Genomic DNA, 54,446 nt, shown 5'->3' on the forward strand with positions numbered 1-54,446 from the left:
AATTAGTAAACAAAATTTAATAAGACGTTTTGTTTAGGAGAAGAATTTTATTTGTTCAATATAGTTGTAATTATGGCATAATTAATTTAATTATTATGCACATTTGAGCTATCTAATTAGAGTTCACCGTTGGCATATTTATCCGTTGGTCAGCAACTAATTTTTGTGTTTTTTTTTAACGGGAATAAATTTCTAGCTTGACCGTTTTTCTATTTGGTTTATTAATTATTTGTTGATCACGTCTTTATAGATATACCTAAAGTATTGTTTATTTATTTATTTGATAAGGAAACTGTTTTCGGTCTTCATTTTGAAAATAAATTATTTATTGAAGAAAATAACTATAAAATAAGTCAATTTCTATAATATAATTGTATGTTGTCAACTATTGACACAAATAAATACTTTTTCTGAAATGTTAAGAATTTGTAAATGAAAGATACTATAAAAATAGAGCATTATCTGGGAAGGTAAGAAATAACTATTCCCGAGAGTACACCGACAAAAAGTGACTATTTCTGAGCGTATCCGTGAAGATACCATTGGCAAAAAAAAATACTTTTACCATTGCGGATAGTGACAAATTTTTATAGTCGATAAATGAAGCGTCTAATTGTCCACAGCTTTTTGTCCACCATTTGTCCACAGCTTTGACTTGCGCAAGTACTGTAAAATTACTTCTACATGCTGTATAATTATACAATATATCACATAAAATATATCAGTTAATCACAAAACATCCAGCAACTATTTGAAGTGGTCCCATGATAGTTAGAAAAAGATTGCAACTTGCACAACAGGACAAAATAAATGTACTTTCAAACTGTACTTTCGGAAATTACAGTTATATGAAGTTATTGGCAGTTAGAGTTAGTTATTAGCGGTTATTGGCAGTTAGAGTTAATTATTAGCGTCCGCACTGGGTTGAATCTTGTATACTGTAAAATTGAATCTTCTACATAGTAAAATTTACAATTGAATCTTGTATACTATAAAATTGAATCAGCAGAACTGTAAAATTGAATCTTGTATATAGTAGAATTTTCAATTGAATCTTGTATACTGTAAAAATTAAATCTTGTATACAGTAGAATTTTCAATTGAATCTTGCATACTGTAAAATATATACTGTAAAATTGAATCTCGTATACTGTAAAATTTTCAAATAATACTGTAAATTTTCAATTGAATCTTGTATACTGTAAAAAGACAGTTAGATGAGAGTGGATAAGGTTGTGGACAAATGGTGGACAGAAACCTTTTCTCTACAAAAGAGTTATATAACTTTAAGAATTAATTTAAATCACGTCTTAAACAATTACTAAAACATAAAAGTTAGTAAGATAATTTCTACCAATAAATTTTAACACAAAAATAAATATATTTTTGTAAATATTAAAATTACATATAAATATAAAATTAACATAATTAGCTATGTAAGATTTTACGCAGAGTAATACAAGAAAATTAAATCATCTTATAAAGTTACATAATGCTTTAGACATAACAAACATATAAAAGAAAAGGAAAAAAAAATGCTTTAATCTTTTGAAGAAGATAATTAGATAAATAAGAAAAGAGAAGTAGATCAAATGGGCAACATTTAGTACGACGTGGCACGACTTGAAAGTTTTCAATTTCAATCATAAATTCGAACATCAAATCATTCAAAATTTTCGCAAATGGATGACAAAAATGTACAATTGTTTTCTTCTGTTTTGTATATTCTGCCTACGTGGATAAATCGATAGACATGCAACTCATCTTCGTTTTTTTTTTAATTGAAAAAAACACCAGAAATAATCGGTGTTGTAAATAGCAGTATACGCTTATCGGACAAACAGAGTACCGCTAAGACGCTAAGCAATTAATTGACATGCAAACGATTAATCAAATTTTTTTATAAATAATTTTGTATTTTCATTAAAATTATGTACATATATTCATAATTTATAAAAAAAAATTAATTTACTTATAAAACTTATCAAGTAAATTTATATTAACTCAGTTTTCTTGTTATTATGAAATTGTTATTTAGAAAAAATTCAGATAAAACAAGACAAAATATTGTGCATATGACGAATAAATAACAAAAAAAAACATTTAAATTGACAAATTAATCGACCGATTAGTCGATATCATCTGCAAACAACACTCCAACAAGTCTATTCGTAACGGTTCAGTTAATGCATTAATTAATTAGACTAAACAATCATTTTTTACATAAATAACACAATTTATTTGACCGGAATAACAAAGTAAACGATATAAATAATAAAAAAACTCAACATACATAATAAAACACTAGTATCGTGCCCGTGCGTTGCAACGGAGACATATTATAAGATTGAATAGAATATGAAGAGACTTTTTTATTTGACATTCACACAAAATAAAAAAAATAAAAATAAAACAAATTAAAAAAATGGAAATCCAAATAATAAATCTCCAGTCTTATATTATGCACGTAGTTGTCCTGATACAACAAATGAAAAAAAAAGATCAAATATAACATGATTTTTTTTTTGAAATATCATTGCGATTTAAGATATAATTTTCTCCACAAGCGAGACAGGTCATTAAACGATTTAGAGGAGATCATATGTAAAGAAACAAATTTGAAAAATATATAATTAAATGATTCAAATAAGAATTTTTTCTACATATATTTCTAAGCATAGAAAAATTGACTCACGTGGTCAACAAAAATAGAAAAAAAAAAAATTCCAATTTGTCTTCATGAAATCTCTATTTTTATATTATGATACGACAAGTAAAATAAATTTAAAACAAATTACCAGAAGATATTTTTTTATGAAAAAAAAGTAAGTTATATAGAAGAGAGTTCCAATACAATATATTTTTATGTGCAATTTGAGTTATAAATTTTCAAATATGAATGAAAAAGTAAACTTTGAACATTTTATAGCACAAAAATTTTGCCAGAGAATTTTGAATTTAAAAAATTATTATAAATAATATAGGAAAATTAATTGAGTACGTCAAATTTTCAAAGGACTAAAGGGCTCTAAGTTAGTGGCTTGAATTAAAACTTTTGAACCAGGTTGGTAGTTCAGATTCAAACTTTGAAGTCGAATTAGTGGTTTTAACTTAAACTTTGGACCCAAACTACTAACTCAATTCGAAAATTTAAATCTGAGTTACCCACTCAGTGCCTGCTAAGCCATAAAAAATTTCACGTACTAAATCTATTTTCTTATATTATTTAATAATAATTTCTAAAAATAAAAAATTCTTTATAATGCTACGACATTTTGTAGCAAAATTTATTTTTCGTTTATATTTGAAATTTTTTAACCCATTTTGCACATTAAATTAGTTATATTGAAACTCTTATCTGCATAAGTTCACATAAAGAATACCTTGTGATATTCTTATTATTAATTTGTTTATATTAATTTATATCCATTATAATGATTATTCTCTAGATAAATTGTGGTATTATTACTTATTTCATAAAAGACATTGGATTGTATTTTTCTATCTTTGTTCATTATGTGAGTTAATTTTTCGGCATTTAAAAAACTTTCTATATAAGTTAGTATACACATATTAATGACAATTGATTATTGTAAAACTTTCATTGACAGTTAACAAAATGTGTTATACACAGATTAATTAGTTTTTATAGATGGCAGGGAAATGAAAGGGAGGAAATGAAAAAAAATAAGGAAATAATTTAATTGGAAGAATAGAAGATAGCTAAGGATTTATTCGATTTTAATGTGATAAACCATGTAGCAGTCTGTGTGGCGAGTATGTTTTTAACTAAATGTAAACTTCTACACATAAGATAGATGTATATAATCAAAAGAAGAAATATTATGTGATTGGAGGGTTTATATTCAATTTGAAAATTCATCTTTCAATCTCAGCCGTTAGAGGATCAGGACAACTACGTGCATAATATAAAACCATTAAAATAAATTATAAAAGCACTCAACATGAATAATAAAAGATAAATATTTTGATGAATAATAAAATTACTTAACACGAATAATAAAGCACTCGACATGAATATAATAAAATGTGATGCTTTAGTGATACTTTGATTTATTTCTCATTTTGAGTTCTTCTGGTCACTTTGACCGATTTATATATTATTAATGTTGATTATTTTACTATTTTATTATTCGGGTGGGGCTTTTACCCAAATGACTTTGGATAAAGTCTCATTCAATTTCAGACTTAAACTGTTTGATTTGCATCAAAATTTGTGCAAATATTTAGATTCAAGGAGCTATTTAAATTTATTAAAATTTCAATATATTTGCACGAATCTCAATACAAAATAGACGTTTAAATTTAACTTTCAAGGAGACTTTGTCCAAAACCCAACCCCTTATTATTCACATGAAATATTTGTCATGCATCATATATACACATAAAATGTTTATTAAAAAGTGGATTATTAAAAGAATTGAATATTCAAAGAAAATTGTTGATAAATAAAAATGTGAACCGGTCAAATGAATTATTATATCAATAATGATACCAAGGTGAGTTCAAATATTATCTTTCTCTTGTAATAGAGATACCAAAAATCGTGTCGAACTAAGATCCTCTTCAATAATTGAAAAAAGACAAACTTATCAGATTTCCACTTGACGTGATTTCTTTCTAATATAGGAAACTAATTCTCTTTATATAATACTAATTTTAGAAATCGAAACAATTAAGATTAGACTGCTATGTCAGAAGATTCGCGAATTAAACTCAAATTAAATCCGAATAATTCATTTTTTTATAATGCCGAACCGAAGTCGAATTATTCAGTTGACTGAACTTTGACCGAATTAAACCTGAATAATACGCGAATTTTACAAATTTTTTTCAGAACATTTTTTTTGTTCTCTTGCAAGAGTGAGATCTCTGGTCCGGATAATTCCGAAACATTCTCAAATTATATCCGAATTATTTTTCAATCATTAATTTTTAACCTCGCCGAACCAAATCTGAATAATTCATTTGTCACTATGCAGGGGAATAATTCAGAATTATTCGAATCAGAGATCTCAGTCCTTCAAGAGAGAAAAAAAAACAAAAAAAATATTATGAAATTTTTTTGCGAATAATTAGTACAATTCAGCAAAAATTCATAAAATTCGCGAATTATTTGGTCAAATTTCGGTCAACCGAATAATTGGGCGTTCAGTTTGACTTCACCAAAAAAAAAAACGAATTATTCGGATATAATTCAGATATAATACGCGAATCTTGTCACTATGCTCCCCTGTATCCCGAATTATTTCCAAATCACGAATTTTTAACCTCGCCAAACCAAACCCAAATAATTCATTTGTCACTATTTAGGAAAATAATTCGGGAATAATTCAGAATTATCTGAACAGAGATCTCAGTTCTGCAAGAGAGAAAAAAACCAAAAAAAAATATTTTGAAATTTTTTGCAAATAATTCGTACAATTCGGGAAAATTTCGCGAAATATTTGGTCAACTGAATAATTTGGCGTTTGGTTTGAATTTACCAAAAAAATAAATTATTCAGATATAATTCAGATATAATAGGCGAATCTTGCCACTATGCTCCCCTGTATCAAAAATTCAAAATTAATGTTACGGAAGACACATATTATGCATCACAATAGACGGCCACAGAAAATCCCAAAATTACTAAAATGAAATAAAGAAAGAAACAACCCACTTAAAGAAACCGTCTTCTCTTCTTCCATCCCATCTCTCTCTCTCTCTCTCTGTTAATATTAACTTCACCTCTTTGCTTGGGCACACAAAAAAGAGAGCTTCTTTACCTTCTCTCCGTTTCTCTAATGCCTTCTTTCTCACCTCCACCGCACCGCATCATAGTCTCTCACCGCCTTCCTCTCCGTTCCATCCCCGACCCATCCTCTCCATTCCAACTCTCCTTCTCTCTTGACCCTGACTCCCTCCCCTTCCAGCTTTCCTCTTCCCTCCCCTCTCCTCCTATCTTCGTCGGAACCCTACCTTTCCCTCCTCCTTCTTCCCCTTCTCTCTCCGACGACCTCTCTAACCACCTCCTTTCCACCTTCTCTTGCCTCCCTGTCTTCATCCCTTCTGACCTACATGACCATTTCTATCATGGGTTTTGCAAACATTACCTCTGGCCTCTCTTACACTACCTTCTCCCTCTTTCTCCTTCCTCCCATGGCGGCTTGCCCTTTGACCCGGCTCTCTACCGCTCCTACCTCTCGGCTAACAAGCTCTTCGCCGACCGAATCACTGAGATTCTCAACCCAGAAGAGGATTTCGTTTGGGTGCATGATTACCACTTGATTGCATTGCCAACCTTTCTCAGAAAGAGATTTCCATACATCAAACTAGGGTTCTTTCTCCACTCTCCCTTCCCTTCTTCTGAGATTTTCCGTACCATACCGGTACGGGACGACATTCTTCGTGCCCTGCTCAACTCTGACATGGTGGGGTTCCACACTTTTGACTATGCAAGGCATTTCCTCTCTTCTTGCTCCAGGTTACTTGGTATGGGGTACCAATCCAAGAGAGGTTATATCAGTTTAGAGTATTATGGTCGAAACATAATTGTTAAGATTCTTCCAGTTGGAATTGACATGAATCAGCTTCGGTCGGTCATTTCTTCACCGGAAACTGCTTCTAAAATCAGGGAATTGAAAGAGGCATATAAGGACCGAGTCTTAATTCTCGGTGTAGATGATGTCGACATTTTCAAAGGCATCGGACTCAAATTTCTTGCAATGGAGAAGCTTCTAGAACAGCGGCCCGAGTTACAAGGCCGGGTGGTTCTGGTCCAGATAACAAACCCGGCCCGTAGTCAAGGGAGAGATATACAAGAGGTGCGGGATGAGACACATTCTATAAGGGACCGGATTAATGCTCGGTTCGGGCGACCCGGGTATGTACCCGTTGTGGTAATAGAGAACCGACCCATACCCATGTATGAAAAGGCTGCCTTCTATGCTTTGGCAGAGTGTTGTGTCATGAATGCGGTTCGTGACGGGTTGAACCGCATCCCATATATCTACACTGTTTGCCGTGAACTTAGCCCAGCATTAAATGCTTCCTCCAAGAAGAGTGTAATAGTTGTCTCCGAGTTTGTTGGTTGCTCACCTTCTCTTAGTGGGGCTATTCGGGTAAATCCGTGGAACATAGAATCCGTTTCAGAGGCCATGGACTCTGCAATTTCAATGTCTGAAATGGAGAAGCAATTGAGGCATGAGAAGCATTACAAGTACATAAGCTCTCATGACGTGGGGTATTGGGCTCGGTCATTCGACCAAGATTTGAAAAGGGCTTGTCAAGACCATTCTGTGAAGAACAGTTGTTATGGTATTGGTTTTGGTATGAGTTTCCGGGTTGTGGCTCTCGGGCCGGGTTTTAACAAGTTGTCAGTAGAAAAGGTGGTATCAGGCTATAAGAAAACACGTAGCAGATTGGTTTTGTTGGATTATGATGGAACAATTGTGCCGCAGTCGCTGATTGACAAAAGGCCGAGTGAAGAGGTGATACGGGCGGTTAACGCGTTATGTGCGGATCCATTAAATGTGGTGTTTGTTGTAAGTGGGAGAGGGAAGGATGATCTTTCTCGGTGGTTTGAGCCATGTGAGAAACTCGGGATTGCAGCAGAACATGGCTATTACATTAGGTATGATTATGGATTTGTATTATTTTTTTGAATGATTTATGTACATTACTTCCAGCTTTTTGTTGTTGTGCATCTTCATTTGAGGCCATTGATTTAGTCTGAATGTTTTTCATCTGATAAGAATTCATTGGAGAAAACATTCCTGTCAGAAAAGTTCTTGATTGCATTTATTTTTAAAAAATGGAAATGTTGTGTAAAGTTCAAAGAAAGTTCCCTGAGTTCCCATTGTCTAATTTGAACCACTGTTGACCTTTCTTTTCAAAATGGTGCCGTATCGACAAAGAAAAATCAATTTTGAATCTGATAATTACATTGAAGTGTATTGATGGTGGCTAATTTATCCAGGTGAAATATTTGCTTTTCAATGGAAATTGGTGTGAGATTTCCAATTTTTGTGGGACCATTTTTGTTATTTAGCGTCTGAACCAAATCTTTTGCTTTGATTTTACTTTTTCACTTTGAAATCCTCAATATATTTTGCAATGGGTATATGCAATTGTCCTTATCCTGAATTTAGTTGGAGTATTCGTCTTAATTGCGAATTTGAAATTTTGAAAATGACACACACTAGTAATTTAGGTTTGACTAGGATAATCTTATCTGATTAGGTTGCACAGATATGAATAACATAGGGACTAATCCGCAAGTAAACAAATATGTACATGCACCTAATTCCATTCTACTACTTACTACTGTTTATGTATCATAGGTGGAGCAAGGATTCACAGTGGGAGACCTCACCATGCAACAACCAACCGCGGGATTTTGATTGGATGAAAACGGTGTTGCCCGTAATGAATCAATACACCGAGGCGACAGATGGGTCCCAGATTGAACCGAAGGATAGTGCTCTTGTATGGCACCACCAGGAGGCAGACCCTGATTTCGGCACTTGCCAGGCAAAGGAATTACTGGATCATTTAGAGAAATTGTTAGCGAATGAACCGGTTGTAGTAAAGAGAGGCCACCACATAGTTGAGGTTACTCCCCAGGTATTACCAAATGCTCAAGTTTAAAAAAGAAAAGAAATTAGGTGCATTTTACCGATCCAAGGTTTACTGATATTTCGGTCAGGACTTGCCAACAATCTATTGCTTTGCAAATTTTACAAATAAGCCCCTTGGTAGGTTAGCTTGTACCGACTAAAAGTGGACATCACAGGCTTGTGCATGTCTGAGGGAATATAATTGGATCATTTATAAAACCTATATATTGCTAAATCGCACAGTTACACTCCTGTTTTTCTTCTTCATCTTTTATTATACTATTATGCGGTGATTGACTAGATCAAAAACTGGCTAAACGGTATAAGCCATATGTTTCATAGTTGTATTTTTCGGGCTCTAATACATGTATGTTATTGGTATGTAAAAAAATTTATATGTCGACGTACAAAATACACGTGTATGTGGTCATGCAATGTTGGTGGTGGGACCGTTGGGAGTTCTTAGTCATGGTCAAGTTGAGGTCGCTTTCATGCTAAAGTGGGGGGTATGGATTTGGATTAGGATTGACTTTTAGAGAGAGAGAGAGAGAGAGATAGAGTGGGGTCTCCTTCTAAAATCCAGCTAACATATCAACGTTTTGCACGTCTATGGTTTGGGGTTTCCAACTCAGTGGCCCCTCATTATCTAGTATCTACTCTTCATAGTATCATTATCTTTATCTATAATAGTTTTACTAATAATTGTGGGGGCCAGTATGTTGTGGCCTTCCTTATCCAAGAATAATTATACTGTTCCACCTCTTATGTAGGATATTAGTACTATATTACTTGCCAACTAGGATTGAATGCTCTCTCTCTCTCTCTCTCTCTCTCTCTCTTTATTTGCATATGACCCCCTGTAAGTGTTTCTTATTTGCATATTTTATATTTTTAATATATAGCAAATTGTTCTGTCGGAAAAGCAACAGTTTTGGTTATACAAATTAAAAATGTCAGCTTTTAGGGTAACATATATGCAACTATGTAAGCAGCTTGTACACATTATATATAATTGGTACTTCATGACTGATTAGGGCTTTAAGTTTGAGACTCTAATTTGAATAGTTGAAGTAATCCTCTGATTTCATTCAGGGCATAAGCAAAGGTGCTGTGGTGGAAACCATAATTGCGGCAATGCGGGACCAGAATAAGTCTCCCGATTTTGTGCTCTGTGTAGGAGATGACAGCTCAGACGAAGACATGTTTGAGGTTTTGACAAACTTCACAAACAACCCTGAGATCCCCAAAATCGTTGAGTTGTTTGCTTGCACAGTTGGTAACAAACCGAGCATGGCCAAATATTACTTGGAAGACACAACTGATGTGTTGAAGATGCTTCAATCCCTTGCCGATGTGGGTCAACCGAGACCCAGCTCAAGTCAGTCTTATATCTCCTTTGAAGATCCTTTCTGAAGCAGGTGTTGCTGCTGACTGAGAAAGGAAGTTATTGATTACATTTAAATTTAAATCAGGCATCTTTTCAATTAGGTCCCTAGGAAGTTTGGAAAGCTGAATAACTCCCCCCTTGAAAAGAAAAACTAAACCATCATACCAATAATTCACCTTTTATCGGAGGGGTGGAGATGGTGTAAAAATCATTGAAAGTTACCAAAGTACTTTTCTAAGCCTTTTGTTTCTATAGCTGATTTACCCTGAAAGTTTTAGGTAGTTAACGTATAGGTTAGTATTACATGTATTTTCATCTTTACTTTTGCAATTGATACATATGGAATTCACTGGACATGCAGGTTATACAATAACTTTTCTTTCTAGGGTACAGATGAAAAAAATAAAAGAAAAATTGAGATGGGGGGTGGGGCATGATTTAATTTGTATAGTTTTTAGGGGGGGAGTCCGAGTATTGGTTTCTCATGTAGATGATGACGAAATGTATAAGAATCCATCACTTTTAGATGTTTTATTGTATCCATTTTTAATTTGATTTTTCAGTTAACACAATGTTACCTGTAAATGTGTCACATTCTCCAAATTTTTTGTGAAAGTTGTGGTTTCAGTTGTGTACAATCAATTCATTCCTCCATATTTCTCTTTCCTTTGGTCCCCCTCTTTAATTCACTTTGATTTGCATTTACGTGGATGGGAAGTATTCTCATGTTAAACATGTTTCTATCACACTATATATATGTATATATATAATCTTTTCTTTTCCTGTTTTACATATTTTGATCTTGAGATTTTAGGTTTATTTAATTCTGAATTAGATAGGAATCTTTGGTATATTCTATTTTTATTTTTTTATATTTTTGCTAAAAGTATTTGATTAGGACAGTTCTTCATGTACAGATCAATGCTTAGTAATTAAAAGGGACACGGCTTAGTACATCATAAGTTGCGTGTAGGTATCCATGTCCATAGAGGTGTATGGAAATCAAAATCTTTTGATTTTCTAATTGTCACGGTATGTGCTTTTTAGATGCACTTTTTAGATGCACACAGTAACATCAAGCGATTAATTAGAAATAATTGGAAATAATCGGTTGATTCAGTTCCTGGTTTAGTCTGATTCAGTGCCTTGTTGATTGACTGGTGACTGTCTTTGTCCTTGTCCGATCGATTTAGTTCTCGGTCCGATTTCTATTCAGTGCCTGCTCGGTTGCAATATGCATATAGAGAAAATAATCACTAGGCTTCTATCATTCCAATCAAACAAGGATGATCAAATATGTGCCTATAAGATGCACATATTCTATATACAATTTTTTTGTTTGTTTACAGCTGTATTTTTTCACAGACACTCGTTGTCTAACATTATGTAACAGCTCGCTTGTAGCTATTTTAATCAATACAATTGCCCACAACCTTTTAAAAAAAAAAGAAAAAAAAAAAGAATAAGAAGACTTTTTTTACATGGAAATATTTGATGGGTTGATGCTAATCTGATTTGACATGTCTAACTTTAATCAAACAGCTATAAAGTAGATCTAACAAGATCAGCCAAAAGCAAATCCCAATTCCCAACATAATCTCCAATTCAATGCGCAACAACCAGAAGATTGCGTGTGGTGCACATTTTTAGCTCAATTGGCACCAAATTTTGGCTGTCTACCTCCCTTCATAAAAAAAAAATAGAAAATTGCTCAAATACATCTTATAAAAAAAAAATTCACAATTTATATATTTTTTTTGTTGCATGAGACCAAGATATATATATAGATGATAGGGCAATATCCACATTACGAATCAACCTGATTTATGAATTTATATCTCTATTTTTAAAATTTAAAAAGTTGATCCGAATCGTTAAATATGTTCATATGAAAATATATTGGGGACCAAATTTTAGATTTCTTAGATTTTTTTTACAATTCCTTGAGAGAGGTTCAGACGGTCCAACATTTTTATGTCAATTGATTTTCTACTTATCTAAAAATATAGTAGAAAATTGAAAAAAAATAAAATTTGATCTTTAATTGCTTTTTTTATATGGAAATTATATTGAGTATTTAAGATCGATTATTTAAATTATAAAAACGAATATACGAATTCATAGAACAAACAACTCTATTATATGCATATTGGCATAGCCTAACATACATGATATCACGCATCGATTAATTTTTATTGTTGTTGCCATAGTGACAAATGAATTATTCGGGTTCGGTTCAGCGAGGTTAAAAATTTGTGATTCAGGAATAATTTGGGTATAATTCTAGAATTATTCGGAATTATTTGGATCAGAGATCTCAGTCATATAAGAGAGCAAAAAACAAAAAAACAAAAAAAAATGTTATGGGAAAAATTCGCGAATAATTTGTAAAATTCTGAAATTTTGGGTAAAATTCGCGAATAATTCGGGTTTAATTCAGTCAAAGTTCCGTCAACTGAATAATTCGGTATTCGGTTCGGCATCACTAAAAAACCGAATTATTTAGATTTAATTCGCAAATGATTTGCAAATCTTTTGACTATGGTTGTTGCAATAAATGGACCATACGCAGTTAAATAGAACATAGTTCACATTCTTTGAGATATTCTATAAAAAAAAAATGAACAAGTTATTAATTTTTAAACTGATTCTCCTCAAAAATGTCTTTGAGTCAAATTAGATAATCCAAATAATTGCATGTGTCTATTTCATTTATTGGAGTACTTAAAGGACACAAATTTACCAAATATAGTTGAGCGTACATTTGGGGAAAAGACCATTAATTTCAAATTTGTTCTTTTATATGCAATTTTCATGTAATTTGACCGTTAATTTAAAATTACCTATTACCTATCAGATACAAACTTCCCAAATATAGTTGAACCTTCATTTGTTCAATGACCGCTAATTTCAAATTTGTCACCTTTTATATGTATTTTTCATGTAATTTGACCCTTAATTTCAAAATTACATAGTTATGAAAGTATCTAGAAACTACAAATGGTTTAGATTTACAGCGCCATTTAAAATTATTAAGTTTTAAATATATTGATACAAATTTTAAAGCAAATCAAATGAGATTCTGTCCAAAATCCTTTGCAAAAAAAAATCCAATTCCTTATACATATCTTAGAATTTTTTTTGCAAAATGTGTGAGAGGCAAGGGAAGACTCATAAAAGTTAAAAAAGGGTCGTTGTCTAATAGAGTGCCACCTGGTCTAATTGCAATATTTGGCAAAACTTGTTTAGATCTTGTTTCCTAATTCTCTTTCTCAATAGTCAAATTGTGGTGTCCTTGTTTTGTTTGGTAGATGGTCTTTGTTTTTCTTCTCTTTTTTCTTTTTTCTATTGTTGGGGTTGTGAGTGTACTAGATTTCTTCTTTTAATAGAATGATGATTTGATGTTGCAACTCCTCACGGTTATATAAGAAATTTCATATAGGACATAGTTTGAGTGCGAATAAATTATGCGAGATAAAAGTTTACAAGTACAAGAACTCATAAATTAATTTACAAAAAGTCCTTCTTTGAATAGAATGATGATTTGATATTGCAACTCCTCATGGTTAAATTAGAAATTTCATATAGGACATGTTTGATTGCGAATGAATTATGCGAAATAAAAGCTTACAAGTATAAGAACTCATAAATTAATTTACAAAAAGTCGTACCCCTAAAAAATACACAATAATAATTTTGATGATGTACTGAAATGAATATTTAGTTGTACTATTTTTTATAGTTATAAAATATAGTTTTCTCTTTCTAAGATGTTGGTCTAATGGTCTTTGTTTTCTTTATTCCTTTCAATCGTTGGGGGTTGTGATTAATTGATTGATTGGTTGACTAATCCTAATCCTAAATTTCTCCTTCTAATAGCATGATGATTTGATATTGTAACTTCCTTATGATTATATTAGAAATTTCATGTAGTAAACTTCTTCCTTTATTTTGAAAAGGAAAAGACGGTTGTATAATTAAAGGGTTGCTTGTTGCCTATATTTTGTTGTTAACAAATAACATATCACAATGATATGTTATTTGTCAAAGAATTGCACTTTTTTCTTTTCTTATATTAGTAGCTTTGTTCTAATCTTTTAATTCCTGTAATATTTTAATTTTTGTTTTATTGTGTGTAGTAGTTTTTAAAATTATAAGAATATATTTTAAAAGCGAGAATCAATCTTTAATTAAATGACAAAGGCAATGTCCTTTGTGTGAGAGGTTGTAGTTAGATTTGAAATCTAAATAATTAAATTTTTTGCAGATATTAAATAGTTGAGTTTGTGACATTTTTATTATCCTCGTCTTAAAAATAGATTCTTGTAAATAAGATGTTTGTAATATGATATCAGTTTGGTACCAGACCAAAAACAATCTATGGTTTCAATGAAAATGAGTGGGCTTTCTAGCTTTATTTAAAAAAAGAAGAAGAAGAAGAAAAAAAAACATGCATATCACAAATTAGTATTGAAATTCTTTGAAATAATTTTATATGAAAATATTATTTTGTTTATGTAATAATTCAGAGATAAAAAAATAATTAATAGTCTAAATATATCGTCATTAATCATTAGTCATAACTCATAAGTCATTACTATGTACTAGTAATTATGAGTCTAGTTTAATTTCTAGATTGAAGTGCCATTTCTTTCTCTCTACCTTTTATTTTATTTATTTTTTTATTTTGAATGTTCTTTGAAAAAGAAGAGAGGGATAGACTTGAACTATATCTTATCCTTAGCATGTGCAAGTGGAGCATGCCTAATTTTAAGATTAGTTAATTACATGTGCGTCCCTCTAATAATTTGACGACATTTCCACTTTGACCATTCATATTTTAAAAATTGGAAAGATCAACATTGACACATGCAAAAGTGTCTTTGTTTCAATCAATTCGTTGAATATTCTTTTGATTCTCAACGAATTGCCACCAAATGACTAATTATGTTGAAAATGACACTAGATATCTGACTTCTTAAGAAAATAAAATGTGGGTCAAAATTCAAAATTCATATTTTGTATTGTTATAACTTTACTATAAAAAATCTCTAAAATAAAATCCAATATGATCTGTACAAATTTGTGATAGTTTAACTTTATTTCAAAAATTATATTTTGTATTGTTATAACTTTAATATAAAAAATCTCTAAAATAAAATAAAATCCAATATGATCTGTACAAAATTAATTTGTGACAGTTTAACTTTATTTCTCACAAGAAGCATTTAAAAAAAATGATGTCAGAATTCAAGCTAGCTCTTATTGTAAATAAAAAGGCTTTCCTCAAACATCTTGTTAGCCATAAACAAAAATAAAAACTATCAGAAACTCTTAAAGCGCAATGAAAAACTAATGTATATCAAATGAAACGGACTAAATATAATTATATGTATTTTTTGATGATTGTGAGGACAATAAAAAAGCAACAACAAAAACGAGTAAGCGACCAAATTTTGGAAGTATATATATTTTCCATGTTTGACTTGGAAAGAAAAATGTTGAACTACCATTTCAGAGAAAATTGATGTGGCATATGAGCACTTTGATTACCAAAGTGCTGACCTAATTTTTTGATGTATATTTCCAAAAGTACTGATGCACCGTCACCGTGCAGCTAGCGCTGTTTCGCAAAGGAAGCTACCATGTAATTTCTTCTAGGGATTTTCTCATTCCCTTATTCTGAGTTCTGACCAATTTGACAAGATAATAAGGAACTTGAAGAGAAATAGTTAACAAAATTCCACATTGGCAAAACAACCAATCAAATTCGCTCTCACACACGCACGCCAAACACTACCTGTTTTTACTGGATATATTCATTCTTATTTGTTCTTCAGTACGTACGGTTCAAAGACAAATAAAAAGAGAATAAGTTCAATGATGTGGCATTAACAATAATTTAAAAGCAATTGCAGGAATATATATATTAGCTAGTTCTGAAACTAAGATTAAAGTTAATTTCAATTGACTTTATGATAACTGTATTAATTTTACTCTCATTTCATTTGATGGATGAAGAAGTTCTAAGTGCATCTTTCGGACTTAATTTCCAACGAAATCCCGAACCCTCTTATATTTGTGCGGTGCAAAACCAAAAATAATTTCGGCTGAGGGTTTAAAAAGAACTAAAACATTTATATTTAGATCTGGATCATCCGATCATAATCTCAACAAATATTAAATAATCCCCCTACATTCTATCTTGGATCAGATTAGTTTGAATTCTAATCAGATAGTCCAGATCTAAATAGAAATATTATGTTACCTCATATTCCGGACCATCCAAAATAACGATCTGTATTTATCTAGAAAAACAAATAGTAAAAAAAAAAAAATTAAAAAAAATATAAAATTCGTTATCCAAGCACATTTTAATATGAAGGTTGTGTTAGCGGTTCCGATCAACTATTCAGACTTTGAAAATAGAGATAAGTATGTGGAGCATATTTGAAGTACAAAAACTAGTGTTGCATTTTAACTCTACTCATATATTTATTATATATCACAGATTCTAGGAGTGAAGGAGGGATTTATGGTTCAGAGTTCAAACAGAAATGAAATTTACACATTGAGCAGTCAGGGTTCTATAATGTACAGAGTAGAAGACAGAGCACCCAACCTAACCCTCTTTAAACAATAACAGTGGTTCGAGGATCATCGGAAGGACTTGTCAGTTGAAGACAGAGAACCCAGAGTTGGAGACAGCAGAGGACATGTCGGTGATTTCGCCTTGGCTAATTCGGTTCTTGCCAAATCTGTATGTTTTTTAATGAATTTGCAAACAAAAATTACTCCCCTTCAAATTCTGACAACTATTATTTCTCCTGTTTCTTCCACCCTTCCGATCAGAGAAACCCTAGATGTTAATTCTCATTAACATTTGAGTTACAAGAGAATTCATTCAGATCAGAGGTAAAAAATTACAATCCTACTGATTTTTTTTTTCTCGAAATAAGTAGCAAAACTACCTGTTTCATTTAACAGAAAACAACATACAATCCTCTGGGTTTGTAAACTAGGAAAAAAAAGGTACCAGAGATGTACAGCTACAACCTGAAGGTACAGTATGTATCACAACAGGAAGGAACATTCTCAGTCAACTGAGATACATCATCAACACCCTGATACCATTGCTTTTAACCCCCCATTGCATAATCCTACACCACAAATTACCAGATTGGTACCACTAGAACAAATTATTCCAAGCCAACCAAGTCATAAAATCAAAACAGCACTCGTGTAAAGTCTCAAATAGGTTTTTTCACAGTGCCCTCTTTAAAGCATCCCCCCTCCCCGACCACCACCACCACCACCACCCACACCACACCCACCTGCGGATCTGTCAGTGAAAGCATCTGCAAGGGTAGGTGGTACCATCTGCAAGGGTATCAGGTAAAAGTACAAATGCATTCCTTTCTTTAAAAATTATCTTACATAGGTCACTAAACACTACCAAAAATGCATACTGGTATTCAAAAGAATGTACAAATTGCCACACATCTTACCCTATTGAAATTATAAATGCTGATTGTGATGGAACTTAGTACTAGTAGGTTATTGTTTACCAGCCCCAGATCAGACTGGTACATCAGGTACGCTAGTTACCTTGTCGAAAGATTCACAACCAATAAATTATTGCACCAGTAGGTCGATCTCTTTACCATTAAATAAATAGATCTGGTACTGAACCAGTATATTTCAAAAAGAACAAAATGCTCAAAAGCATAATAAGATATAGAATTCATGGTGCCCTTTAGCAGAATCAGAAGAAAGAATAATTCTAATAAGGAAGAAGTACGCCAATTACAATTCTTGACAAGTACATTTTCTTTTACCACTTAAAATTAAACAACAGGTTTAAATAGTACATCTATGCAAGATACCGTACTCACTGCATACTTGTTTTAGATGTGTCTCTCTCACTTCTCTCTTCAAACAATTTCAACTTTTTAATAATATTTTTGCAGTTCTCTATGGACTGACTATTCCTGTATTGTTTCCAGAATAGATACGACTAAAATAAAAATAAAAGGAAACAGGACAACTAATGGAAAGTAGAAAATAAAAATAAGAGGTTAAGGCAACTCTTTTCCTTCTAATTTCCCAATTTTCCTTCAACTGAATCTACATTATGCATTGATAACCCTTTAGTTAACAAAATTCAACCTAGAAGATTGGTTTGATGAAAATGCAGCGACGAAGCCAGAAAACATACATAGCAGGGGCCAATTCAAACATAAGTCAATAACATTTATTAAATTAATTGAAAAGCTAGTACAAGTACAAAAAATAGCTTTGGCATGTCTCTTATATTCTAGCTATACCCTGCTTGTTTTCCCCATAAGATATGTAGTTTCCCCATACGATATGATTTAAGTTTCAATTGAGAGATGGAGTGATGACTAATGAAGATAAGTATCGCGTAGATTTCATCTACGCACTCAATCTAAACAAAATGAATGGCTGATAACCATTTTAATAATCATTACAAGAGACACTGATGAATTTTTTTTTTTGAAAAAGTAAACGAAAAATGTAACTCGGTGAAATAAAAAATGCAGCATCTAAGCCTGCATGAAAGTCAACTATAGATACTATTATTAAAAAATTCAACACCCTCAATTTTCCCAGCAGAAGCGTCAGCATATGCTCGGTGGAGACCAGGAATAGCATGTTCATTTGGCAAAATAAACTTCTCCACAAAATTTTCATCACTTGGCCTTGCAAAAGAAGCAAATTTTAAATTTGCTACGGGAAGTCCTTTCGACATCAGAAGCTTTCTAACAAGGTTTCGTGGAATCAGCCGGTTCTCAAGGCCGCAATTGAACAAAAATGGATTTCGTATCACATGCAACTTATCACAACCAGCTTCCTTCATGAGGAACTCCATTTTTCTGCCCATCGACTTCTCTGATATTTTCAACAATAAAGGGGCTTTACTAATCAAAAGTGTTACCTCCTCCTGTGAAAACCCGATATTTCTCAAATTATTTAGCTTTGCATCTATGGTGCGTTCGCTCATGCAGCTGACAGCAATTAATGCGCTGCAAAAAGATCCTGATGAACGAGCAATGCCTAACTCCTCTACTCTCTCAGGTACCCTTTTGACAAATTCAGGCTTAGATGTGAGCAATTTAGGACTTGACTTGATAACCCGGACAATTTGACGGGTTGATAAACCACAATTCTCCTGAAGAAAAGATAAGTTGGGCATGATAACCTTTTCCAAGCTTCTAGCTATAAGCCCACCCCTCCACACTTTGAGTACCACAGAAAGATTCTCTACGGATCCAAGGACCTCCATCCAGAAATCAATCTTTGACACAAAATTGAACCCAAACAAATCAGGGTTGACGGAAATGATACCTGAGATGTCTTCCATCGAGAAGCCGACCTCTTGGAGCTTGGCGATGTTTGGTCTCCAGTTCTTTTCCACATGAGAGCAAAGGATACCAGCATGCCGCAACACGGCAGTCTTTATATCCGACTCGCTTACGCCGGTATCTCTCAGGAAACGAAGCGCCGCGTCGGGCTTATCAGGGGACTTGAGGCGGTGGATATATTTGGAAGCTTTGAGTGCCTCGTCGGAGGAAAGACCGCAGGATTCGACAAGGTAGTGTACAGCGAATTGGGCATTTGGGGGAGATGGTTGAGTGGGAGCGTTGGAGGAGGCAAATGGTGTGGTCTGATTGAGGGGAAGAGATGGACGGAGGCAAGAGATTCTCCCCAGAAACAGAGTCATACACATGGTCACTGAGACTGAGCGAAGGCCTGAGCTGACTGAAGGGTCCAATGGTTTTATGACCTCAAAAAGACGATGGAACCAAATCACCGGATTGGATTCAATATTTCAATTTATATTCTATAGTTCTATGGGCTTTTTGTTAGGCCCATTAAAGAGTCCCATTGAAGCGTCCCTTTAACATTCCGAATTTAAATTGGATCAGTCGCAATTAACTTTCACCAGTAAAGGTTTATATTTTGATACTTGAAAAATATTTTTGTTACTTTTGTTTGAACTTTATTAATAAGAATTCATATTCATCAAAGTTGAAGCAATAAAATCAAACTAAAAGGCGAAATTTACAAAAAGAAAACGAATATATTATATGACAAATGAAGTTAACCATATAATTGTTGCAAAGCCCCAACAACATTAGGTTACAATAACTTACACTCATCGCATATTTGTCTAGTCTCAATTATACAAAATTTTCAGTTTCATGTATTTCCCATTTCCTTATATTTATATCACCTAATATACATCAGCGTTTGAGTTTAAAATCGATCCGTTTGTTATATATTAGTACGAATCTTAAAAGGAACTTGTATATATATAGACTTGAAATGGATTAGTCCTGATTCTGATCTGACTAACAATTTCGTCTCCACAACTCCTCCTGGCCAATTATTGCTCCCAGCTCTTGAGCCGAGCTCCTAGTTTGTTCCTTTGCTTCCATATTCGCCAACAAGTTCACAGAAAAATACACATCCAGTCTTCCTTTTTTACCCCTGCCCCCCTTTTAGCTGTACTCCATGATGCTATCCATGTATCAGAAATAGTATCCTCAATTTTGATTATTTTAAATCCCATTGCATTCTCAACCTCAAGCCATACTTATTTAGCATAGTTACACTGAAACATTAAGTGGTATGTGTGCCGATTCTATCAATCCAGTATAACAAGTTACACAATTCAAAGGGCATCTGATCTGACCCCTCTACGATCCAGGGCCTCTTTTCTTTTGTCAGCAGTTTTACCTTCCAAATCTCTGGGAACCGCCACTTAACTTTACCTCCACCTAACATATATATAGCTTGATACACTGACTTTGCACTGTATGTCTCCTTGTTGTTCCATCGCCATATCAATTCGTCAGCCTCTTGTGTCAGTTGCAAGTTTCGGTTTTGTACTTCCAACAAAGCTACTGGTGCCAGTTCGTTTAGGGATGGAAAGGCAGCATTTAGTGAGATTCTCTGATGCACCGGTCTGGGTCTTTCGTCAGTAAGTACCATGCAGAGGCATTCCTATCCAGGAGTCAAACCATAGTGATATATATTGCCTTACCATCTCCCACTCTCCACCAGGCACTCCAGTGGAGTAGATATTTGATCTTGCGCAATTGATTACAAAAAAAGGAGCCTTGAATAATCCAGAAGCGCGGTCCATGTTCATGTTGAGCAATAATTCCTCTAATTTTTATGATTATCCCAGTGCCAATTGATCCGAGACATTCCATGTCCCCCCCTCTCATTCTTCCCCCACAAGAAGTTCCTACGAATATTATCCAACCTATCGATGACCCACCTTGGCAACCGGAAACATGACAAGAAGCAGATCGGGATTGACGAGAGAACCGACTTGACAAGTTGCAATCGGCCACCCCGGGAGATGAGTTTACCCTTCCATCCTTGAAACTTTTTCTCCAATTTTTCAATGAGAGGGATAAAGGTCAACTTGACATCCAAGGATTGCACGTGCAGCTTCATTCTGGGGTCTTGTCATGTTAAAGGGAACAAAGCAGCTCAATTCTCACTTAAAGATCTTGGATCTCTTCACTACTTCTTAGGGATTCAAGTTACTTCAAATCCAAATGACATTTATCTTTCTCAACCTAGCTACCTTCACAATCTTCTCATTCGTGCCAAGATGGATGGTGCCAAACCGTGCGGTTCTCCTATTGCACACGGCGAGTCTCTCTCTAAACACCAAGGTACTCCCATGGCCGACCCTTACCTTTATCGAAGCACGGTTGGGGCCCTTCAATATGCCACCATTACACGACCCGATATTACCTATGCCGTGAACAAAGCCTCCCAATTTATGCACTCTCCATCCGAGGATCATTGGAATGTTGTTAAGCGAATTTTGAGGTATCTTAAGGGAACCATTGATCATGGCATTCATATTGACAAGGGATCCTCGCTTCATTTACATGCGTACACGGATTCTGATTGGGCAGGTTGCCCCGATGATCGTCGCTCTACCTCGGGCTTTTGTGTGTTTTTGGGAAAAAATCTTCTTTCTTGGAGCTCAAAGAAACAACACACCGTGTCACGGTCTAGTACCGAGGCCGAATATCGTAGTATGGTGAGTGCTTGCATGGAGCTTATGTGGATTCAACAACTACTTCAAGAGCTTCGGGTCCCTCTCTCTTCACGACCGATTTTATGGTGTGACAACCTAGGAGCTACATTTCTAGCTTCCAACCTGGTGTTTCATGCACGTACGAAACATATTGAAATCGATTTTCATTTTGTTCGTGAGAAGGCTCCTTCTAAACAGCTTGCTGTCAAGTTCATTTGCTCCAAGAATATGTTGGCTGACTTTTTTTTACAAAGGCTCTTCCTGCTCCGAGACTACACTTGCTGCGCACCAAACTTCACATAGCTGGACTCTATGCTCAGCTTGAGGGGGGGGGGGGTAATAACAGATTGCAGTTAGAAGTTAGTTAATTCAGATTAGACAACTTCTCTGTAACAGAATTGGTTAATATAGTTAGACTACCTACTGTTGTATTAAGAGGAAAACATATGCCTATATAAAGGCCATGTAACAGAGATGTAATCAATTAAGAAATAATAAAGATTCATTCTCAGTTCTTCTGTTCTTCATTTATCTTTACAATTCTATCAGAAACTAAAGTCCCTTCCAACTTAAATTAATGTGTTAATTTTGAACTATATAACCCCTAACAGCTCCTGTTAAGATTTAAGAAAATCCACTGATTTGTACGCTATGTTGTACGTGTACATGTGCTGGGCAACAGAAGATCCGAGGTGCAAGAAACCAAACAATCACATGGAGGGAATAGTTCTTCCTAGCCCATAATAATTAAGTTAACTCAATCAAGGCAGATCTGATCAGGTGTATTCATTTTATTTGTTCAATTAATTTAGTTGATCAGTACTTGATATATATTTATTAGTTTATGGGGCACTGACAACAGCCCATTTGTATTTAATTTATTATATATCTCAAAGGCAGCTAGATCTCCAGATCTACTCATGTCTTTGTATAATGTAGTTCATTTATTCCAGTTGAGATCATATCACATGTGCTCATCCAGCTGTTCACATCTAATAAACAAGAATTGGAAATGTATAATCTTTCCTTCTTGTGATAGCAAAAGCAAATTTATTTACTTAATTTGTCACATGATCTAGGTCTCATAAATAACCATCATAAATAACCAGAGCGCGCACATTTTAAAAAATAACACACATGTATCATGCATGCATGCATGCCTGTGAGATCATCAGATGGCATTTACGTCACTTTCTCACGCCTTATTGATTTTGTCAAGTACTTGACTTTAAACTAGATCGAGAGGCATATTTACTATAAAAAAGAACAAAAAGAAAATATTACTACGATGTTATCGTTTGTGTAAATATTAGTAATGAATACTAAAATTACTGTTTGCTATTGTGTATTTAAAACATAAATATTACTTATTTTCTTTTTCTTATTTAGGAGAAGGTTTTGTTGGTCAGATAACATGCATGCATGGGTCTGACGTAGCTAGGGAACTTGTAACTTAATTAACAGTTCCAATTAATGAAATGGGCCTATATATACCCCTTTTAAGTAAACCAATCTTCTTTTTCTTATAAATTTGTTTGTAATGTTATTTAATAGAAACAGCTTGAAAATAATTTGCTGTGTATTTTCACTAACCTGTCATTTTATTAAATCAATGGTTTTTAAGCAAAATACCATAATAAACCTCTAACCAATAATGTCAGATAAAAGTGAATAGGTAGATATACTACTGTCCTAATTATAATTAATAGAGGTACGTAGAAGCAAAGATTTGTCAACCAATTTCTTCAATTTAGAGAATCATGTCCTTATAATTTCTCTTCTGTCAGTATTGCTTTTTTGTACTACTTACTCTTATTTTCTTTCACTAAAATAAAAATTCATATATTAATGCTTAATAATTAAAAGAAGACATAACACGGAAAAATAATTAAACTATATCCTTAACAAACAAAATCTTCTAAAAATCAAAGTAAGACAGTATAGTATACATCATGATAGATCATTATATTTTAATGTGATATAAGTGAAATAAAAAAGTTAAAAATAACAACAGTAAATTTAAAAAAAAAGAAAACGAAACATGTTGTGACGTATATTAGAGATTGTGATAATTAATTAAATAATTTTGTTGGAAAACACGATAGAAAAATACCAGCTGCTATATATATTTAATTTGATATTGTACTAACAAACTTTCTTAATTGTTAAACAGAAAATTAATGTAGGTTATACTATAAGTTGTCACTTTCATCTTCACAATGAGATAATCCATATATAATATCATTTATAATATGTTATAATTGCGAACTACATAGCAAGATAAAATAATTATAAAGTTTGTATTTGGTTGTATCCACGCAATTAGAATATATATTCCGGCCAAGACAAATAGATGCAAACAATAAAAAACCAAAAAAAAAAAAGTTAACATGTGGCAACTATATAAGAAAGATGAGAAATGGTTCTCACAAAATCATGATTTCAGCACCAAACAGAGCATCGATTGATTTGCTATTATCAACTTTAGCCTAATGGGATTTAATCTTACCCCCATTTGCGCTTTGCTTAATTCTCTTTATTTTAGCAGATTAAGACGTGTCGGACCTTGAATTTTGGTACTTAAATTAATAGAATTCGAATTGCTGTATTCTAATTGAATTTTAAAAAAAAATATAAGATCCTATTGTATGTATGGATCATATTACGTGGGTTTAATTTTATTTTTTTATTAATGGAACAACTGGGATGATAAATAAATAAATAAAAAATACTGTTACTTTTGTAAAATACAGAAATGCTTTATTCTAATAGAATTATTTAAAAATATGAGATCCAAGTGTATATTGAAATCATAGTAATTAAGTTACTTTGATTTATTTTATTAATAGGGACAACAGGGATCGATGAGAAATAAATTAATTAGAACATACCGAATTTCAGTTGTATAGGAAATTGAACCGAATTTTTTATTTATTTATAGCATTGAAAAAATAATTAGACAAAGGGTATTAGCTAATTCTGCACATGAGTAAAACACAGATATAGTCTGCATTAATATTAAGTTTCTAGATTTTCAAAATTGGCTTCTAGTTCTATATATGTATTTTTTTTAAAATCCTATAATAAAAAATTCCACCAGTACAAAAGACCCCTTCAACAAGGAGTGTTCAAATTTCCTTTAAACCCTTTAAAAAAAAGAAAAAGAAAAAAAAAAGTGAAGTCTAGCTGGTCCAATTGACTCCTAGCATTCCATTGAGAGAGGAAAGTCAGCTAATTTCTCGGTGTTGACTTGGTCAGCACAACTATATGAAGCCTTAAAAGTGTCGATTTAATTTATAAAAAGTTGTTTCTATTTAAAAAAAAAACAAAATTTTAAGTTATTTAATGATTGTTATTAAAAAGAATTCTCAAAATAGATACAACTTTTTTATAAATTAAATGTACTAGAAGGATCACAATATTTTCTGTATTATCTAGAAGTGATTTTTAAACCGGGATCAATAACTCAGACTCGAAGCATTTTTTTTTTCCAATAACTCATAAAGAAATATATTAATTTTTCTTACAGCCGCAAAAAATCCGGCATGAAAAATATTGATCCGGGTTATTTGTAACAGTCTTTTTAATAAATCAAATTATATAGTATTCCATCTATTTTCAAAGAAATATATTAAATATTTATAATATTTTAAATAAATTATAAATATTTCTATTTAAATAAAAAAGCTGAAAAATAAAAAAATTGAATCCGCAAATTTTGACAAATTCAGGCTTAGATGTGAGCAATTTAGGACTTGACTTGATAACCCGGACAATTTGACGGGTTGATAAACCACAATTCTCCTGAAGAAAAGATAAGTTGGGCATGATAACCTTTTCCAAGCTTCTAGCTATAAGCCCACCCCTCCACACTTTGAGTACCACAGAAAGATTCTCTACGGATCCAAGGACCTCCATCCAGAAATCAATCTTTGACACAAAATTGAACCCAAACAAATCAGGGTTGATGGAAATGATACCTGAGATGTCTTCCATGGAGAAGCCAACCTCTTGGAGCTTGGTGATGTTTGGCCTCAAACTCTTCTCCAAACTGGAGCAAAGGATGGTAGCATCCCGCACACGTTGGAGGAGGCAAATGGTGTGGTCTGATTGAGGGGAAGAGATGGACGGAGGCAAGAGATTCTCCCCAGAAACAGAGTCATAGACATGCTCACTGAGACTGAGCGAAGGCCTGAGCTGACTCAAGGGTCCAATGGTTTTATGACCTCAAAAAGACGATGGAACCAAATCAGCGGATTGAGTTCAATATTTCAATTTCTATTCTATAGTTCTATGGGCTTTTTGTTAGGCCCATTAAAGAGTCCCATTGTTTAAATTGGATCAGTCGCAATTAACTTTCACCAGTAAAGGTTTATATTTTGATACTTCAAATTTTTTTTTTTTTTAAAACTTTTGTTTTAACTTTATTAATAAAAATTCAAAAATCAAACTAAAAGGCGAAATTTACAAAAAATATATATATATTATATGACAAATGAAGTTAACCATATAATTGTTGCAACCTGAATGTACCAAATTTTTTTATAAATATCCAAAAAAAAAAAAATTAAATTTCAAAAACTAACCAAAGTTGTGCAGGATTTCGAAATCTACTCAAACTGCAATTTTTTTTTGCGGTAATTCAGCCTAAAACCGCAAATTTTTTTTTTGCGGTTTTAAAAAAAAAAAAAACAAAAATATGTTGCTATTTCAATTTTTTTTCATTTTTCAGATTTTTTTATTTAAATAGAAATATTTATAATTTATTTATTTTTTGTATTGAAATATTAGAAATATTTAATATATTTTATTGAAAATAGATGGAATGCTATATAATTTGATTTATTACAAAGACTGCTACAAATAACTTGGATGAACATTTTTCATGTCGGATTTTTTGCGGTTGTAAGAAAAATTAATATATTTCTTTATGTGTTATTAGAAAAAAATAAAAATGCTTGGATTCCGAGTTATTGATTCCGATTTAAAAGTCACTTTTAGGTAATACATAAAATATTGTGATATTTCAAGGTACATTTAATTTATAAAAGGTTGTATCTATTTTGAGAATTCTTTTTAATAACAATCATTAAATAACTTAAATTTTTTGTTTTTTATTCAAAAATATATACAACATTTTAGAAATTAAATATACTAGAATGATGACAATATTTTCTGTATTTACTTAAAAGTGACTTTTGAATTGGGATCGATAACTGAGAATCCAAACATTTTTTTTTCAATAACACATAAAGAAATATATTAATTTTTCTTATAGCCGTAAAAAATTCGGCATAAAAAATGTTAATTCGGATTATTTGTAGCAATCTCTCTAATAAATCAAATTATATAGTATACCATCTATTTTCAAAGAAATATATTAAATATTTCATTACAAAAAATAAATAAATTATAAATATTTCTATTTAAATAAAAAAATCTGAAAAATGAAAAAAAATTGAAATCGCAAAAAAATTTTGCTTTTTTTTTTTCTTCTTAAAACAGCAATTTTTTTCGATTTTAGTCTGAATTACCGCAAATTTTTTTTTGCGGTTTGGGTAGATTTCGAAATTCGTGCGCAACTTTGGCTAGTTTTTTAAATTAATTTTTTTTGGATATTTATAAAAAATTCAGCTAGTCAGATTTAAATGAAACTGGAAAAGCCCAACAATATTAGGTTACAATAAATTACACTCATCGCATATTTAACAGGGTTTATATTTAGAATAATTATATTTATCTCCACACTTCTATTTCCTCTCTATCTCCACAGCTACAATTTATAAAGATTGTATTATAGTTCCCATTGGGCCTGTTCGGCAAGGTAGGAATTATCAAGAGATTAGAAGAGAATAGAGGAATTGTGGAATTGGGAATTGATCTCTCTTCTTCTCTATTCCGATTGTGTTCGGTAGCTTCAACAATTAGAATAGTGGAAGAGAATATTCATTAAAATATAAGAATGATAAAAAAATATTCTCATAGCCTTCACTGTGATGAATGCACTTCACAGTAAAATTTGAGTTTTGATTAATACACTTCACTGTCATGAATGCTAACACAAATGGAGAGAGATTCAATGTAAAATGAAAATAGTGTTAAATAATATTTGTAATAAAATAAAAATACAGCCATGCAATTTTCATTAAACAGTACGTTATCTATAATAACATTAAACATTAAATGACAATATTAATTCCAAAAAATAATAAACAGAAACAAAGATGGCATAATAATTTCTAAAATAGCAATACAGCATACAAATTTAATATCTCCGGTTTCTTCAATTTTGCATACAAGAAGCATTAACAGCAACATATAATTTTTAATTACTGATTAATAGAAAGTATTAAAGTTGCTGGTTATTAAATTTTCTCAATTACTGAAAACAGCAGCAATCCAGTGAGTTTTTCATTTACTTGTTTAATCAATAAATCATTTAAGCTTGTGGGTATTGGAGTTGTATCGAACTGGTTATATGTCTGTTGTTTTCCAAAATAATGTGGCTCATCCGCCTCTCCCCCACGCAAATTCACCCACCTTCACTGTATCCTCTGTACCAGAAAAATTTACAAGCCCTTTTAAACCCCCAAATTCCCCAAACTGACAATCTACATAGTAGTATCCAGTGAGTTTTTCAAAAAAGACAGCTCAAGCAGTAATGAAGCCCATGAATTGGAGACGGGGAAACGAAGGGAGTTAGCTGCAATGAAGAAGCCATTCACGAGTTAGCTCCAGTGACATTAACGAGTATCAAAATCCCTTTAACAAGTTGGATCTCATTTGAAAGTAGAATTTGCATCCATCTCACTGGTAGTTTTAGTTTCGAAAATTATCCGACACATTGTTGAATATATTAGATCGGAGTAAATGGAGAAAGAAGGTTTTCTCCTCTGTAGATGTGCAGGGAGAAAAAAGAGAGAGAATATTAAAATGGAGAGAGAAGAAAGGAAATGAGTATTAAATGCCACATCAGCCAAACAAAGGGTAAAAACATACTTTTTCGTTCCTTTTCCAGCCCAATTCTCTATTCCAACCCTTCGTTGGAATTGAGAAAAGAGAAAAAACATTCCTATTCCACTTTTCTATTCCAACTCACCTTTCTCCTATTCGGCAAGAATAGGTCTTCAATTCCATTCAATTCCCTTATTCCTTCACTGCCGAACAGGCCCATTAAGCATTAAACACTTTTAAAATTAAAGGGTCCACGTTAAATAAGGAATGTGACAATTATTTAAAAGTTGTACTATGGTCTTTACTAATTATTTAAACAATTCTAAAATTAGAGGGTCCACTTCTAAATTAGAGGTTATAATGTGGTTTTCACTAATTATTTATCCATATAAAAATATTTATCATGATAAACATATACGAGGTGATTATTCAAGTATTTTTTTACATATTTATAAATACTCTAGTGTATATGTATAAATACTTGTAATACTTGAGTATAGGTATAAATACTTTCAAGTATAGGTATAAATTTGCACGACGAGATATAAATATTTGTGTGACGACGAGCCTCAAAGTATGTCGTCATGAATCTCATTTGAAAGAAAAAATTACGTAGAAGACGTTTTTAGTTTTACGGAGATAAATGAAAAAATAGAGATGCAGAGAAATATCATGATCCTATTATATAACTGCACCGACGATAATTCTTAGTGAATAAAAAAATTAGAGACTGTCAATATTTGAGTGACAATTTTATATTTTGACACTGGGGTTTGGACTGAAAATGATGTCTGCATTAATTATTTTTCAATGAAACTATATGTGGTGCAAAAGCATTAGCAAGAGTCCATATCGATCGCCTGAGGTAACAAAATATTTCTGCTTAGATCCGGACCATTCAATCAAAATTCGGACTAATCGGATCTTAGGTGGAATGCTTGGAACTCTTTTAATGTTCGTGCACATTCTGATCAGACGGTTTGGATCTAAATAAAAATATTATGTCACCTTAAGTAGGTGATATGAATTATTACGAGGTACTGTTTTATGAACTATTTGATTAGAATATATAGATTATGTTTTAATGTTAGTTCCCCTTATTCTATTAAGGTTATTGGTACTAAGATTATATCTTTGACTCAATTTTGGTGTAAATCTAGGGAGGATGATTCATTCTCTAAATTAAATCTTATAATGCCTTTCGATGTTAAGAATCTTCCAGATCTTCTTTTGGTGGAAGAGAAAAGAATCCCAGATACGACTCAAGCTTTGGACTTCCTGGTGTAGGGTTCTGGGGATGACAACCCCTAATATCCAATGTTTGGCGACGAGGACGAGGATGAAGACTTATTAGATTTGAAGTACTTAGTTTTTTGCATGTTATAATGTTTTTGTATATATTCTCCTAGGATTGTTGCATTCTTGTGTTGTGGGTATGGTATGATGTTTTTTTTTTTTTTTTTTTATTGTTTCTGCTTATGTTTTGAACAGCTGTAAAGACTTGCCATATTTAATTTGGTACCAATATTAGGTAATAGATCAAATATGCTATGATTTTTGATTTCAATGAAATCGGTGATAAATACCACTATTTTTCAAAAAAAGAGAGAGAGTAGGTGATATGAATTCCAAAAGCAAAATACGTACTTGAGGTTCTATTTTTCCCATAACTAATTCAATTATTTTATCAAAATGAATCTATATGTTTTACAATTACTAATCAAACATTTTTTTTATTTGATTAGTAATTGTAAAACATATATAAAATTGGATATTTTTTTTTTAATAACTTTTTAATTTTATTTTTCTGTGGTGATGTGAAACTAAGGATGTCAACCACAGAAAAAAAAGAAGAAGAGAGAATATGATAATTGAGTGAGTGTGCCGCATCTGCTAATTATTTTAGGGAGCATCTAGCTATCCCTCTGTAACAATCCCCCATTTCATTCCCCAGATATTAACTACTTCAATAACTACTAACTACCTAGGGGGACCACTTACTATTTTGGGACCACATAATATTTGAAAGATTTTATAACTGGCGCGCGCAAGTATTCATCTATAATGCATCAAGTATTAATCTATAACACATAAAGTATTCACACCTAATATATCAAGTATTTAAAAAAAAAACTGGACACGTTTTTAGAGATGAGATTTTTTCATCTTCGTTCAATCTAATCAATATTTCTGACAATCAGTGAGGAATTTTGCAAATCTAAAACCACGAATTTTTTTGACATAATTTTATCTTTAAAATGAGATCCATGATGATATACTTTTGAGTTGTCCGTTGTACAAGTATTCATCCTTATCGAGAAAGTATTCATCCTCGTCGTACAAGTGCAAATATAAAAACTGGACACATCACTCATCCATCTTTTAAACGTTTTTAGATGTGATTTTTTTTCTCCGTTCAATCTAACCAATATTTCTGACGATCTATGAGGAATTTTGCAAATCTAAAACCACGAACGCTTTCTACACAATTTTATCTTTCAAATGAGATCCATGATGACATACTTTCGAGTTGTCCGTTGCACAAGTATTCATCTCTTATCGAGAAAGTATTAATTCTCGTCGTGTAAGTGCAAATATAAAAACTGGAACAGCACTCATCCATCTTTTACACGTTTTTAGAGGTGGGTTTTTTTTTCTCCATTCAATCTAACCAATATTTCTGACGATCTGTGAAGAATTTTGCAAATCTAAAACCATGAATGTTTTCTACATATTTTTATCTTGCAAATGAGATCCATGATGATATACTTTCGAGTTGTCCGTTGCACAAGTATTAATATCTTGTCACGCAAGTATTTATTTATACAGATTGAAGTATTCATCTCTAAGACATCAAGTATTCATTCATATATTTCTATTTTTTTTTCAAAATTTGTTTTTATGTCATCTATTTAATACGCAGTTGCCTAATTCACCATTAATAAAGCTTTGTTCTTTGCAAAACTTGCTACTTCATGAGAAAGGGGAATATAAACATGAAAGGAATTAATTGCATATACATATACAAAATTATTTTGATACGATCGACAGTAACAGATCTGACCCAGTAGAGACGTGCTCTAGTATTCATTCATACACATTGAAGTATTCATTCATACACAATGAAGTATTCATTCATACACGTTGAAGTATTCATTCCTGGCAGAGGCGTACTTGATTGGGATGGAGTGACGGATGATCTCCGGCAAAACGTTCACTGGAGCGGGAGCAGCAGGCGTAGAGAGAAAAAACCGAGGCGAAAGTGTAAGAGGGAGGGAGCTTATTGTATTTACTATTTCGAGGTGGGAGAGGGTGGGAGGTGGGAGAGGGAGGGAAGCTTATCGATGGAAAAATAGAGGCGGAGGAGATGGGATGCGGAGGTGGGAGAGGGAGGTAGAGGCGGAGGTGAGGTGAGGTGTAGGAGGCGAAGGTGAGAGAGGGAGGTGGGAGGCGGAGGTGGAGAGGGAGGTGGGAGAGGTGGAGGTGGAGGAAGGAGGTGGGAGAAGGAGGTGGAGGTGAAACAGAAAAATGGAGGTGGAAGAGGAAAATAGAGGTGGAAGAGAAATGGAGAAAGAGGAAAGAAATAAATGTTGTTAGAAATAGTAGTTATAGTTATAGTTAAAATAGAAAGTTAGTTGGGGGATGAAATGGGGGATGGATAGGTGGGGGAAATTATAATTACCCATTATTTTAACACCTTTAATTTGTAGTTTGTTCTTTTGTAGTTTTGCTTCTGCATCTTCATGTAGAGACCTCAGCGCACAAGAAAAGATAATTAAGGAGACATCGGATTTCTTCCAACTAAAGCTAATATATATGAGTATAATTAAAGAGTAGAACTAGGGTGTTCTTCAGTTCACCAAACTCTTAGTGAACTCAAGTCTAAAATCCATCAAATCGTCTTCAAACGATGAATTTGAATCGTTGAAATCCACCAACCTTATGAGTGATGTGTCTACATGTGAAAATTTTAGACTTTCTAATTAATTTAGTATAAAGTCAAGCGGTCAAAATTAAAAGGTTAATAAATTAATTTTAATGCATTCATTTTTTGATATTTTTTAACCACTTGACTCTATGTAAAATTAGTTTCAAAATTAAATTTTTTTGCCAATAGACGCATAACTCGTAAGATAGACGAGTTTCAACAGTTCAGATTCGCCTTTTGAAGCTGATTTGATGAGTTTTAGACTTGAGTTCACAAAGCACTTGTTGAACTTAAATTCGTCAAGATTGTTTGTTAGTATAACACTAGCTAAATCCATCAAAGCGACTATAATTCAAACCAATTTATTTAACAAATGATGTGTTTTCATGTAACAAATTTGTTAAGTTTTGAGCATATCAATAAATAAATATTTTAAAGTTTATTTTAATATTCATTTTCAGTACTATTTTATGCTTATTAGATGAACTACAAAAATTATAAGTTTGACAGGGAAAGATATTACTTGTGAAATATATCCATCCAAGTTAAATTTCATCATTAAATTATTAATCCAATCGATAGATTTTCGCGTTCTCAATTTTCACTCAGAATTTTTTTTACCGTCAAAATCTTTATACTAGAAGTACAGAGATTCAACCGACAATTTTTTTTAATATCCAACATAAAATAGAAATTAATAATTATGTTCACAAAATCTAGATTTTTTAAAAAAAAATATCCAAACCGGTCATTAGATGGCCGGTTTTCAATTTTTATTCAAAACCGATCATTAGATGGCCGGTTTTGAGAATATATAGATGTAGAAGGAGTTGGCCGTTTTTCTCAAAATTCATTCTATCAAATTTCACACTATCTCTCCTCACTTTCTGTTTTTCTTCCGGATTTCTCCTCCTCTTTGTAGATTTGCAAGTCCCTCTAATTTTTTAAAAATTTATTTTTAGTGCAAAATCGTTGTAAAATTAGTATAATTTAGTTAGTAATGTACCAAAATTAGTATAATTTAGTTGTACTTAATTGGTGTTTTTTACTTTTAGTTAGTTTTAATTAATTAATTTAGTATAATGTATTATAATTAGCTAAATTTAGATTAATGTAGCGTAGTTTAGCTTATTTTAGAATAATTAGCATATTTGACTATTTGAGCATTGTTTATCGTAATTTAGCATTTTTTTTACCATAATTAGCATAATTAAGTGTAATTTTGTGCAATGTAACGTAATTAGTAAAATTTATCATATTTAAGTTTATCTTAGCATATTTTTAGCACTTTTTAGCGCAATTAGCATATTTAAGTGACTTTTAGCATATTTTAGTGCATTTTAGCAAATTTTAACATATTTTAGTAAATTTTAGCATATTAGCATATTTTAGCGTATTAGTCTATTTTAGCATATTTTATTATATTTTTAGCTTATTTTAGCCTATTTGACAATATTTGAGCATATTTTAGCAAATTTAAGTGACTTTTAGTGTATTTTAGTGTATTTTAGCAAATTTTAGACTATATATTTGGGGATACACCCGCTTCATTGTATATTTTAGATTCAATGCACATCGCATCAAATTTAAACTGCTGAGGTACACCCGCTTCGGGAATCCGTTTCACCCCAGGTATCTAAGGTGAAAGCTGAAAATTAGGACCGTTCTTTTAGCTTGACACAAATCTTAAAGTAACTCCCTACAGTGCAGCTACCGAATTGAGTTTGATATGAATAGATTTAATCTGTGCACCATTGGTTCTTTTAAATTGCAACTCAGGTACCTGGCGGACACGGACTCGCCGCTTCACTGTATATTTGGGGAAGAAATAACTGTTTGTTTTTTAGTGTACATAGCTGTCAAATTAAGTCATTTAGAATGATTCAAAACCGGAAAAAGGAAAATTCGTCCAGGTTGGACTTTCAAGTGTATATTGACAACAAGCGCGCTTTCCCTGTTGTCGTTGTTGTAGACCGTCTGATTGATCTATCCAATGATCCTAAGAAAAAATCAACAAACCATAATTAGAAAAAAAGATTTCTGTGAAACCAACATATATAATTACGTACGTATATATATTTTTTTTTTACAAAAACTATAAGAACTGAAATGTCATTTTGGTTTTTTTTTTGGGGACTGAAATGCTATTTTGGTTCCAACTATTTTCACAAATTTCGAGAAAATGGTAGGTCTCATGTCTATCTGACTCAAATTTGAGTTTAATGGACAACTATTATATTCAATTCATTTTAAGATGCGTGCATGCTTAATCCGCACAAATACTAAAGCTTAAGGGAACACGCTAATATTGAAGCAGATTGGACGAAAGCGCTGTCTATCGCACCCATATTGGATCCGATGGAACACGCTAATATTAAGGATCTGCCCCTGATCAGTTAGGAAGGAATGGAAAGAAAAGGGATGGGAAGGGAAGGGAAGGGAAGAAACTGAGGAGGTTGAATTTCTAACCCTCTAATTGAGAGGGATCAAATTTTGATTGAATGAATAGAGGGATTCTCTCCAGTTACCTCCACTTTTTTCTCACCTCCTACAATTTTAGCTCGGGAGCAAGGCGAATGTTTCTCTTTCAGCCCCCTGCCTTCCCCTCCTCTCCATCCACCTCCTCTGTCCCAATTCGGGAAAGCACATCCTAATTCTTAGTTGAACCCAGTATAGCCTAGATATAACCATGTGGCATTGAACCCTGAAATCTCATATTATCGATGTAGAAATGGCACTTCAAGACAGCCTCTGGTCGTGCCGCTTGCAAGAGCATGTTTGGTACTTCATCCAGCTAGGGTTTTGGCAGAGGCTCTTGAAGGATTCTCGGACTACTCGCATTGTTGGATTCTTTATGTGTTTAACCTAAATACAGATCTTGAAAAAATGTGGAAAGACCCGGCTCGATCCAAGATAAAGTCTAAGGTGAAAAAAGCTTCCTGAAGGAAACAAATTATTTTATATTGTCATAATCTCTCTTTTAGCTTGACCACTCTCTTCAATTAAATTTTGATCTGTTTGTGCAACACCCAGTACTCGACATTAAACCGTACCTCCCATATTCAGACTCGGTGAAAGGTGCAACTGTTTCTAGTTGGGTACAGGTTTGATTTTCATCAACTTTTTTTTTTGGGAATATAATGTCTCATTGACCCCTCTTGAAGTCATGTTCCTCTTTTTAATGTTTTTATATCATTACCTGTTATAATAGGAAGATACCTCTTTGACCCCTCTTTTTAATGTTTTTATATCATATTTATATCAAAGAAGAGCTTTCCCCCGAAACTGCTAATGCGCTAAATCAAGTGGTGTACCACCTGATCCTTGAAGGCATTGATGTTTCATACCGAATTGATGAGAACTCGAATGTGGTAGTGGAGAAGGCTAATGTTTACCCTGATTTTGCTAACAGAAGCAGGTACAGTTACTTGGCACACAGAGATAAGGTTAGATAGCAAAACTCGTGAACTTTTTGCATAGTTGATTTAATTTTTATTTCTAGTTCCATCAATTATAGTTGTTTAACATCAGGTATAAGTTAAAGCCATGCTTGTATTTTCCGTATTTGCTTTTATATGATAATTTTTATTCATGTGTGAGTGACATGGAAAGCCATGCTTGTATCACACAGAGAAAGCCAGTGCTGTCACTCATTTCGCTGATCACACTTAACACACAACTCTTTAGGAAATAAAATGTAGATAATTCCTATTTTGCTTGTTTATGGATTTATTAAATGAACTAGGTTTGGTGCAATTAAACTTGAAGTTTGTAATTTAGAAAAAATCTTAGACAACAATATACCAAATAAACTGGCAAACACAGAAACACTCCAACCTTGAGCCCTGAGAAAACACGTGACTCATCCCCAGAATGTTAGCAATGTTAGAAATTAATAAACTTAATTATTGGTCAAATGTCTTAGTTAATTGTTGGAACTCTCTAGAATTGTCATGAATGTATTGGAGTAATTTAAAAGTCATGTTGTGGTTTTCTAGATTGTCTTGAAAGATTAAAAACGTGTATAAGAAATAGAGAGGGTTAATGAGAGGTTTAAATGTCATTTACTAATAGTTGAGTGTGTAGAAAGTTCCTATGGCTCTATATAATGTGTAAGGAGCATTTTGCATGTAAGTGAGCAAGAGTATATGATAATATAAGTTTTATTTCTGCCATTGAGTGTTATCTCTTCCATTATTAAATATATTAAGTTTTTATCAGATACTAACAAATTGGTATCAGAGCCGATAGAAAATTTTGGAAGAATATCGGTGGGAGGTATGTTGCTGCCACGACTCACCAAGTCGAACTATGACAATTGGAGTATTCAAATGCATGCATTGCTCGGTGCGCAAGACGTATGGGAAGTAGTTAAAGACGGCTATGTGGAGCCAACGGGCCCTCAGACCGCGAATCAGTTGAAGGCGTTGAAAGAAACGCGTATGAAAGACAAAACCGCACTTTACCTTTTGTTTCAAGCAGTTGATGAATCTGGTTTTGAGAAAATTGTAGGTGCAACAACTTCAAAAGCGGCATGGGAGATACTCGAGAATGCATACAAAGGTGCCGAGCGAGTCAAACAAGTGCGCCTACAAACTCTTCGTGGTGAGCTCGAAGCAATGAAAATGAAGGAGACGGAAGGTGTATCTGACTACATCACAAGGGTATAAACAATTATCAACCAATTGAAGAGAAATGGTGAGACTCTAACCGATGGTCGAGTAGTAGAGAAAATACTTCGCTCTTTAACCGAAGATTTTGAGAATGTGGTGTGTGCAATAGAAGAGTCGAAAAACTTGGCAGAATTAACCGTAGATGAGCTCTCAAGTTCCTTAGAAGCTCATGAACAAAGAAAGAAGAAAAAGAAGTAGGAAGTGTTGGAGGAAGCACTTCAAGCCAAGGCGAAAATCAAAGAAGAAAAAATGGGCAACAGTGAAGATAATCGTGGCAGAGGCCATGGTGGCTATAGAGGCCGTGGTAGAGGACAAGATCAATATCATGAGAACAAGGAAGAAAAGAACCAACAAAACTCGTACGGTGGAGGCCGAGGTCGACGAAGAGGAAAATCAAGTAAGTACAACATTCAATGTTATAATTGGAGAAAATATGAGCACTATGCAGCAGAATGTTATTACAGTGAGAAGAAGGATGAGAATGAGAAAAATGAAGAGAAAGACAATGATGGAGTGTTACTGCTAGTAAGCAAAGAAGCCGATGCGAAAAATGATTCGGTGTGGTACTTGGACACTGGTGCAAGCAACCATATGTGTGGATACAAGCATATGTTTACAGAATTAGAAGGTGCTGTTAATGGACTTGTATCATTTGGAGATGCCTCAAAAGTACAAGTTAAAGGCCAAGGTAAAATTATTTTTCAATGCAAAGATGAAAGTAAGGGGTTTATCTCTAATGTTTATTATGTCCCAGAAATGAGAAGTAACATTTTGAGTTTGGGTCAATTGTTAGAACGTGGTTACATGATTTTTATGAAAGACCGAACACTTTATTTGAAGGACCAAAATAGTCAGTTGCTAGCCCAAGTAGAAATGACCACAAATCGCATGTTCAAATTAAATTTGGTGAATGTTGAAGCAAAGTGTTTAAAGACATGTGTAGAGGATGAAACCTGGTTATGGCATTTGCGGTTTGGTCATCTAAATTTTGGTGGTTTGAAAGAATTAGCAAATAAAAGAATGGTGAAGGGCATGCCAATCTTTAAACTTCACACAGTCCTTCCTCATGTGTCCACGCTTCTTACAGTGATGACACTTAGGAGCATGCACGGGTTTTGTACCAGATGTACTTGCCTTGTTTATACCAATAGCCGTATTCATTTTACTTTTACCTTTACCATTTTCCTTATTTTTCGGTTTTGGACTTTGAACAGCAATGTGTGCATAATCAGGTTTCTCAGCCTTAATCCTTTCTTCTTCTTCAACACACATGGCAATTAATTCGCTCATTTTCCACTTTTCTTTCTGCGTATTATAATTGATCTTGAAAGGACCAAATTGTGCAGGAAGAGAAGTCATAATGAAATGAACTAAAAAACCTTCAGAAATTGCCATATCCATGCCATTTAACTTTGCGGCCATATCATTCATCATCATGATATGTTCACGTACACCGCTTGTCCCGTTATACTTGGTGGTGAGCATTTTCATTATGAGAGTACTTGCATTAGCCTTAGAAGTACTTTTAAACTGCTCTTCAACAGAAGCCAAATACTGTTTAGCAGTGAAGATAGTATTTGCATCATCCTTCTCAGGAATACCTCCTCTTGTAGCAGTTGTAATAGTACTTTTCATAATCATGAGAGACATGCGGTTTGACCGTTCCCATTTTGCAAAATTATTCTTTTCATCATCAGTACTTGTTGCTATAATAGTAGGTTTGTCTATTCGTAATGCCTGATCAATATCCAGAACACCAAGACAAATCTCAATTTGCTCTTTCCAAGTGGAAAAATTAGTTCCATTCAATGGTACTATTCCAGAGATTTGAGCATGAACATTATTCAATGCTGCATTAGATTCAGAAAAAACGAAATGCTTACTATTATCAACTATAAATCCACGAATAGCAAAATAACATTAAATCAACTGTATATAGAGGGACTAACAATAATTATACTGAAATAAATAATAAAACACCAAATTATATTTCAGTTCTATCATAACAGTTGTTGCATAAAATTCAATTTATATCACCGTTGGGCAGAAACAAATTGAATTGTTCAAATAAAGAAATTCATTTAATAAATGCATAATGGTAATTAACGTTGGTAAAATTAACCTTCATAATTTATTAAATGTAAAAACATAATTTCATAAAAATTAATTTGTATCACTGTTGGGCAGAAACAAATTAAAATATATATATATATATATATATATATATATATATATAGAGGTGGGCTACGGTGAGTTGCGAAGTAAAGCGACTATTTTACTTCACGCTCATATTTTGCGATTTTAAAGTTCAAAACGTCGATCCGAACCGTTCATCTTGTTCTCCATATTGAAATTTGCTTGGAGACCAAATTTTACATTTTTTGGAATTTTTTTACTATTTATTAAGCAATTTTGAAAGTCGCTGATCTGATGGTCCAGAAAATTTTACTGTTTTTTACTGTTCACAGCAAAACAGCAATTTTAAAAAATGCTTAATAAATAGTAAAAAAATTCCAAAAAATGTAAAATTTGGTCTCCAAGCACATTTCAATATGGATTAAACATCTAACGGTTCGGATCGGTCGTTTGGACTTTCAAAATAAAAAATACGGCGTGAAGTAGAAATGCGTTTTACTTCGCAACTCACCGTAGCCCACCTCATATATATATATATATATATATATATATATATATATATATATATATATAATAAATCATAATGGCAATTAAAGTTGGTAAAATTACCGTTCATAATTTATTAAATGTAAAAACATAATTGTGACTTAAATCACAAAATTTATTTTAATAAAATGGCAGTTACAATTTAAAGTTGATAAAAATTAATAACAGCCAATTATTAAAAAAAAAAAATAACGTTATATGGTTTAAATTATTTATATGAAAAAAAATTATATATAATAAACTTCCGTTGGGCCGATTATTATATACGAATTCATATAAAACCATAGAAGTATAGAATAGATTACAATTCATGCAACATATATATGTACATACATAATAAATAATAAAAATTCTCCTTTAAAATTTTCATTCAAATATTATAAGAAAATATTTATACATAATTGAATCTCTATATCTCTTATACGAACCATTGAAAATCAATCTCGTAAAAAATAATAATATTGCATCTTATATGAATTTACGAAAGCTCTGATACCAAATGATAAACACAATTAACGTCATGAAGTGTTTTGCAATTAAAATTACGCGAACCATAATCCGTAAATTCAAAATAAAATAGCAAATAAATTTAAATCTTACAGTTCTGAATTGAAGACATCTTTAGGCGGAAGCGTTAGTACTGATCTTCAACGGTTTTCCTCAGATCTAATGATGGAGACCCTTTTGCGTTTTCTTTACTTCTCTTTCAAAATGGATGTAAAGTTTTTTAGAATAATATCAGTTCTGAATCAAAACTCCTCTTCTTAACCACTCTTATCTATCTCTTATTATTATGTTTTTCTGTAGAGAGAGAGTAGAGAGAGACTAGAGAGAGATAAATAAAGAGCCGTATCTTTATCAAAGGTACAGATCCATAAAAAAAATCCTCCTTCAATTAATCATAAAGGATATATATATATATCCGTATTAATTTAGGATAATATAGACCATATGCACCTGTTGGATATATGCGCCTCTTCTCATCAGGTGCCTTTTTAATTATTCATTAGAGTAATTAATTAATTAATTAATTAATTAATTAATCAATCAATTAATTAATTAATCAATCAATCTTATTTTTCAGAAATTAAATGGCAGAAAAAACGTTTTTATAAAAAATGACATCCGTCCAAATAAAGAAGGGGTCTTTTATATATTCTGAGGCAACCTTTGGGACCAGTACATTTATTAATAATAGTAATCTGAATTTTTCCATCAAAAATTCAGATGCCTTTTTGTTAATTTCTTTATATGAAATTGGTGCACAATAATAACATAGGCCACATAATAAAATAAAACTAACAAGATATACTACTGTCCTAATTAATAGAGGTGCGTAGAAGCAAAGATTTGTCAACCAATTTCTTCAATTTAGAGAATCATGTCCTTATAATTTCTCTTCTGTCAGTATTTTTTTTTTGTACCTGGTACTTACTATTCTTTTCTTTCACTCAAATAAAAATTCATATATTGCATTATTAGTGTATAAAGTTCCACTTACCGTCATAAAACTTATAGATAAAGTTAGGCATCATTTTTTATGGCAGGGTAATTCCAAAAAGAAAAAATATATTTTGCTTGATTGGTATACCTCTCGATTAGCTAAAAACTTTGGTGGATTAGGAATATTAGATCTTAGACAAATGAATATTTCCCTAATGCTTAAATGGTGGTGGAAACTAAAAAATAATAATTATTTTGGCCTTTGAAAAACTCTTATAATACACAAATATACCGGATCTCAATCTCACTCTTTATCTCCATTTTGGTCATCATTACTTAAAATAAGTCATATTGGTGAAATGAGTACTAGTTATACTCCTGGTGTACTCACACATGTCAGATTTTGGCTTGACCAATGGTACCAAAATTGCTCACTAGCCATCAAATATTACTCTTTATTCGCTAAGTGTAGTAACAAATCAATATTACTAGGTGATGTCATGCATTCTCAAGGCCAAGTGTTACAATTTAGAATAGAATTAGTAGGAATAGATCATAGAGAATGGGTAGAACTACTAGCTATTATCAGTCAAACATCATTCACATTGCCTCAAGACAAGATAGACTGGCGATGGGAGCATTCAGGGGAGTTTTCCACTCACTCTATTTACAATATTTTTAATTTTGGAGGATACCAACCAATTAATGCATTGCTCTAGTGGCATCTACCTGTACCCCCTAAAATTCGCATATTCATGTGGTTAGTTTCACATAATCTTATCTTGACCAAAGACAATTTGGTCAAGAAGGGTTGGGTAGGTAATACACAGTGCCAATTCTGTCCTCAACAGGAAACAATAGACCACATTTTCTTGACATGTAGCCTAGCACAACAGGTTTGGTTCTGGTTAGGGAAAAGTCAGGATGTAATGCATCAATGGCTCACTTGGGAAGATTTGATCAATTTTACATGTTTGCTTGATTCATCTGATAAAATTGGGTTCTTAATTGTATTAAGTGCTGTTACATGGACCATTTGGAAACATAGAAATGATTTGTGTTTTAATAACTCTCACAAAAAAAACAGCTAGAAATCTGATTATGCTAATTAAATCTCTTTGCTTATATTGGACAGGTAGATTGAAGAAGAAACTCAAGGATGCTGTGGGTAACTGGCTTCCTATCATAGAGGATGCCATTCCCATTAGTCAGTTTATGTCCATGCCACTGGTGATGTATGAGCCTCCAGCAGCAGATATGGACCTGGAGTCTCTTTGAGGATTCTGATGACAGATGCCATTTTTTGCTTTTATCATATAGTTAGCCTTAGCCCCCCTGTTGAGTGGCTGAGTACTCTCTAACCTAATATATTTTTGGTCCTTAGCGTTAGTTATGATGTGGCTATTGTATGAACTATTTTTGGTTTTTGTGCCTTAAGTACTTATGATCCTTTTGTCGATATGGTTTCCATGCTGGAAAATCATACTCGACAAATTTTGTAATTAAAAACCAATTTCAGTCAATGAAATGGGCTTATGCCTCTTTTAAAAAAAAAATTCATATATTGCTTAATAATTAAAAGAAGGACATAACAAGGAAAAATAATTAAACCATATCCTTAACAAACAAAATCTTCTAAAAATCAAAGACAGACAGTATAGTAATATACATCATTCTAGATCATTATATTTTAATGTGATATAAGTGAAATAAAAAAGTTAAAAATAACAACAGTAAATTTTTAAAAAAAGAAAACGAAACATGTTGTGACGTATATTAGAGATTGTGATAATTAATTAAATAATTTTGTTGGAAAACACGATAGAAAAATACCAGCTGCATGTTATATATATTTAATTTGATATTGTACTAACAAACTTTCTTAATTGTTAAACAGAAAATTAATGTAGGTTATACTATAAGTTGTCACTTTCATCTTCACAATGAGATAATCCATAATATAATTTATAATATGTTATAATTGCGAACTACATACAAGATAAAATAATTATAAAGTTTGTATTTGGTTGTATCCACGCAATTAGAATATATATTCCGGCCAAGACAAATAGATGCAAACAATAAAAAACCAAAAAAAAAGAGTTAACATGTGGCAACTAAGAAAGATGAAAAATGGTTCTCACAAAATCATGATTTCAGCACCAAACAGAGCATCGATTGATTTGCTATTATCAACTTTAGCCTAATGGGATTTAATCTTACCCCCATTTGCGCTTTTGCTTAATTCTCCTTTTTATTTTAGCAGATTGAGACGTGTCGGACCTTGAATTTTGGTACTTAAATTAATAGAATTCGAATTGCTGTATTCTAATTGAATTTTTAAAAAAATATATAAGATCCTATTGTATGTATGGATCATATTACGTGGGTTTAATTTTTTTTTTTTTATTAATGGAACAACTGGGATGATAAATAAAAAAATAAAAAATACTGTTACTTTTGTAAAATACAGAAATGCTTTATTCTAAAGAATTATTTAAAAATATGAGATCCAAGTGTATATTGAAATCATAGTAATTAAGTTACTTTGATTTATTTTATTAATAGGGACAACAGGGATCAATGAGAAATAAATTAATTAGAACATACCGAATTTCAGTTGTATAGGAAATTGAACCGAATTTTTTATTTATTTATAGCATTGAAAAAATAATTAGACAAAGGGTATTAGCTAATTCTGCACATGAGTGAAACACAGATATAGTCTGCATTAATATTAAGTTTCTAGATTTTCAAAATTGCCTTCTACTTCTATATATGTATTTTTTTTTTTAAATCCTACAATTAAAAATTCCACCAGTACAAAAGATCCCTTCAACAAGGAGTGTTCAAATTTCCTTTAATTAATCAGCACATGAAAGGAGCTTAAACATTGTTAAAGAAGGCTTGGAATTTATCTAAACATGTCACTAATGTATTTTGTTGTTCTGGCATGCACGATGGATATTTTTGAGATACATTCAAATGGTTTTGACTTGATAATAAGTAATTTAAGATGTGGCCATCTGTTTTAATCATGATTTTTGTTTTAATTAATTAATAAATAAAGTTTACAATTAATTAAAAAAAATTAAGTTGGGGTAAATCACAGTAATGACTTGTCCAATTGATATACATGCAGAAAATCAAGTTCAGTCAAACCTTCTATAAACAATGCATGAATTTCTTTCAGGCAGCTTGAGTACCCGATTTTTTTATTTATATCAAAAGTACCTGTCACACCCTGCGGCCACAAGTCGTAACAGTATCCCGCCGTAAGCATACAATACCGTGTATACTTACACAGACAATTAACAATTCAGTCAGACAATAATAATATAAAACAAGTTTCTAAATATAAATCAAAGTACACAGTCTGGTCATAATATAATACATTCAAAAGTATCTCATCCGGATACCAACCATGAGGCCTACCCTAAAGCTATACAACAAAACATATCTAGGGTCATATGATGGTAGACTACTAAGGCTTACTATTCGCGTGCCTCTCCGGAATCAGTCGCACAAGTACCTGTAAAATAACTGGAAGGGTGGGGGTGAGAATAAATTCTCAGTGCGAAATTTACCACAGTTAGATTATTGGACTTGCAATCAAGCTCCATATTCAGAAATGAAACCCATACAATGACAATTCAAACAGATACATATTCATAAATAAAATGATGCATATGCTCGACAACAATTCAACCAGATGAATCACAATTAACGGAATTTCCAAGATGAATTTCAAACACAACACATATTTGGCTTAACTCGACTCATTAGGACTTGTAACAACTATATATGTTCTTTCGAGCTGAACCCTTTATCAAACCCTCTTCTGTAGGGTTACTGACACCTACAGACGTTCCACCGAGCTGGACCCTTTATCTGACACCCATCTGTAATCGCTTGGCTTAACCGTTTACTAAGGTCTGGTTCAAGTCATATAAAGAAAATCCTCTTTGGAATCATTCCAATGTTCGTAACATTCAATTGACCATCCAAATGCATTAACACGTAGGAGAATGCCACCGAGCCACAGACGTTACACATGTCACCCACGACTCCAAATCACACATCAATACAATCACTCACCCTCGTCCCAACCGGTACTGGGAAAACTGAGGGTCGTTCACCTAAAGCGCTAGAAGGATCCAGGGCTCAAGGTCAGCTATACAGCTCAACCTTGCAAATTCGTCGGATCCAAGTCAGCTATACAGCTTAACTTCGTAAATCCGCTCACACACACAATTCGTCGGATCCAAGTCAGCTATACCGCTCAACTTCGTAAATCCGCTCACATACATAGTTCGTGGTGACTTTCAATCAAAATCAGATCATAATAGATCGACACAAATGGCAAGCATACAAGCATGCAAATCATTTCATTCACAATAATTCGAGTTTAATTTGATTGGGCTATGCAAATGATTTATGCAATTTAATGATGCAACAATCAGATATTCAACATGACAAACGAATAACAATTTAATTCCTGAAAATAAAATATCAAACAAGTCCAAGAATCCCGCACCTGATTACGATGAGCGTATCGCGTACTTATGGATCAGACGTCTCAAAATGTCCCGCAAGGTCTTGCTCAACCGAGCCTACGCCTATATTGCACATATAGTTGGTTTAACATTGGTTCTAGTAACAATTCGATTTACCGATTGGTTAAACCCTAATTTGGTCAAAACAGCAAATTAGCCGTTAATTGTTCTAGAAATTCAAGATCAAGAGGTAACCCTACCAATTACAAGTCTAATCAGTTGGATTAAACTAATCAATTCACGATTATGCCCAATTTCAATTTTGGCACAAAACCCTAGAAATCGATATCCGAAATCGAGATGAAATCGGGAAAGAATAAGCAAATAAACAATCAAAGAAACTTAAGGAGCTAGTCTACAAGCAATTCGAACACAAATCTCGGGTTTAAAATGAAAACCCGAGAAATTGAGAAATTCGAGATTTTTAGAGAGAAACGGGAAGAGAAAGGAATATCGAATAGGAGAGTTAGGAGAGATCTACGGCCAATTTCTCGGCTTCACCTTCGATTTCCCGAGCTTTAGCGCGATTCGGAGTGACTTGGAGCTCTCTCTCTCTCTTGGGTGAAAATCTCTTAAAAATGGGGAAAGAATGAAGTGGAAGAGAGAGAGAGCACAAGAATTATGCAAATAAACCCTCAGAATCATCCAGTGCGGATCGCTCACCCGCACTGGATCTGAGTGCGGACGCACTTAGCACTTGGTTGATATTTTCAGCGCAAAACTGATGTCGGTGCGGGTCATCCACCCGCACTTACCATCAGTGCGGACACACTCAATACTTAGAGTCAATTTTCAGCAAAATTTGGAAAAGTCCGAGCCCAGTGCGGACGCACTGAGACTCCAGTGCGGGCCAGCCCATCTGCACCCAGCACTTAGTCGATTTTCAGATCAACACATAAATTCACGAGTGCGGACGCATTGATATCTAGTGCGGGTCAGTCACCCGCAGTCACCACCAGTGCGGACACACTGAGAAGAATTTTAGAAAATAGTCAAAGGAAAATAGAGGCCAGTGCAGGTCAGCCACCCGCACTCACCACCAGTGCGGACACACTAGACCTATAAAGGTTCAGAACTTTGAAATTTTGACGCGGTTTCGATTCACACTTAACTTACTTATCTAGGGAACCATTAATTAAGGTTTAAATTTCTATTTCGTTGGCACGATTTTTGATTCTTGCTTTCAAATCATTCAGAATTTAATTGTTAAAGTTCCATAACGTAACAGTACCCAAATCGTAATTTTTTTTGCGGTCTCAAGACCTAAAATTGCAAAAAAAAATTTGCGGTTTACAATTCCAAAACCACGGTTTAAAAAAAAATCAAAAACCGCAAATTTTTTTTGCGGTTTTACAATTCAAAAACAACTTAAAAAAAAACAAACACCGCAAAATTTTTTGCAGTTTCATTTTTCAGCTTTTTTTTATTTAAATATAAATATTTATGATTTATTTATTTTTTGTATTGAAATATTAGAAATATTTAATATATTTCTTTGAAAATAGATGAAATACTATACTTTGATTTATTAGAAAGACTGCTACAAATAACCCAGATCAACATTTTTTATGTCAGACTTTTTGTGATTGTAAGAAAAATTAATATATTTAGTTATGTGTTATTGGCAAAAAAATAAAACTGCTTAGATTCTCAGTTATTGATTCCGGTTCAAAAGTCACTTCTAAGTAAATACAGAAAATATTGTGATCCTTCTAGTGCATTTAATTTATAAAAAGTTGTTTCTATTTTTGAAAAAAAACAAAAAATTTAAGTTATTTAAAGATTGTTATTAAAAATAATTCTCAAAATAGATACAACTTTTTTATAAATTAAATGTACTAGAAGGATCACAATATTTTTTGTATTATCTAGAAGTGACTTTTAAATCTGGATCAATAACTCAGACTCCAAGCATTTTTTTTTCCAATAACTCATAAAGAAATATATTAATTTTTCTTACAACCGCAAAAAATCTGGCATGAAAAATATTGATCCGGGTTATTTGTAGCAGTCTTTTTAATAAATCAAATTATATAGTATTCCATCTATTTTCAAATAAATATATTAAATGTTTCTAATATTTTAACAGAAAAAATAAATAAATTATAAATATTTTTATTTAAATAAAAAAGCTGAAAAATAAAAAAAATTGAATCCGCAAATTTTTTTTGCGGTGTTTGTTTGTTTTTTGTTTTTTAAAAAAAAGTTGTTTTTGGATTGTAAAACCGCAAAAAAATTTTGCGATTTTTGTTTTTTTTTAAAACCGTAGTTTTGGAATTATAAAACCACAATTTTTTTTGCGGTTTTAGGCCTTGAAACTGCAATTTTTTTTCGCGGTTTGGGTACTTTTCGAAATCCAGTGCCAAATTGGTTATTTAAATTTTTTTTTTTGGATATAAATAAAAAAATCAGTTGAGTACACTACAATAACATTAAGGGAATTTTTTTTATGCCACTCCAAAACATGAAAATTAGGAAATTGCCACTCCAAAACATGAAATTTGTTATTTGCCACTCTAAAATCATTAAATTTATGAAATTGCCCCAATTATACATTTAATATACATATTTGATTAAAATTATTCTGAAAAATATTGTATAAAAAACGTAGTTTGGTATTTCCAAAATTACCCTTCTTTCTCTCTCACGCCACCCCTTTCTTTCTTTCTCTCTCAGGCGACAGAAGGAACCCCGACCCTCTCCTCCTCTCTCACGGTCCCACCCCCCAACTTACGGCAGTGAACTTCATCCCCGATCCTCCTCCTCTCTTTCTCGGCACCACCTCCAGCCCGACCCACTCCTCTTTCTCACGCGACCCAGCCATCATGCCCGACCCACTCCTCTCTCTCGGTGCCACCTTACAACGAGAAATCAGTAATTTGGGAGTTACCATTGAAGTTCGTAGTTTAAATGAAGAAGAAGAGAGCAAGGGCAGAAAGGGCAAGAAGAACGGTTAGAACTTGATTAAAAGGATTGTCACTGACAAAGGGGCCCAGAAGTTAAAAGGATTAGTGAGCACCAAAGAGGATTGTGTCTCTGATAAGGAGGGACCAAACAAACAAAAAAAGAGACGCAAAGATGCTGAAACTGGAGAAGAGAAATAGACGAACCGTTCGCTGACAGTAGCATGGTTCGTTAAGGAGTTTGTTAGGTCAGTGCTTCACGCTGACATGACGCTCTGGGAATAAATTGAGTATTTCATTTACCAATTTCTTTACTTTCTTTTATGTTTAGCATCGCCTATATAAGCCTTAAGCTCCTGTGGAGTTGTATCGTGAAATTTCTTAGTAAAATTGGCGAATTGCTTTGAGCATTCGATTTTGGTTATTCTGTCATATTTCTCTCTTTTATCCAAATTATCTGAAATTGGTTGTTCTATTCGATTTGTTTTGGGTTGTGATTGGGTGGCTGAGATGGATGATGTAATCATCAATTTGAAGAATGGATGCATGACAGTTAGATTTTTTTTGAAGAGTGGAATTGGAGGGTAAACCAGTACTATTTTTTTTGTAGAAAAGGTGAAAGCTATAATCAAAGTGCATGAAGATGTAGTAGATGTAGCAATAGAAAAGAAGAAGGGAAGTTAGATTTTTGTGGCCTAGTTATTCAATTTAGAAGAGGAGACAAAAGAAAAGGTGGAAGTCAATCCTACCATTCAAGCAGTTCTTGACCAGTATGCTGATGTGTTTGAAGAGCCTCTCACCTTACCTCCTAAAAGGGCCATAGACCATAAAATTACCCTTAAACCAGATTCAAAACCCATCAATCTCAGACCCTACAGGTTTTCCATTTCCAGAAGCTAGAAATTGAAAAAAATACACAAGAACTCATTTAGAAAACACTAATCCAGCCTAGTACCAGCTGCTACTCCTCACCAGTTTTGTTGGTAAAGAAGAAGGATGAAACTTGGTGAATGTGCATTGATTATAGGAGATTAAATGATGAAACCCTCAAGAACAAATACCCAATACCTTTAATTGATGACTTATTGGATGAGTTGGATGGAGGACATTATTTTTCTAAACTTGACTTGAGATCAGGTTATCACCAAATCAGGATGCATGAAGATGATGTATACAAAACTGCATTTCAGACTCATGAGGGCTTGTTTGAATTCCAAGTCATGCCTTTTGGGTTGACTAATGCCCTAGCCACATTCCAAGCACTAATGAACACCATTTTTAAACCTTTTTTGAGAAAATTTGTGTTGGTTTTCTTTGATGACATATTGGTCTATAGTAAAGATTTGGAATCTCATACAAAGCATCTTGAACTAGTGCTCCAAATTTTATTACAGAACCAATTGTTTGTCAAAAAGTCCAAATGTGATTTTGGTGTACATAGAGTAGAATATTTGGGTCATATAATTTCTAGAGATGGGGTAGCCACAGATCCTAAGAAGGTTGAAGCAATGACCAATTGGAAAAGTCCAAAAAATGTGAAGGAGTTAAGAGGCTTTTTGGGTTTGACTGGATATTATAGAAAATTTGTAAGAGGGTATGGCATAATCTCTAAACCACTGACATATTTGTTGAAGAAAAATGCTTTTAGGTGGAGTGAAGAAGCACAACTAGCATTTGAACAGCTGAAACAAGCCATGGTGACAGCACCAGTCCTTAAATTACCAAATTTTCAGCAACCATTTGTGGTAGAGACAGATGCAAGCCAAGAAGGAATAGGTGCTGTGTTGATGCAAAACAAGAGACCTATAGCCTACCTGAGCAAGAAGTTGGGTTGAAGAATCAAGCTCTCTCAACCTATGAGAAGGAACTGTTGGCATTGTACACTGCTGTGACAAAGTGGAGGCATTATCTGCTTGGTAATGAATTCACTATTAAAACTGATCAAGTAAGCTTGAAGTATTTGCTAGAGTAGAAAGTTAATACACCCATGCAGCATAGAGGTCTAAGCAATTTGTTAGGGCTAAATTACAAAATTGAGTACAAAAAGGGTTTAGAGAACAAGGTGGCATATGTATTGTCAAGAAAGGAGGAGCATGATGGGAAGAATGCAGAAGTAGGAGGGGCTGAAGTAAACATGGCCAGTGAGTTGGTTCCATAGTGGATAGAAGATATCAAAAACAGTTGAAGCAACATATCAAAGAGCGACAGAGAGGAAATATTGATTTCTTTTTTTAATGCCTTCAATTAAGCTGAGAAACTCAAAGATAAAAGTAGCTGATTAAGGGTGATTAGAGTAATTTTGTGTAATTTAGAGGATTTCGTGTGAATAAAGGAGTAGATTTAGGAAATAGAGTCGCTTGACTTGTTGTAAATATGTTTTTTATCAATTGAATTGTTGGTAAGCATTAAAGCTGCTAACTTAAAAAAAAAAATTAAGCTAAGAAACCGAAAGAAAAAGTAGCTGAAATTAACTATTATCCTAGAAATTCATTGCATTGTCTCGTAATTTAAATTATAATTGGAAAAGAACAAAGTATGGGACTTTCGTACAAGCTGAAAGGGTACATATTTCACTACTACAAAAATTGTCATTGAACACTGCACATTGTACACGGATTTGATAATTTTACCTAAAAACCGTGGAGAAATTATAATTTTTTGAAAGCCCGAAATATCTGTGGGATCTCTACACGGATGTTTATTAAAAAATCAGTGTAGAAAGCCTTGAGAGAGCTACACGGACATTTATTAGGAACTGTACACGGATTATTATTTAAATAACAGTGTAGAAAGCCTTAAGAGAGCTACACGGATATTTATTAAAGAACCGTGTAGAAAGGTAAGAATTGTACACAGATGTTTGTTTAAATAGCAGTGTAGAAAGCTTGAGAGAGCAACACGGATGTTTAATAAAGAGCCGTGTAGAAAGGTGAAAATTGTACACGGATTATTATTTAAATAACAGTATAGAAAGCCTTGAGAGAGCTACACGGATTTTTAAGTAAAAAATCCTTGTAGAAAGGTTATTCTAGGGTTTTGGTTATATAAAAGACCTTCTCCTTCGAGTAGCGCCGTTTTGATCAATTAATACTCTCTCTCTCTCTCTCTCTCTCTCTCCTTCCAGCAGTGCCATTCTCATTTCTGTGCAAAAGGAGCTAGGATCTGAGATCTTGGAAGTTAATTTGTATTTCTTCTCTCTATCTTGCTAAGCTTAGTCATGTATATATATATATATATATTTCTCTTTTCTGTTACTAGCTTATTATTGCTTATTTAGGTCAATATTAATTAATGCATGCATGCTTGATTTGTTAAGATAATGTAAATAATTAGTGTAATGTGGACCATTTTTTGAAAGTGAGAAGTAAAGAAAACGCCTAAGGTCTCCATCATCAGATCTGAGAAAAACCGTTGAAGATTAGTAGTAACGCTTCCGCCTAAAGATGTCTGCACTTCAGAACTGTAAGATTTAAATTACTTTGCTATTTTATTTTGAATTTACGGATTCTGGATTGCTTGTGTTTTTTTAATTGCAAAACACGTCATGAATTATGAAGACTATCATTTGGTAAATTCATATAAGATGCAATAATTTTTTTTTTACGAAATTGATTTTCAATGGTTCGTATAAAAGCTAGACAAATTCAACTAATTTTATATATAAATATTTTCTTATAATTTTAGATGAAAATTTTAAAGGAGAATTTTTATTTCCTATTATGTATGCACATATATTGATCAATGGATTCTTATTGGAGATGCAATATGTTGGAGACCTTTAACCAAGAGACATCATGTCATGGATCACATGTGAGCTCCTTTTTTGATATGTTGGATCTAATACGCCTTAGTTTGTATGAAATTTTGGTCCAAACTAGATCATAACCAAGAGTTTTGGCAATTTGAGCCCAACTTGCTGAATTTTGGGCCAAACCTTGATCACATGGTTACTAAGTGGTAAGGACGTAACTTTTATACAAACATTGTATTGGATCATGAGAAGTATATGTTATGTTTTATCACATGAGATTGCATGTACAAAAGGCTTTGTATATATATATGTTGCATGAATTGTAATCTTCTACCTTTTCTTGTTACTAACTAATACCAAATTATAATTGTAGTATGGACCAAAGCAAAAGTGTTACACCAAGGAGCAGATCGACGATGTTAGATGTATGTGGACTAGGCGGTTTCAATTTAAATTTTGTAATGCTCAATATAGATTTGTATAATTTTGTATAATTTAGTGTACATAAATTATTTATACTATTATATATTTTTGGAATTATGAGTTTAAAAGACATCAGTTTAATGTTTCTTTGTTTTGAAATTCTAATTTTAAATGACTAATAACAAAATTGGAAGCTAGCTAGCCACCCAAAAAAAAAAAGACAATTCTACACGGACATTTAACTAAAGTCCGTGTAGAAAGGTATTTAAACATAAAAAAAAATAAGAGAGCTACACGGACATTTAGCTAAATGTCCGTGTAGAAAGAGTAATTATACATGGTTGTTTATGTAATAATCCGTGTAGCTCGGTTATTTTGAGAGTGATGCTGGCAAGCGTTTGTACACGGTTGTTTATGTAATAATCCGTGTAGCTCTCGATAATCGCACACGGGTAAAATATCCGTGTGTAAATATTGAGGGATTTCTAAACCCTCACATTTCACACGGCAAGAAATCCGTGTAGCTCTCCTGTTTATGTCCGTGTACAATAACTTATTTTGTAGTAGTGTTTCAAACACAGACGAAAGAAGTATATGCAAGGGGTGCTACGAAGCACATAACGCAAAAAAAGTACAAAAGTTCAAATTTAACCGTATAAGAAGCAAGCCACATCCTATTGTTCTACACATATATGAACCACATTCTAATAAATACATAGATTGTCAAATATCTTAATTTCATATTAGATTACTTAATTAGAACAATAAAATATGACAATATACAATTCATAATTATATTACACATATACTCAATGTTGGGTTAAGATCATGGAAGGAAATAACGGCCGTTCTGGAGCAGGATGGGCCAATCCGGACTGTACCGATCCTATTTCAGGCAGAATTACACGGTTGTAGTTTTTTTCATCCAATTTCAGGCGGAACAGGCCAATTCCAGTCAAATTTCGACCAAAATGATCTGATTCCACCAAAACGGCTGAAATGCAAAATATTAGAATCCCTAAATTTTTTGTCCT

The 54,446-nt window shown here is 32.9% G+C and overlaps 2 protein-coding genes across 2 annotated transcripts; one reads left to right on the forward strand and one right to left on the reverse strand.

The window, feature by feature from the left end:
* The first annotated feature begins 5,732 nt into the window (after positions 1-5,732).
* LOC144545576 (putative alpha,alpha-trehalose-phosphate synthase [UDP-forming] 11) lies at positions 5,733-10,646 on the forward strand. Its single transcript, XM_078294141.1, has 3 exons — positions 5,733-7,636; positions 8,346-8,628; positions 9,714-10,646. Exons 1-3 carry the CDS (start codon positions 5,808-5,810, stop codon positions 10,032-10,034), a joined length of 2,433 nt encoding a protein of 810 aa, XP_078150267.1. The 5' UTR covers positions 5,733-5,807; the 3' UTR covers positions 10,035-10,646.
* Positions 10,647-18,363: 7,717 nt separating this feature from the next.
* LOC144545744 (transcription termination factor MTEF18, mitochondrial-like) lies at positions 18,364-19,801 on the reverse strand. Its single transcript, XM_078294292.1, has one exon. It carries the CDS (start codon positions 19,757-19,759, stop codon positions 18,593-18,595), a length of 1,167 nt encoding a protein of 388 aa, XP_078150418.1. The 5' UTR covers positions 19,760-19,801; the 3' UTR covers positions 18,364-18,592.
* Positions 19,802-54,446: the final 34,645 nt, after the last annotated feature.

Source organism: Carex rostrata, chromosome 28, assembly GCF_964058835.1.
Source record: "Carex rostrata chromosome 28, lpCarRost1.2, whole genome shotgun sequence".
Taxonomy (NCBI): domain Eukaryota; kingdom Viridiplantae; phylum Streptophyta; class Magnoliopsida; order Poales; family Cyperaceae; genus Carex; species Carex rostrata.

Excerpts from the sequence above, each read along its gene's own strand:
- LOC144545576 (XM_078294141.1), top strand. The coding sequence starts at position 5,808 with ATGCCTTCTTTCTCACCTCCACCGCACCGCATCATAGTCTCTCACCGC. Across the intron at positions 7,637-8,345 it reads GAACATGGCTATTACATTAG|GTGGAGCAAGGATTCACAGT; the intron begins GTATGATTATGG and ends TATGTATCATAG. Across the intron at positions 8,629-9,713 it reads TAGTTGAGGTTACTCCCCAG|GGCATAAGCAAAGGTGCTGT; the intron begins GTATTACCAAAT and ends GATTTCATTCAG.
- LOC144545744 (XM_078294292.1), bottom strand. The coding sequence starts at position 19,759 with ATGTGTATGACTCTGTTTCTGGGGAGAATCTCTTGCCTCCGTCCATCT.